This window comes from Rutidosis leptorrhynchoides, chromosome 3 (genome assembly GCF_046630445.1).
Source record: "Rutidosis leptorrhynchoides isolate AG116_Rl617_1_P2 chromosome 3, CSIRO_AGI_Rlap_v1, whole genome shotgun sequence".
In the NCBI taxonomy this organism is placed as follows: domain Eukaryota; kingdom Viridiplantae; phylum Streptophyta; class Magnoliopsida; order Asterales; family Asteraceae; genus Rutidosis; species Rutidosis leptorrhynchoides.
Window position 1 is genome coordinate 412,751,312 of NC_092335.1, and position 72,089 is coordinate 412,823,400.

At 33.4% G+C, this 72,089-nt stretch overlaps 3 protein-coding genes across 4 annotated transcripts; 1 reads left to right on the plus strand and 2 right to left on the minus strand.

Annotated features, from left to right (window-relative positions):
* Positions 1–18,575: 18,575 nt before the first annotated feature.
* LOC139902825 (uncharacterized) lies at positions 18,576–22,073 on the minus strand. Its single transcript, XM_071885469.1, has 4 exons — positions 21,754–22,073; positions 19,977–21,712; positions 19,008–19,884; positions 18,576–18,931 (listed from the first exon to the last, which is right to left on the minus strand). Exons 1-4 carry the CDS (start codon positions 21,827–21,829, stop codon positions 18,756–18,758), a joined length of 2,865 nt encoding a protein of 954 aa, XP_071741570.1. The 5' UTR covers positions 21,830–22,073; the 3' UTR covers positions 18,576–18,755.
* Positions 22,074–22,301: 228 nt separating this feature from the next.
* LOC139897779 (small ribosomal subunit protein uS10c-like) lies at positions 22,302–29,307 on the plus strand. Its single transcript, XM_071880475.1, has 3 exons — positions 22,302–22,627; positions 22,705–22,755; positions 28,862–29,307. Exons 1-3 carry the CDS (start codon positions 22,439–22,441, stop codon positions 29,171–29,173), a joined length of 552 nt encoding a protein of 183 aa, XP_071736576.1. The 5' UTR covers positions 22,302–22,438; the 3' UTR covers positions 29,174–29,307.
* A 1,497-nt stretch (positions 29,308–30,804) lies between these two features.
* Positions 30,805–35,146, minus strand: LOC139902827 (TMV resistance protein N-like). 2 transcript variants are annotated; one of them, XM_071885472.1, is made up of 6 exons: positions 35,042–35,146; positions 34,604–34,973; positions 33,369–34,476; positions 32,977–33,282; positions 31,434–32,856; positions 30,805–31,141 (listed from the first exon to the last, which is right to left on the minus strand). In XM_071885472.1, the coding sequence occupies exons 2-5, from the start codon at positions 34,801–34,803 to the stop codon at positions 31,471–31,473; spliced, it is 3,000 nt and encodes a 999-aa protein (XP_071741573.1). In that variant the 5' UTR covers positions 34,804–34,973; positions 35,042–35,146; the 3' UTR covers positions 30,805–31,141; positions 31,434–31,470. The 2 variants fall into 2 exon arrangements, with proteins under 2 accessions (XP_071741573.1, XP_071741571.1); XM_071885470.1 differs by having other exon boundaries at positions 34,604–35,140.
* Between the last annotated feature and the right edge of the window lie 36,943 nt (positions 35,147–72,089).

The following is a 72,089-nucleotide window of genomic DNA, read 5'->3' on the forward strand; positions in this document are numbered from 1 at the left end:
TACATATGCTTATCTTACATCAAACATTAAGCAAACCACACTAGTAATATTATACAAAATATTATATGATCACATGGTTTAAAACAACAGCGCATCATTTAACCCAAAGCGTTTGTGTTCAAAGAAATTGCTTAAAGGTTATCCTGGTTGTCTCCCTGCGTTTTGGCTGAGGAACCGAAGAACTGGATATCGGGATAGAACTAATAGGAATAGTGGGAATAGGTGTGGAAGTATCTGGTGGAGTTGGTGCGACAACATTCTCTCTAGACTCGGGATTTGGATTTTTCATTTCAGTAGCCTTTCGTTTCTTTCCTCGTTCGAACTTGTCTTTCGTAATTTCCTGTATTTCTTCCTGCTCAGGATCACTTTCTGGTTCCTCTTCAATTGATTCATCCGGAACTTGTGAGTCTTCCCCAAAGGTGTCGTTTTCATCATCGGATAGATTAATGACTGGAACACCATCTGAAGATTCTGGTTCGGAGTCGCTGAATGTGATAATAAGTTCTAAGCCAGACATCTATCACATAACAACTAGCACGTTAATACCACATAATATTTACATATTAATTTTTAACCAACAAGGATAAGCAATAGTTTTCGAAATCAAACACGGTCAAAGTCCAGACTCACTAATGCATCCTAACAAACTCGATAAGACACACTAATGCAAATTTTCTGGTTCTCTAAGACCAACGCTCTGATACCACATGTCATAACCCGACCTTAACCATAAGGACGAATACAATAACATATGATTTCATCGCGAGGTATTGACCTCTATATGCGACATTCTTCAAAAACTGCATTCGTTTTTACAATACAAACCATAGCTTTTATTACAAATACAAGGTTTAAACAACTTAATAATGATTATCGTTTAGCGATAATCTTAGACTTACAAACTTTACATGTGATAATAACAATACGACCTTCAACATATTTTACATTACAAATCCTCCGATATGCAGTTTTATTTTTGACACAAATATGCATACTCAAGATCTTGCTTAAATTCAACATGTTGCAGCGGAAGCTTTTAGTTATCACCTGAGAATAAACATGCTTAAAACGTCAACATAAAGTTGGTGAGATATAGGTTTAATGCCGGCAGCGTTATAAATATAGACCACAAGATTTCATATATAAACGTTTTAATAAAAATATTCTAAGTTGTTGAGCACTTGATAACCATACTTAACATTTAATCAACGTCGCATATTCCCTTTATTATGAAATCTTACTACACCGTACCAAGTGTAGTCACCGAAACGAAGTACTGTGCAACCGTTGAATATTGGTCGTCCAGTCCGGTTGGGGTTGTCAGGCCCGATAGATCTATCAACAGGATTCGCGTTTACAATACCTCATGTAAATAATAGTTACCAAGTTACAGGGAAGTATGCCAGTGGTACAACTCAACGTAGAATATATATTTTTAATCACTTGTGTCCATAACGTAAATCATAAAATGCATGTATTCTCATCCCGAAATATTTAGAGTTTAAAAGTGGGACTATATACTCACTTTTGCCTTGAAGGTAATAAACACGACTTGGTCTCCGATTGATATCACAAACCTAACCATATATATAATATATCAACATATTTTCTTTTCAAGTAATCGTTACATATATATATATATATATATATATATATATATATATATATATATATATATATATATATATATATATATATATATATATATATACTTTTAATACTTTTAATATTTTCTTAGTTCGTAGTTAGCAGTCCGATGTTAGTGGTCCACAATTAGTTGCTTAAATAAAATAAATAAAGACCCCATCGTATTCGTATTGATCAGAATTAATCTCGACCCATGGTACCATGTTGTCAAGTGACGTGTTGCGTACATAAAGTACCGTGTTATCAAATGACGTGTTGCGTACAATCATGAGGTCTTATGATTAATCTTCTCGTGTTGTTTACGGGTGGTCCTGAAATATATAAAATCAAATTATAAGTAAATATATATTAAATATTATGTTAATTAGCCAAGATATGATTAATCCGATTTTGTCATAATATGATATATTACAGGTCTTGAAGTGTTTTTAAAAATCAAATTAGAAGGATCTATTTAGTTTGTGAACAAGTTTGAAATCACTCAAACTATGTTCTTGTTGTTAAAATTTTACAACACAAAATAAGATAGCTATATAAATATGAATCGAATAAGGTTATGAATAAGGTTACTACCTCAAGCTACTTGGACAAAGCTACTGGAAAAGGTAAGAAAAATCTTGGAATCAAAAGAGTGGTGGAGTGGGATTGAAAGATTGGAAGTAATCTCCTTGAAATCGGATGACTATATTGATAGGTTCTTGAGTAGGTAAATGAAGAGAGATTAGGGAGTGAATTAACTTGAAAGAAAATTGGAAATGAAATTGTATGTGTATGTGTGCAAAATAGCATGATTATGGAATGGATATATAGGAGATTTAGTTTGTTTTCTTACACAAAAGTCACACATGAGGTTAAATGGCTGGTTCCCACATGTAACATCATGTCTAGTGGCTGATCATTGAAGTTTATTGTTGGTATCTACCAATAGTAAATACGTATAGAAGCTGGGTATGATACGGTTACATATACCCTAGATATACTTGTAGAAATTTTGAGGAATCGGAACGAGAATTCAAATATGGACGGGTTTATAACTGTAAAAGAGGCTCAAAACTGGGCTTTTATTTTTGGGTCAAACCGGGCCAAAATAAAATTTTAAGACATTTTTAATAAAGCAATGTTAGCACAAAAAAAAAATTTCCAAGCTGACCTGGCAGCTCGACCCCAGCCAGGGGCTCTGCCCCTTAGACCCCGCCAGGGGTTGCCACCCCTTGGACCCATCTTATCGGGGGCGCTGCCCCCGAACCCCCGTCATAATCAAGATAAGTTCAAACAAGTGTGCACTCCACACTTCCCCAAACTTGATCGATATTTATCAAGATTATTTTGGTTACAAATTAATCCCATTACACTTAAATCATATTGGTGACATAGATCACCAACACATTATAGATTGTAAGTATATATGTTAAAGAACGTTACATATAGTTATCGTTTTGAAAACTTAAGTTAGTGGTCTCAAAGTATACTTATAACTTATTGTTGTTAGTTCACAATGAAATGTTAAACCATCCTTAAATCATGTTAAATATGTATAGATATGTACATCTACATAATCGTATAATTATCATGTGTTATATAGTTCGTGATATCATCGGTTAAATTGGACGGTTAAACGTTGTGTGAAACTCTTTTCAAAAACATAAGTCTCAACAGTTTGGATTGCTTATCATGTTGGTAAGGTTTATTTTATGTAAATATTAATCTCATAAGTATAAAACGATCGGAAAAATCCGGGTCGTTACAGCCTAGTTTACCTGATGGTGTTCCTGGTGTTCCTGTTCTTTCAAACATTTTTCATGATCATCAAGCTTCTTTTTACAATCAGCCAACTCCTTTTCTTGATCATCCACCCTCTTAGTCAACATATTAACCATACGCAATAATTCCTGCAAATTGTTGCCTTTTTGTGTTGGATGAGGGTCCGAAGTCTGCTCTGACTCCTCCTGCAATAATTCCTTCAAACTGCCACCCAACTCCTCTTCAACTTGATTATCATCTTGTGTATTTTCCTCGTCTTCAACAACCTCTCCTTGAAAGTAAGAGGAACTCCCAATCCACCATTGACAACCTCTCTCTGTCTCAGATGGGTGCAGGGAACGAAAAGGTCTTTTTTTCTTCGGACAATCATCCTGAAATGAACTTATAATAGTAAAAACAAAAGGACGCAAGGACGCAAAAGTCATTTTGCGTCAAGACGCAAAAACGCAAAGAGCATCTTGCGATAGACGCAAGGACGCAAGAGTAAACTTGCGACACACGCAAGGACGCAAGCATGGTTCTTGCGCCTGTAACAAGTATAACCCAGGGACCACACGCAAGGATGCAAGTACATCCTTGCGACATACGCAAGGACGCAAGGTGTATATTGCGTCCTCTTGCGATACACAAAACTGCTCTGTTCAAACAGAAACTGCTGTATATACACTATATAAAAAGCTCTTGGAGATATTAACTAACCATTATATGTAAAAGTTTTAGGTAGTCAGACACTATAAAGGTGTCAGCAGATGAACGCTTCCAAAATAATGCTCTTGGTACTCCATCCTTATCAGTTTTGGTACTACGGTATGCCTCGAGGATCCAAATCTTAAATGCCCACATAAAACCAGCCAAAGTGTAAGCCTTTCCACCCCCACTCTCTAATTGGCTTTCTCGAACCTCAAAACCTTCGCTCACCGCTGAGTAAGTAGCATCCCAAATATGAGACCCCCATGGGTACGCGTTCACCTTATTGAAATCTTCAACCAACCATAGAAACTGTTTACTAACCACATGTTGCCCCTGCTTCCCCATAAACGCTCTCTCTACGATCAAAATTATAGCTAGTCGAACAATATCATCGTCACTAACCTTGGGAACCTTTACATCACCTTGTTTTTTGATAAGGATGTTTTGTATATCACTAACCAAAATGTTGCTGGCATCGGGACGCTCTGGAAAACAACACCGTCTAATGGGTGCGGCCTTAGATTCATAATTTCGAGGGATGTAATGTGCCATGTCCGTCCAGCTACCAAACATAAAGCCGGTGACTAAACAAAATTCACGCCGACCAAATCTAATCATAAAATTAGGAGAAAAATGAAACCATATATCTTGTTGCTCTTCAGGGTACTTACTAGCATCTAATTTTGCTGAACGCTCACATTTCCGTTGGAGCATGGCATGTACTAGGCCAGGATCATTACCCGTGTATGAAAGATCTAACCAGGGACCAAAGCATGTACTCCTAAATAATTTTTCTTGTCTCTCAGTCAACATTTTCTTGACCTGAGGAATCACGGTCAACATATTCTTCATGGTCAGTTTACCTTCCACATAGCCCTGTAAAAGTCAGAAGAACATCAGAAGAAAATCACATAGACGCAAGCACACAAGACAGAGATTGCGTACAAGGCCGCAAGGACGCAAGGTTAACCTAGCGTAACCTCTGTGCAAGACGCAAGGACGCAAGGTTAACCTTGCGTAACCTATCATCAAGACGCAAGGACGCAAGGATCACCTTGCGTGCACATGCAAAGGTAACCTAATGTGTGATGCCCCGTACAAAACCATCGTGTACGAATCATCAACAACAGGATCATTACAAGGTTAAGTACTATATGCGTTTTCAAAAAGAGTTTTGTATTCAATAATAAAGTGATGTCTAAACCAACATCGAGTGTTTTACAATCCAAAATCATGCTTCACTAAGTAGAAGCAAATAATAAGTGTATGTGACCACAACGGTCGTTACAAGTCATAGTTTAAAAGTACGGATGTTTGAATGCAAAATAAAGTAGTTCATGCGATAGCAACTCTAAGCAGCGGGTGTCTACAGCACGACTAGTACACAGCGGAAGCTAACCTCAAGCACCTGAGAAAAACATGCTTTAAAACGTCAACACAAAGGTTGGTGAGCTATAGTTTAAGTATAACAGTATGTAAGGTAGGCCACGAGATTTCAGTGCTACAAAGAGCGTTTCAAAACAGTATGATAAAGTATATGTTAACCGTGGGCACTTGGTAACTAACTTAACGTTTATACCCCCTGAAAGTATACTTGGCAAGTGCGTATGCCTACGAAGTATTAAACACTCGTTAAATGCTAGCGCGACTAGCTCGAGTGGGGATGTCAAACCCTATGGATCCATATCTACGATTCGCGTTCACGGTTCAAAAACCAATGATTAAACATTACCGAGCTAAAGGGAATATTTATGCCGTTGTATAACCCACACATATGTAGTTTAAGTACTCATGCCTAGTATGTAAAACATAAAATCCGCATGTATTCTCAGTTCCCAAAATAAGTTAAAGTAAAAAGGGAATGCTATAACTCACAATGATAATGTAGTCGTAAAGTCGGTTCGAAAAAGGTGTGCAAGTAATCGGTCCGAAAGTCCTCAACTTAAGTCAAATAGTACTAAGTCAGTAAATCGTTTTAATAGGTTTAAAAGTATGTATTTAAGGTCATAAAGGTCATCATCATTCATCATCAAACAAAAGGCGTAAAGTAGGTTTCGTTTATGAAAGTGGTTTAAAACGAAGACTGACTTCAGTCAGTCACCACGGCCTCTATCCTTACTGAATTAAGGTGAGACTAGTGGCCATGGCTACGTATATGAGTCCTTTAAGTGTGGTAAAATTTACAGAAGCAAACTCGTCTTCGTTTGACCGTGGCGACGGTCTAAGTGCGAGTAGGTCAGAAATTTCTGCACAACGTTAAAGGACATAGTGACGATCGGAGGGCCATAAATCCTAAACCGTAACTCGGATTAAGACGAGTCCTATATGAAAAGTTATCTACTCAAAAAGATCTATCTAAAAATCATGGTTAGAACAGCCCAGGTCTGCTGGTATGTTACAGAAACAGCAGGTCAGTAGGTTTTGGACTGAAACAGTAAGTTTAAGTGAGTTCCGGTGGTCTTGGTGCTTGATGTTCATCATGGTTCTCATCCTTGATGCATATAGCTTCAAGTGTACAACTCATGGGTGTGTTTAAATCATCTTAACCAAGTCTTGACCATCATAACACTAGTGCAAGTCTAAGACATGAAGCACAACTCACTTAAGAGTTGTATGAAGTTTGATGAACCAAAGTTACATCAAAGTCTTAGATCTAACACATACATGAACTTTAAGACTAATAATAAGTTACAAACTTGAAAGTAAACTAACTAATCAAGATCTTAAGATGTAGAACATAGTTCTTAGTTAGATCTTGAAGATCCAAGACTCAAAAGTCTAGATCAAGCATAAGTATACAAAGTTATTTTTAAAGAAAACTCATTTACATGTTCTTGAACTTTTAAGTTAACTTTAAGTTCCAAGAGATATGATATCAAGACTAACTTGTAATACTTGACCAACAACAACCAAAATCATAAAATTAAAGTGCAAGTAAAACTAAATAATCAAGTAAATAAGTTCATGAGTTTCATACTTTAAAGATTTAGAAAGTAAACATTAAGTTCACTTCATGTACTTCAAGTATGAGTTACAACACAAGAACTTTGAATCTTTTGACATAATGTATGTAGAACATAACTAGGTAGTTTGTTCTTGTATGTTCTTGAAAATACAAGATATTATGAAGAATCAAACTAGTAAGTTTGATTCTTGAAAGCTAGTAATTAAGTAACAAGTAACTACAAATTAAGTAATTAATAACAACTAGTAAGTAACTAAAAAGACAAGTATCAAACAACAACAAATGATGATGATGATTAAGAGTGCTTTAGGTTTGGTTTTGTAAAGAAAAGAAGAAGAGAAAAGAACTTCATAATACTTACAAGTATGAAGAGAAAAGAGAGAAAGTAAAGAGAGAAAATAAGATGCAAGTAATGTGTGTGTGAAGTGTAAATGAAACTAGTGAATGAAGTAGTCAAAAAAAAAAGATTTGAATCCCTCTTGTGCTCTCACCAAGTCACGGCTGCAGCAGAAATTAGGAGGGAGGGAGAAGTGTTCAATGGTTACTTAGATGCTAAAGCTTAAAAGTGTGGATATTAAGGGTGCATGCATGGGGAAGGTGTGCAACTAGATTCCAAGTCTTCTTTAACTAACTAGTTCATGATCTAATTACCATTTACATGTCTTAGTAGGTTAGTTAATCCATTAAAATGGGTAGGGTGGGCTTGTAAGCCCAAGGTCATAAGTCCATTTCACTAATAAAGCCCAAGTTCACTTAATTAACAAGTTAATCCAATTAAAAGCCCAAGTAACTAACTAACAACTTTAGTTAATTAAAATGATTAATAAACTTAATCATGAATGCAAATAATACTTGAAAATATTATTCGTGCAAGTTCCGGGTGTCACAAAGACGTTTCGGGCAATTAAAGTCAAGTTCGGGCAATCATGGCAACATGTAAATGTAATAACATACATTCGTTTAATCACATGTATTAATAATAATAATTATTAATAAATAAACGTTGGAAATTCCAGGGTCGTTACATTACCCACCTGTTAAAAAAAATTTCGTCCCGAAATTTAAGCTGAGGTAGATGGAGGAGTCGGGAAAAGGTGAGGATACTTCCGCATCATTTGATCCTCTCGCTCCCAAGTAAACTCAGGTCCTCGTTTGGCAGTCCATCGTACTCGGACGATCAGAATCTTGTTGCGTTTCAAAGTTTTGATCTCACGATCCATAATTTCAACAGGCTCTTCCATGAAGTGGAGTTTGTCGTCAATCGTAAGTTCCTCAAGTGGTATGATAAGTTCCGGTGCCGCAAGACACTTCTTCAAGTTTGACACCTGGAAGGTAGGATGAACTGAGCTCAATTGTGCTGGTAGATTCAAACGGTAAGCAACGGGTCCAACACGTTCCAAGATTTCAAATGGACCAATGTATCGTGGGTTTAACTTTCCACGTTTTCCAAAACGGATCACACCTTTCCAAGGTGCAACCTTTAACATTACACGGTCACCAACATTGAATTCAAAGTCCTTACGTTTAAGATCAGCATAACTCTTTTGGCGATCACGGGCAGTCTTAAGTCTAGCTTGGATCTGAGCAATCTTCTCCTTGGTTTCGTGGACTACCTCAGGTCCGCTGATTTGCTTTTCGCCTACTTCGGCCCAACAAATAGGAGATCGACACTTACGGCCATACAATGCTTCAAAAGGTGCAACATTAATGCTAGAGTGATAACTGTTGTTGTACAAGAATTCGGCGAGTGGCAAATGTCTTTCCCAGGCCTTTCCAAAATCAATGACACATGCACGCAACAAGTCCTCCAACGTCTGAATCGTTCATTCACTTTGCCCGTCAGTCTGAGGATGATAAGCAGTACTCATGTCAAGACGAGTTCCCATGGCTTCTTGCAAAGAACGCCAAAATCTAGAGGCAAAACGGGGATCGCGATCAGAGATGATCGATAAAGGTACACCATGACGAGATACAACCTCTTTGATGTATAATTGAGCAAGTCTCTCCATTGTATCGGTTTCCTTCATCGCTAGGAAGTGTGCAGATTTGGTGAGGCGGTCAACAATAACCCAAATGGTATCATATCTGCCCACTGTCTTTGGTAGCTTGGTGATGAAATCCATTCTGATCCTTTCCCACTTCCATTGTGGGATCTCTGGCTGTTGAAGTAAACCAGAAGGTCTCTGATGCTCGGCTTTAACCTTTGAGCAAGTCAAACACTTACCAACATAAGTCGCAACGTCCTTCTTAGGATTCGGCCACCAATACTGTTCTTTAAGGTCGTGGTACATCTTGCCCGCTCCAGGATGAATCGAATATCTCGATTTGTGTGCCTCATCAAGTATCAGGTTTCGTAGATCTCCATAACAAGGTACCCAAATTCTTCCGGCATAGCATCGGAGTCCAGACTCCCTAACCTCGAATCGAGAGACAAGTATGTTCAAATGTTCACGAGATATGTTCTCCTCCTTGAGAGCCTCAACTTGGGCTACTCTGATCTGGTTGTTGAGGTTCGAATGGATGGTAATGTTCAGAGCCCTAACACGAAGAGGTGCCGTCCTCTCCTTTCGGCTTAAAGCGTCAGCTACAACATTGGCCTTGCCAGGGTGATAACGAAGTTCACAATCGTAGTCGTTGAGCGTCTCGATCCATCGACGCTGTCTCATATTTAGTTGCTTCTGATCAAAGATGTGTTGGAGACTCTTGTGATCGGTGAAGATAGTGCTCTTAGTTCCATACAAATAGTGTCTCCACAATTTGAGTGCAAAGACAACGGCTCCAAGTTCAAGATCATGTGTAGTGTAGTTCCGCTCGTGAATCTTCAATTGTCGGGAGGCATAGGCAATAACTTTTGATCGTTGCATCAGTACACAACCAAAACCACTCTTCGATGCATCACAATAAACAATAAAGTCGTCACTGCCCTCAGGAAGTGATAGGATAGGTGCGGTGGTCAACTTCTTCTTCAAGGTTTGGAATGCTGATTCGTGTGCGGGTTCCCAAATGAACTTCTTGCCCTTGTGAGTCAGCGCGGTCAAAGGACGCGCAATCAGAGAAAATCCTTCGATAAACCTTCGGTAATAACCAGCGAGACCTAGGAATTGGTGAATATGAGTCGGAGTAGTGGGGGTCTCCCACTTGCTGATAGCTTCAATCTTGGCGGGGTCAACTTTGATACCCTGGTCGCTCACAACATGACCCAGAAACTGAACTTCCTTCAACCAAAATTCACACTTGGAGAATTTGGCGTAAAGTTGCTCTTGTCTCAAGAGTTCAAGCACTAGTCGGAGGTGTTGCTCATGTTCTTCTTCGCTCTTAGAGTAGATGAGGATATCATCTATGAAGACGATAACAAACTTATCCAAGTAAGGCTTGCAGACACGATTCATGAGATCCATGAACACGGCAGGTGCATTTGTTAAACCGAATGGCATCACGAGAAACTCATAATGACCATAACGGGTCCTGAATGCAGTTTTCATCACGTCACTTTCCTTCACCCTCAGCTGGTGATATCCGGATCGCAAATCGATCTTTGAGTAGACACTCGATCCTTGTAGTTGATCAAAAAGATCATCAATTTATGGAAGAGGATACCGATTCTTGATAGTCAATTTGTTGAGCTCACGGTAGTCGATACACATACGAAAGGATCCATCCTTCTTCTTTACAAACAACACAGGTGCACCCCAAGGCGAGAAACTTGGTTGGATAAATCCTCGATCAAGCAGTTCTTGTAGTTGACTCTGTAATTCTTGCATCTCGGAAGGTGCGAGTCTATAAGGTGCGCGAGCTACAGGTGCAGCTCCTGGCACTAAATCAATCTGAAACTCTACGGCTCTCTAAGGCGGCAATCCAGGCAATTCTTCTGGGAAGGCATCGGAAAATTCGTTCACAATTCGAACGTCGTTCACGCTCTTCACCTCAGTTTCTACCGCTTTCACATGTGCTAGGACAGCAAAACGTCCCTTCTTCATAATCTTTTGCGCTTTCACGCAACTAATGAGGTTCAAATTCGAGGTACATCTCTCTCCATAGATAACCAGTGGTTCGCCATCTCCTTGTGGTATGCGAAGTGCTTTATCTCCACAGATAATATCGGCCCTTATCTTGCTCAACCAATCCATGCCGACGATCACGTCGAAACTTCCCAGTTTGATAGGTATCAAATCAATTTCGAAATCTGCGCCAGCTATGTTGATAATAGCTCCTCGACCAATGTGGTCAACCTTTTCAAGTTTTCCATTTGCGACCTCGACAAGCATACTTTCTTTTAATGGGACTAATGACCAATTAATCTTATCGCAAAAATGTCTACATACATAACTTCTATCCACACCAGTATCAAACAAGACAGAAGCTAAAAGATTGTTGATTGTGAATATACATATCACCAAGTCGGGGTTATCGCGTGCATCCCTTGCATTAACATTGAAGGCTCTACCTCGGGGTGGTCCTCCGTCTTTTCTCTTGTTTGGGCACGCATTTCTAAAATGGCCCGTCTGCCCACATTCGTAGCACTTCTTCGGTCCATTGGTGTTTGGCTTCCCATTCAAAGTGGTGACCTTGCAGTCCTTCCCGATATGCCCAGACCGTTGGCACTTCTCGCTGACAACATTGCAATACCCAGTGTGGTGTTTGTAGCATCGCTTGCATTGTGGTAAGGTTCCTTTGTAGTTCGGGTTGGTGTTGGTGTTGTTGTTGGGATTAGGGTTTCCACCATTGTTGTGCCTCTTGGCGGGGGTCTGATCGTAGTTTCTCCCCCTGTTGTTGTTGTTGTTGTTGTTGTTGTTGTGGTTGTTGTAGTTGTTGTCCCATTTCCTCTTTTTGCTACTACCAGCCTCAAACTTAGCCTTCTCTGGCTCATCAATAAGAATCTGATTCATGAGGGTATGCGCCATGCGCATTGCTTCGGGAACATTCGGTGGTTTGGATGATGTGACGTTTCCTTTGATGGACTTAGGGAGTCCCCAGAAGTATCTCTCCATACGCTTGAATTCCGGGGTGACCATTGTCGGACACATAAGAGCTAGTTCCAAAAATCTCCTGTTGTAACCATCAAGGTCGTTCCCAACGGCCTTTAACTGCATAAATTCGATTTCCATCTTCTGGATTTCGGTTCTCGGACAATACTCATCAATCATTGCCGCTTTGAATTCCTCCCATGGCGTAGCATACGCCTCATCGATACCTTTCGCTTGAGCTAACGTTTTCCACCACGTTAGCGCGTCGTCAGATAGCGTGCACGAAGCAAACTTGGTCTTATTATCCTCCGAACAGTTGCTAACTCGGAATACTGATTCAAGTTTCTCGAACCATCTGGTGAGACCAACCGGTCCCTCGGTTCCACTGAAGTTATGCGGTTTGCAGCTCTGAAATTCCTTGTAAGTACAACCATTTCGAACGGGTGGGATAACTGGTGGTGGTGGCGGTGGAGCTTGGAGATTTCTTTCTGCTAGGGCTGCAGCGACCCGTTCGTTGATCATGTCCTCAATCTGGGCGGCGGTAGGTGTGGTTCTTCCGTTGGTCATGGTATTCTAAACAAAAGTTTTGACTTAAGTCAAAATCCAGCATTCAATATGTAATAATATAGTATATATTAACCAACATGGAATCAAAACATTACATGTTATTAAATAATGCATCTAGGTACAAATACCACAGAATCATCGTACAGTAATGTAAATAGAACATCGTGCAAGAATTAAATAACGCAAAGTTCCATTCATTAATAATAATAAGTTTCATACATCTGAATAAGTCCGTACCATACATGAGTAATACAATAAACTACAACTAGATTATATAACAAAATCTAAATACAAAAGTCCTACGGTGAAGGTGGGTGTAGGATGTCTAAAACCTGAGCCAACTGCTCCTCGAGCTCAGTAACCCGAGCTCGGAGGATTCCCACATCCCTTGTCAATTCCTCGACAGTGGGAGATGGTGGGGCAGGCGGTGCTGGTGGGGCCGGTGGAGCGGATGGTGCTGGTGCTGCAGATGGTGCGGGTGGTGCTGAAGTAGATGGTCCAGCTCCGGATGTAGACGGTACGTCCCTAGATGGGAATGGTCCGTATCTAAATCTAGGCGGTACGGTTCCAGGAATAGTCAATACGTAATGGGGAACCTTATGTATCTGTGGGTCGGCAGGGTACGGCACAAGCCGCTTACGGGCAGTAATCCTCCGACGCCGACCAAAAGCGTCAGTGAAAGCACGACCTCCATTCACCCCTGGAATAACGGTGCCATCAGGGCGGTACCGCTTCTTCGGTGGGGTGGAGGGTGCCTGAATAGGTACGTCAGCGGGATCCTCATCATCACTGGAGTCATCCGAAGAGGTGTCGTCTGATGGAGCATCAGTGGAAGACCCGTCGTCTGAATCATGTGGTGGCGACACGGGTGGCTCAACTGGCAGTCCGAAGGCGGCCAAAATCTGTCTGTGTCTGCCTGGCGGAATCGGCACTAAACGTCCGTCGGGATTGCGTCGGCAAGGCGTGCGCATGTGGTTACGAAACTGCCCTTCCCCGAACTCCGCGGGAATCTCAATCCCACCGATGCGGGGCTGTGACCCCGAGGGTCCGGGAGCAGACGGAGCTGGAATCTCCTTAGGGTCAGAAGTGGTCACAGGTGCCGGCGCACTACTACTCGCTCCAGAAGACGAAGCGCTGGGATCACTAGTGGGTAACGGGACCGGTGTATCAGCAACAGTAGCAGGTGGTGTGGTGGAGTCTGAGTCTGAACTGCCCAAAACACTAGCAGGTGGTACATCCGACATCTGAACAAGGAAAAATAAATTTTCCATGTCAGTAAGTCATAAGCAAGCACGTATTAGGCCAACAGTTTAAATCATGTATAACAATAAGTAGCATGGCAATAATAACGAATCGTACAGAAGTAGCATGCAATCGAAAGCGAGTAATATCATGCAGTAGTGAAATCATGTAGTAGCATACGGCATATAGCAGTAAAAGTATGCAGCAGCATGCAGTAAGTTCAGCGGAAACAAGTAAACTAGCAAGTTGTAGATTAGTCCTATTAGTGAATCCTACTCGGGTCGGTCTTAGACTCACTAATGCAACCTAATTCCCTACAACCAATGCTCTGATACCAAATGTGATGCCCCGTACAAAACCATCGTGTACGAATCATCAACAACAGGATCATTACAAGGTTAAGTACTATATGCGTTTTCAAAAAGAGTTTTGCATTCAATAATAAAGTGATGTCTAAACCAACATCGAGTGTTTTACAATCCAAAATCATGCTTCACTAAGTAGAAGCAAATAATAAGTGTATGTGACCACAACGGTCGTTACAAGTCATAGTTCAAAAGTACGGATGTTTGAATGCAAAATAAAGTAGTTCATGCGATAGCAACTCTAAGCAGCGGGTGTCTACAGCACGACTAGTACATAGCGGAAGCTAACCTCAAGCACCTGAGAAAAACATGCTTTAAAACGTCAACACAAAGGTTGGTGAGCTATAGTTTAAGTATAACAGTATGTAAGGTAGGCCACGAGATTTCAGTGCTACAAAGAGCGTTTCAAAACAGTATGATAAAGTATATGTTAACCGTGGGCACTTGGTAACTAACTTAACGTTTATACCCCCTGAAAGTACACTTGGCAAATGCGTATGTCTACGAAGTATTAAACACTCGTTAAATGCTAGCGCGACTAGCCCGAGTGGGGATGTCAAACCCTATGGATCCATATCTAAGATTCGCGTTCACGGTTCAAAAACCAATGATTAAACATTACCGAGCTAAAGGGAATGTTTATGCCGTTCTATAACCCACACATATATAGTTTAAGTACTCGTTCCTAGTATGTAAAACATAAAATCCGCATGTATTCTCAGTTTCCAAAATAAGTTAAAGTAAAAAGGGAATGCTATAACTCACAATGATAATGTAGTCGTAAAGTCGGTTCGGAAAAGGTGTGCAAGTAATCGGTCCGAAAGTCCTCAACCTAAGTCAAATAGTACTAAGTCAGTAAATCGTTTTAATAGGTTTAAAAGTATGTATTTAAGGTCATAAAGGTCATCATCATTCATCATCAAACAAAAGGCGTAAAGTAGGTTTCGTTTATGAAAGTAGTTTAAAACGAATACTGACTTCAGTCAGTCACCACGGCCTCTACCCTTAATGAAAAGTTATCTACTCGAAAAGAACTATCTAAAAATCATGGTTAGAACAGCCCAGGTCTGCTGGTCTGTTACAGAAACAGTAGGTCAGTAGGTTTTGGACAGAAACAGTAAGTTTAAGTGAGTTCCGGTGGTCTTGGTGCTTGATGTTCATCATGGTTCTCATCCTTGATGTATATAGCTTCAAGTGTACAACTCATGGGTGTGTTTATATCATCTTAACCAAGTCTTGACCATCATAACACTAGTGCAAGTCTAAGACATGAAGCACAACTCACTTAAGAGTTGTATGAAGTTTGATGAACCAAAGTTACATCAAAGTCTTAGATCTAACACATACATGAACTTTAAGACTAATAATAAGTTACAAACTTGAAAGTAAACCAACTAATCAAGATCTTAAGATGTAGAACATAGTTCTTAGTTAGATCTTGAAGATCCAAGACTCAAAAGTCTAGATCAAGCATAAGTATACAAAGTTATTTTTAAAGAAAACTCATTTACATGTTCTTGAACTTTTAAGTTAACTTTAAGTTCCAAGAGATATGAGATCAAGACTAACTTGTAATACTTGACCAACAACAACCAAAATCATAAAATTAAAGTGCAAGTAAAACTAAATAATCAAGTAAATAAGTTCATGAGTTTCATACTTTAAAGATTTAGAAAGTAAACATTAAGTTCACTTCATGTACTTCAAGTATGAGTTACAACACAAGAACTTTAAATCTTTTGACATAATGTATGTAGAACATAACTAGGTAGTTTGTTCTTGTATGTTCTTGAAAATACAAGATATTATGAAGAATAAACTAGTAAGTTTGATTCTTGAAAGCTAGTAATTAAGTAACAAGTAACTACAAATTAAGTAATTAATAACAACTAGTAAGTAACTAACAAGACAAGTATCAAACAACAACAAATGATGATGATGATTAAGAGTGCTTTAGGTTTGGTTTTGTAAAGAAAAGAAGAAGAGAAAAGAACTTCATAATACTTACAAGTATGAAGAGAAAAGAGAGAAAGTAAAGAGAGAAAATAAGATGCAAGTAATGTGTGTGTGAAGTGTAAATGAAACTAGTGAATGAAGTAGTCAAAAAAAAAAAGATTTGAATCCCTCTTGTGCTCTCACCAAGTCACGGCTGCAGCAGAAATTAGGAGGGAGGGAGAAGTGTTCAATGGTTACTTAGATGCTAAAGCTTAAAAGTGTGGATATTAAGGGTGCATGCATGGGGAAGGTGTGCAACTAGATTCCAAGTCTTCTTTAACTAACTAGTTCATGATCTAATTACCATTTACATGTCTTAGTGGGTTAGTTAATCCATTAAAATGGGTAGGGTGGGCTTGTAAGCCCAAGGTCATAAGTCCATTTCACTAATAAAGCCCAAGTTCACTTAATTAACAAGTTAATCCAATTAAAAGCCCAAGTAACTAACTAACAACTTTAGTTAATTAAAATGATTAATAAACTTAATCATGAATGCAAATAATACTTGAAAATATTATTCGTGCAAGTTCCGGGTGTCACAAAGACGTTTCGGGCAATTAAAGTCAAGTTCGGGCAATCATGGCAACATGTAAATGTAATAACATACATTCGTTTAATCACATGTATTAATAATAATAATTACTAATAAATAAACGTTGAAAATTCCAGGGTCGTTACATAATGACAAACACAAGGACGCAAATATCACCTTGCGTACATTGTGAGGCATACGCAAGGACGCAAGGATTGTCTTGCGTCTACATAGCAACAGAGTTACACAACTTAAATCTAGCAAAAATTCTTGGGTATCGTACGCAATCTCAATAATATACAATCAAAAACACAAAATACAAACAACAAATTTCGTTGACACATTTTATCGAACAGTTGGCGTGCAAACAGTGCAAAAACTTTGTTTTAGCACATAAATCTAAGAACTATGAAGTAGATCGAATAATATAACATAGATCTAAGAAATCTAACCTGTTCTTGTGACATAGTGAACGATGATGGTGATTCGATGATGTTGGTGGCGTAGAAGCTCGCTTGTACTCGGGAAGATCGAAGATGGAAGGATGAAGAAGATCTAGTAACGATGAAGATGTGAGGAGGATGGCGTGAGGATGATGATGAAGATTTTGCGAGTGATTTGCGAGTGTTTGGAGAATGTAAGAAAGCTTGATAACGATCTTGCGAATGACGAGCGAAAGGGCACCAGAGAGGAGTTTGCGTATGTGTGTGGTTGTAAGGGAACAGTGAACGCAAACTGATCAGTTAACTAGTTCTTTTAGGGAAACACGCAAGGTCGCAACGTCGCAAGGTCGCAAAGACGCAAGGTCGCAAGGACGCAAGGTGTCTTGCGCCTTGCGAGGGCAAATTGTCAAACTTTTTTTTTTAGTGCTGTCAGTCAACCAGCTTCAAAAAAAAAAAGACTTTTTTGCTCAGTTGGTCCCTCTATTATACCCCAAATCGCTGGTTTGGTCCCTCAGTTTTTAATTTGGCAATCAGAGTCCCTTTATTATTTTAATTTTGCAATTGGAGTCCCTCCGTCAACTGGACATCCAAATCGAACGTTAACTCTCATCATGTGAGTTACACGTGATGGGTATTATCGGAATTAAATTTTTTTTTTTTTTGGTATTTAATAACGCCAACGGGTAAGGTCCCCACTTTCATCCTCCGCTTTTCACTCTCTTCTCACTTGAAACCCTAATTCATTTACATAACGTATTAATCAGAAATTGGAGCTACAAATCGATAACAATGGAATGCTGGTGTGGTCGACCTTGTGTAATTCGAATATCTGGCACTGAATCTAACCCTGGACGTCGATTCTATACATGTGAAAAAAAGGTAAGATTGTTTATGTTGTTTCGAATTTTATGAAATAATTAACAAGATGTTAGCATTTCATGTTTATGTTGTTGCTCAGATCACTAGGTGCGACTTCTTTGCTTGGTATGATCCTCCAAATACAATCAATGCCCTAGCTACACTTATGAATGCCAAAATGGAAGTGGATGAAAAGCTCAAAGATGCAGAAAAAAGAGAGACGAATTGGAAGATGATGTGTATATTTAGCTGGATTGTGTTTGGTATTTATTTTTTTAGTCATTGAAATTGTGGTGTATGTATGATGTACTTTGTAAAATGGTAATGGTAATGGAATGAAGCTTGTTTTGTTAAATTTTGCATCTGTTTTATATCTGTATCAGTAACCTTACAACACAAGACAATGACTCCAAGTGTAGACAATAAATTGTAACCAAAGTCATACAGTGTAACCAAAAACACAAGACAATACATTGTAACTAAAGTGAAATGACAAACATACAGACAATACATTGTAACTAAAGTGAAATGACAAACATACAAGCATTACCAAATGTCATAGATTCCAAAAGTCAACATAAGTACGTAGTACCAGTTACCAAATGTGCTTAAACTTACCAAAAGACAACAACACACCTTAATAAAATACAAACATTGTACCAAGTCACATAACAAGTTTTAAGTAGACATAAAACACATGATTAAAACACAAACCACCACCAACATTCACTTCTTCTTCTTCCCTTTTCCAACTACCATTGTCTTCTTTGAAGGAGATAGCTTAACTTTCACTGTCTTTTTTGTCCACTTGTTATCCACATTCCCACTTCTTTTCTTCTCACCTGTACAAGTACTCTTATTGTGTCCATAAGTACCACATGTGCCACACTTCTTTAGCTTGCCTATAAATATTAACAAAATAAATACCATATTAATTGAAATGGTACTAGATGTAATTAATAAATAAAATGAGCATACCTTTTGAGCTAAGTTTACCACTATCACCAATGACATCAACTTCATTTTTGGACAACCTTCTTTTCTTTTTTGGACGACCAGGTGTGGAAATAGTCTTTGGTGATACCAGAGTGAACATGCCTTCTGCCTTTGGCCATAAGCTTCTCCCATTCAATGGCTCAATGGTGTATTGGTAAGTTTTGATCCATGTATCTAACAAATACACTGGATGAACCCATGTTTCTGGTTCACCAGTTTCCAAACCATTTTCACTCATGTTATAAAACACTGCAATTGCATGCTTACAAGGTATCCCTGTTAGTTCCCACTTTCTACAAGCACATGATCTAGTCTCCATATCCACAACATATTGATTAACTTTTCCACTCACTTGGTACCTTTGATCTCCACCCCATAAGACAGTACACTGGTGAGCCTCAGATTTGATTTTCTCAAACAATTTGGTGGCTGCAGGTGTTAAAGGGCCATTAGTCTTGGAAATGTTTTTCTTTACATTAACAATTCTCTTCATGCAATACTCTCGGATGTATTCTAAAGCTGTAACTATGGGTTTGTCACGTGCATCAACTAACCATCTGTTGAAACACTCACACATGTTACTGAGCAACACATCTGATACAGCCCTTCCTGTAAAATGACTCCTTGCCCACTGATGGGCAGGAATTTTAGCTAACCAAACAAAAGCTTCATTATCAAACTCCTTCAATTGTTGCATAGCCTGCTCAAACTCAGGAACTGTTGTTACACTAGCACATCTCCACAAGTGATTCTTATAAGCAACACCCCTGAAATCCCCTTTCATATTCCCATGAATATGTCTAAGGCAATGTCTATGCTCAGCACAAGGAAACACATTTGTAACAGCTTGTATTAAACCCTAACAGCATAAAACAATAAAAGTTAAAGTAACTAACCATTAACAAATGTAATGTAATTAAATTAAATATGAATTAAACAAGTAATTTTTACCTTTTGCCTGTCACTGATAAAAGTAAAGTTAGAATTGGTAGACAAGTCAAGATCTTGACCCAAGCACTCTAAGAACCAAGTCCAGGATGAACCACACTCTTGTTCAACAATGGCATATGCTACAGGATATATGCCATTGTTTGAATCAACCCCTACAGCACTCAAAATACAACCAGTTGCAGGTTGTTTCATAAAAGCACCATCCAACCCAAGTAGATCTCTACCTATTGCTTTAAAACCCTTCTTCAATGGTCCCAAACAAATGTAAATTCTCTTGAAAACCCTAGTTTCAGACTTTAGGGTTCCTGGCTCAACCTCAAACTTAACAGTAGTATCAACATTACCTCTCTTTAATTCACAAACATAATCTCTGAGCTCAGCATACTGAGATTTATAATCCCCTTGAATCATCTTTGTTGCCTTTCTCACAGCACGATATGCTTTATGCTCACTGATGATTAATTCAGTTTCTGTTTCCAAATATGATCTGACAGCTTTAATTGGTATCTTTGGATTCTTTTGAATTTGAGGTACCAACCGATTTGATAAAAATTGGTAAGTGCAGAATTTTAGTATTCTTGCAGGTTGACATTCATGTTGGTGTCTGTAGGTTCTAACCTCCCATTCTTCACTATCTTTTTCTTTGGATACCAACAACACCCACTCACAAACAATGTGTAATTCCCTTTTTGCCCATTTGTTAGTCTTCCCACTACAAGATTCCCCTGCTTTTTTAATTTGACTAGTCACTTTGTCTTTACTCTTCCCAACTACACCACCTTTAACTCTTAAGTTACTGGGCCCCACATCACATTTTGTCTTCTTTGACAAATCACTTTGACTAACTATCTCACCACCTTTTGAATTTATACACAACCCTTCACATTTAACCCTAATTCTTCTTTTGTCATTCTTAACAATAACTAGCTTTCTCCTAGTTTCAATAGCATGCATTCTCACAGCTTCCCTAACCTCTGATTTACTTTCAAACTTTTGTCCAAGATAGAAGAAAGTTTTTCCCACTTGAACACTACCTTCAACCTCCTTTTTATGATTACGAATTCTCTTCTTCCTTACCCCTTCTTCATCACTTTGAGAATCATAGCTTTCAAAACCATCATTGTTCAACACTTCCAATTCTGTACCCTCAATATTGACCTCATCATCTTCAAATGAGTTACAGCCATTTCCCATAAACTCTACATTCTTATCAATGTTAAAATTAAAATCTTTCATCTCTACATGAACATCCAAAATCTCATTTTCATCATCAACAATGTAATCACTATCCTCAGAGTCACTACCTTCACTGTTATCACCCTCTACTAAGCTCCCATCACTGTGAACACCACCAACTACTAAGTTATCATTATTAATTTGTTCTGACCATAACCTCTTCCCTTTAATATCCTCATGTTCAGCATACACATCAATTTGCCTATAAATCACATCACCATCTTCTAGACAACTAAGCAAATAGTCCCTATGTTCATTATCATTTAAAAGATTTAACCCAGTATCCATGTTTGTATTGGGTTTAAGAAAACGATATACCACAGACCTGGTGGGATCATAACCTAATTCTTGCATGACTGAATCCAGTTGTCCTAAACAAAACTTTTCAATGTCAAAACAATCAATGTAATCAGTTTTACCTTCTGTGTACACAACTTCACTACCCATTCTAAAATATCCACCATGATGTAACACAATCGTGAACAAATCAGGGTATACATCTGAAAAATGTGTAAAAAATTAAAGTTAACAAAACAATTACCGTATAATTGGTCGATAGCCTTTTGATCAGTTTCTGATGTACGAATAGTCCATGAATCATCCATTGAATCATCCATTGATAATCAATTTTGCTTTTAGGTTTTACTTCGTGGTTAACACTATTTGGAGGGATGAGTGTGAAAATCGGTGGATAAAAGTGGGGGACCATACCCGTTTGGGTTTATTCAGTACCAAGAATTAAAATTAATTCCGATATTACCCATCACGTGTAACTCACGTGATGGGAGTTAACGTTCGATTTGGATGTCCGTTAGACGGAAGACTCCAATTGCAAAATTAAAATAATAAAGGGACTCTGATTGCCAAACTAAAAACTGAGGGACCAAACCAGCGATTTGGGGTATAATAGAGGGACCAACTGAGCAAAAAAGTCAAAAAAAAAAAAAAAGGGTATTTTGTTGATAATCCCTATTCCATTTTAGTAGATCAAGTCGGCTATAATGGGCGACATGCATAATTGCTAAATGGTCTAATGGGCTTACTACGGTTTTTTATCCATACCATATAACAAAGTAAATAGAACCGGGTTTGATATTTTGTTTACCTCTTTTATCCCACTGTCCTTCCGGAAGTGGATAACCCTCATAACCAAAGATTCATTTTCTGAAGAAATTTCAGAAGCTGCAAAAATTAACTCAAATATTGTTCCACAGCCCCAAGAAAAAATGGCAATTTCATCATCTTTAGCAGCAACAATGTTCCCTTTATGCAATTCATCTTCAATTTCATCAACACCTAAGCTTTCTGCCGTACCATTTCTTTCATCAACTTCCAAGATTCAGTTTCAACCAACTCGGTTATCTTCAACAACCAAAGTTTTTGCAGCTCCTGAAGCTTTAGAACAAGCCCTTGAGGTGGGTTGTATTTATTTCACCCATAGTTATGTTTCTATTCAATTTTTGTTTTAATTGTCACAATGTTGTTTTCTTAGGTTGAGGATCCTGAATCTTCTACAGTTATTGTTGGTTCTGATGCTGAAAAGGTAACCTTTTTGTACTTTAGGTATAAAATTTTGGGCTCATTTGTGTTGAATTTGTGGCTAATGCAAGAATTTAGTGTGTTAATTAACTGTATGGTATAGGTTATGTAGTTTGTTTGACATACTTGGTGTGTGGGTGCTATTTTGTTGATGTTTCAAGAAATGAAATGTGAATATGGTCTATATTTTATGGAAATAGAGCAGAATCAGATTATAGATGAAACGGGTATTTGGATGTATGTGTTAGAATAACTTTCACCCGCTTGAATGAATTGATTATCTAATTTTATTATTTAAAGTTGATAAAATGATTACAATTACTGTTAGAATTGTTGTATATTTAGATTTAGATTAGTTAGAAGATAATTAGTTTTGATTTAGATGTAGTAAGTTTGTAGTGTTTAGTTGATTTGTATTGAAAGAGGGGATGTGGAGAAGATTTGTGATTTAGAATGATTTGAGTGTTTATTAATTGAAATGTCTTATGTGTTTGGTTACATCAAAATGGTGAGGCCTTATGCCTATTTATAGGCCTCATGAGTGAGTCTTAGATATTTTATTAGAAATATCTAGATTTCTAATAAATAATATCTAGATATTTTTTGTTAATAATATCTAGATATTTTGTGATTATATCTAGATATTTTTGGTTAATAATATCTAGATATTTTTGTTTTATAAATATCTTCTTCTACTAATTAATTCTAGAATACTCTAGAAATACATTAACATTTTAACACTCCTCCTTAATGTATTTCGATGTTACTCTGAGCATGTTGCGTAAGAACTCGAACTTTGGTCTTGGTAGTGCTTTGGTGAATATGTCTGCAATCTGCTCTTCGGCCTTGCAGTATTTTAATTCAATATCTTTCTTGGAGGAGACTTCTCGCAAAAAGTGATATTTGATATCAATGTGTTTTGTTCTACCATGGAACACTGGATTCTTTGCCATCGCGATTGCAGACTTGTTATCGCAATATATCTTTGTAGCTTCGTCTTGTTTCTCGCCCATATCTTCTAGTATTCTTCTTAGCCATATAGCTTGATTAGCTGAGTTTGCAGCTGCGACGTAATCGGCTTCTGCTGATGATTGTGCCACAGTTTCTTGTTTCTTTGATGCCCATGAGAAGACACCAGATCCAAGTGTGAATGTGTATCCTGAAGTACTTCTCATGTCATTCACCGATTCGGCCCAGTCACTGTCTGTGTATCCATGAAGCTTCGAGTCTGTAGTCGGCTTGTACCATATTCCATAGTCCATGGTACCTTGCAAGTATCTTAGTATTCTTTTAGAAGCTCCGTAATGTATTTGAGTAGGGTTTTGCATGTACCTGGATAGCAGACTCATTGCGTACATGATGTCTGGTCTTATTGTTGTTAGATATAGTAGACTTCCAATGAGACTTCTGAATCTTGAAGCATCCGCTTTCTCCGATCCATCTTCTTGTCTCATCTTCTCATTGGCAACTAGTGGCGTCGCGACGGTTTTACAACCGTATAGTTTAAACTTTTTCAGGAGATTTTCTGTGTATTTCCTTTGGCATATGAAGATGCCTTCCTTTTCTTGACTGATTTCGATGCCTAGAAAATAGCGCATCAAACCAAGGTCGCTCATCTCGAACGTTTTCATCATGTCTTCCTTAAACTCTTGTATCATTCTCTCATTGTTTCCCGTATATATAAGATCATCAACATACAAGGAAATAATGAGAGTGTCAGAGTTACCTTGGGTTTTGATATAGAGTGTGGGCTCACTTTGACTCCTCCTGAATCCTGAACTTGTGAAGTAGCTGTCAATGCGGCTATACCAAGCACGTGGTGCTTGTTTAAGTCCATATAGAGCTTTCTTTAGCTTCAGGACTTGGTCTTCTTTTCCTTTCTGAATGAACCCTTGTGGTTGCTCGACGTATATTTCTTCTTCGAGAAATCCATTTAGAAAGGTTGATTTTACATCTAGTTGGTGAATCTTCCACCTTCGTTGAGCTGCTAATGCCACAAGTGCTCTTATAGTGTCTAGTCGAGCTACTGGTGCAAAAGTTTCGTTGTAGTCGACTCCTTGTTGTTGTGAGTAGCCTTTAGCTACTAGCCTTGCTTTGTGTTTTTGTATAGAACCGTTAGGGTTGAGCTTTGTTTTGTAAACCCATTTAACTCCAATATATTCTTTATTTTCTGGAGGATCAACTAACTCCCATGTGTTGTTTTTCTCGATCATTCTGATTTCTTCATTCATAGCAGCCACCCACTTTTCATCTTTTGCTGTAACTTCATAGCTTTCAGGTTCTATAGTTGTGAAGTTGCAAGTCTCATATACCTCTGTTAACTTTTTGACTCTTCCAGGTGTTGACTCTGGACTTGAATCGTCTTGCGCTAATGGTATTGTTACCGACGGAGAAGTTGGCGTAGCAGGGCTCGTTTCTCCGGTACTTTCATCTTGTTCAGACTGCTCCATTTGTAGTGGTTGTTGAGCTGGAGTTTCTATAGATATCCGCGGCAGATATGTTTGCTTTTCAACTTTGTCTTCCTCCCAGTTCCAAGAAGCGTCTTCGTCAAACTCCACGTCTCGGCTAATCACGATGTTATTGGTCTTCAGGTTATAGACTCGGTAGCCTTTTGATTGTGTGCTATAGCCCAAGAATATTCCTTTTTCTGATTTTTCATGGAGCTTGTGACGTTTCTCCTTAGGAATATGGATGTAGCAGATAGATCCAAATACTCGTAAGTGTTTTGCCGACGGTTTCCTTCCACTCCATGCCTCAATAGGTGTCTTGTTTTCGACGGCTTTCGTGGGACATCGATTTAGTATATATGCAGCTGTGTATACAGCTTCATCCCAAAAACTGTTTGGAAGGCCTTTTTCATGTATCATTGTTTTGGCCATTTCCATTACAGTTCTATTCTTGCGTTCAGAGACGCCATTTTGCTCAGGAGCGTAACCAACAGTGAGTTGGCGTTCAACACCTTCATCTCCGCAAAATTTATTGAATTGTGTAGAGGTATATTCTTTTCCTCTATCACTCCTTAGTGTTTTTATATAATGGCCACTAGTTTTTTCTACGTAATTCTTGAATTTCTTGAATATCGTGAGGACTTCTGATTTTTCACGCATGAAATAAACCCACGTCATTCTAGAATAGTCATCGATGAAGAGAATAAAGTACCTGTTTTGGTTAAGAGACGGGGTCCTCATTGGTCCACATACGTCAATGTGCACCAGCTCTAGTATACCTTTCGCTCTCCAAGCTTTGTCACGAGGGAAAGGTTTTCGATGTTGCTTGCCCATCATACAGCTTTCACACGTGTCAGTGATCTCTTCTATGTTTGGCAAGTCTCTCATCATATTTTTCTGTTGGAGGATTTTTAGTGCGTGAAAGTTAAAGTGGCCAAATCTTCGATGTCATAGCCATGATTCTTCAACTTGAACTTTCATGGCCGTGTCTCTGATATACTGCCAACGAAGCGGAAAGTTGCGGTTCTCCATTGGCACTTCAGCTATTAATTTGTAGTTGTTTTTCTTGTCACGGATAACGCATGATTTATCTTCGAACAGTAACGAGTATCCATGCTCCATCATTTGTCCAACACTTAGCAAGTTACTTGCTAAGCTTGGTACTAGAAGAACGTCATTAACAGATCGAGTGCAGTTATTAGTTTGGACTGTTATAGTACCTTTTCCTTTAGTATCCACGAGTGCTCCATTCCCTAACTTGACGCGGGACTTTACGGAGGTGTTGATACTATCAAATAACTTTTCATCTCCAGTCATGTGGTTGCTACACCCACTGTCGATTAACCAAGTATCGTCCCTCTGTTTATTTGCGACATGGCAGGCATAGAATAGCTGATTTTTGTTCTCCGGTATATCTTCACTTTCTTCTGTGAAGTTAGCTCGATGATTTTGTTTTAAACGGCAATCTTTTTCTAGATGCCCAAATCTTTTGCAGTTATTGCATTGTGGCTTCCCTTTGTGGAAACAATCTTTCTCCAAGTGGTTTGTCCTTTTGCAAATACCACATGGAGGGTAGCTTTTTCTTTTTTGATCGGACCCGGTTCTGGGTTTATCTCCTCCTCTCGAATTTTCTTCAATATTTCTTTTCCCCCCATTGTTAGATTTTTGAGACCTTAATTTGAGTTTAGACTGAAAGGCACTTTCAAGTGAGTTTTCACCGCGCCGACTCAGTCTAGCCTCATATGCTTCTAGAGAGCCAACTAATTCCGTTACTGACAGAGTCTCGATGTCTTTTGACTCCTCAATAGCGGTAATGACATGATCGTATTTTTCGGTCATACTGATAAGTATCTTTTCTACAATCCTTTTATCAGTTATATTATCTTCATAGGCTCTCATTTGATTTACTATTTCTTTGATTCTAGAATAGTAATCTTTTACGGTCTCGGTCTCTTTCATGTTTAAATTTTCAAAATCTCGTCTTAGAGTTAGTAGTTTTACGGATCTCACCTTAACATTTCCTTGAAATTCTTCTTGAAGGATCTTCCACGTCTCTTTAGCTGTCGTAGCTCCCATGATTCGTGGAAAGATAGACGGTGTCAAGGCTTGTTGAATATAGCCTAGTGCAGCAGCATTTCTTACAACATTTTTGTTGTATTTTTCCTGTTCTTCCGCGGACAGAGTTTCGACGTCTTTTGGAGTTCTAAACCCGACTTCGACAATATCCCACAAGCTTTGTGCTTGGAAATATGTCTTCATTCGGATACTCCAAAAATCATAGTTGTCGCCATCAAAGATGGGGACGGGAATATTATATGCACCAACGGTAGTCATGGTGTATTCGAATGCACGCCCAAAATGGCTCTCGATACCACTTGTTAGAATTGTTGTATATTTAGATTAGTTAGAAGATAATTAGTTTTGATTTAGATGTAGTAAGTTTGTAGTGTTTAGTTGATTTGTATTGAAAGAGGGGATGTGGAGAAGATTTGTGATTTAGAATGATTTGAGTGTTTATTAATTGAAATGTCTTATGTGTTTGGTTACATCAAAATGGTGAGGCCTTATGCCTATTTATAGGCCTCATGAGTGAGTCTTAGATATTTTAATAGAAATATCTAGATTTCTAATAAATAATATCTAGATATTTTTTGTTAATAATATCTAGATATTTTGTGATTATATCCAGATATTTTTGGTTAATAATATCTAGATATTTTTGTTTTATAAATATCTTCTTCTACTAATTAATTCTAGAATACTCTAAAAATACATTAACATTTTAACAATTACAATCACTTTTAATACGCACATCTGAGTTCCCTCTGTAGGTTTTAGTCATGTCAAATTTGGATATCTATCTTTGGCATTAGTATTCCGTTATTTCTACTTATCTCTAAACTTGACATGCCACTGTCGCCAAAAAACTATGATGCTACTTGGTGTAATTTCATTGGAGAGGAGGTCTGACTTTCATATTAAAGTTTTTGTGCCAAGTTTTAGCAGCGTTTTACCTTGGTCAGAACTAATGTGACAAAACGGTCGGGTCAGGTTTTTTAATGGGTAATAAAAACTTATTGCTGGCTTGTTGCATTGTTCAGTGAATCGATAGTGCTTCTGTTATTAAATGAAATTAAGACAGTAAATAATAGTAAGACATAGGTCTGTTATCCTGAGTAGTGCTGTAAAACCCGAAATTAATCGGCGATTACTCGGTTTTTGGAGAGGTCCGATCCGATTAATCACATCGGTCAAACTCTTGGTCAACCCTTGGTCAATTATCGGTAAACAGGATCAATTGGGATTAATCAGTCAACATCCGATTAATCGGTCACCTTAAATGGGGATTAATCGGTCAAAGTCAAACTTAGTTAGAATCTGATTAGTCCCTGATTAACCGATTACTCCCTCCACCTGACTGATTACTCCCGAATTAGCGTTTTTTGCAACCTTCCTGACTGCTAGGTTGTGATTCAGTTCCTTAAGTCTTTATTTTGTAGGTCATAATTTCATTTCATTTTCAAGTAAAAGGTAGAATAAACTGGACCCACTGAATAAATGATAAATGACTGAAATGATTCAACAAACCTGCAAGAGGCCAGTTTTTATCATTTCAATGGTTAAGTTCAGTAAAAGCTTAATATATGTCTTGTTTTTTATCAGCTGGCACCGAAACAAAAAATAAGGATTAAACTGAGGTCATACTGGGTGCCTCTAATCGAGGATTCATGCAAGCAAATCATGGATGCTGCCAAAACAACTAATGCAAAGACCATGGGTCCCGTTCCATTGCCAACTAAAAAGAGAATTTACTGTGTGCTTAAATCTCCTCACGTTCACAAAGATGCAAGATTTCATTTTGAGATCAGAACCCATCAACGGCTCATTGACATTCTACACCCGACTGCACAAACCATTGACTCTTTGATGCAGCTTGATCTTCCTGCCGGTGTTGATGTTGAGGTTAAGCTTTAGAAAAACATATGTTAAGTCCCTTTTTGTTATTAAATGTTTCTACTTTACACTTTTGTGTAGTGATATTGTTACTTAATATATCGTTGATGATTAAAAGGATGGTGTTTGGCCGGTAAAGTATTTTGTAATGACTTAATCTTGAAATCATGATTTAGATGCTTTAAAGTTTACTCCGTAAAATATAAGGTTTAGACCACAAGTTCGATGGTTCTAGTATACAGTTGGATGTCATGAACCAGTTTTTCAAATCATTAGCAATTGTACGTTAAAGTATTTTGATGTAAGTCGCGGGGTATGTGAAAAGTGCATTTCCATGGTAGCTAGCCAAGTTGTCACTGATTGTATGAAATTTGTAGGAAATATATATGCGAAACAATCTTTTGGTCATCAAATAATTGAATTATTATACGTAAAAATATGATACTATATGTTATGGTTATAAATATAACAAGATACCATATCAAACATAACAAGATATAAAATCAGAAATTTATACTCCGTATAAAGATATGTTGATCCTACATGGAGTAGTCTAAGAATCATGTTTAACACTTTTTCTATTGTTTACATATGGTCTATTTTCCAAGGTACACTAACTAAAGCTATCAGACTTGATAACATGACTGGAAATGGAATCGAATGAATTATCCATAATCTATCCTAAACGTTTGTTCATCGTTTAACCAAAATCAGTAGGTCCTAACGTGAGTATAACAAATATAACAAAGTTACAAGTAATGTATCCATTTACAAGTATTATTCATTTTAGAACTAAGGTGACATGTGCGTCAACCACCATGACATAAGATACAAAACTTCCTCTATAGAAAATGCATTTACGTTAAGGTGAATTTGGTAAACCCGTAACTACATTTTGTAATTAATGCAGTTAATCTAATGCCAATTTTCATAAATACCACTTTCGAGAAAGAAAAAAAATATATACACACACACTAGCATTGTGCTATGGAGGAGGTAGACGAACAGAAGCTGTATATACAGGTGCGTTAATATGACACCATCAATATAAGGTGCCATTTTCAGTAAAAGGTTATATATTGCATTCAAATAGTAATAATTTTTTCCTTTTTTTTTTGATAAACTATAACCATAAACATGTGAATCAACTGGAAGAATGCTGTGGAGAAGATGATATAGTTTTTGATGCTATTTTTAATGGTGATTTGGCCCTCTTTTTTTAAGATATATTTCATAGACCATCTTAAACGCTACCTATTTTTGTGAGTGAACAACAAAGTTTCCAAAAGCACATATTTCCGCCTTTAGTTTGACAACTCAAGCCTGCTATCTAGTCGAGATCTATGGTTGTTAAACTAGTTATTGTGCTTTACTTGCTAAGCCTGATACCTGCTACCGTGCTTTAACTCAATTCCAACTGATTACATGAGTTTAATTTCTATTCAATAGCTGTTAACTTGTTATAAAGAAGCTACCCTTCAGTAACAACATTTGGCGCTGATGTAGTAACCCATATATGGACTTAGATTGGGCTTACACAATGTCAAGCCCATGAGCTCCTATCATGTTGAAACAGCTGTTAAATAGATAAATGTTTGAAAATTAAAGGCAAAACAAAAAGAACTGGTAAAGATCATAAACTAATACCGGTATCATTTGGGCTTACAACAGTGTACTGCATCAGCAATCGACTCAAGTAAAAGTGCTTAATGACTAATGTTGACATTATTAACAGCAAATTAGTTACAAACATGAAGGATGAACACATGGCAGAAACATAAATGCGAAGAAAACTCAAAACAAAACAAAAACACCCGTTGATCATCAGGAATTGATGAAGACGATTTCCATCCATTTGTCATTTGTTGGGCACAAAACCTCATTGATCATCTGAACCCATATTAGCAACAGATCGACCTCCAGTACATGTATCTGTTCCACAAGGACCACAATTAAAACTTGTTTTTATCACTTGGCCTTCAAGTTCACCTGAATTTAATAAGCAACGATATAATGCATGTATCAAGCTCAACAATTTCCAGCTCACCATATTCAACATAATAATCGAATACTATAAACAGTACTCCATTTGACAATTAAGAGTGAAAACATAATGCTTTTATGTACTCCAATCGATTTTTGTTTATTTTGCAGAACGTAAAAATCAGTTTTAACAGATACAAAATGAAATCATATTAATTTTATTTAGAAACATACTTATATAAAATGAAAATATTCTACTAAAATCTACATTAAGAAGCTAGAGTTTGTAGATATATACCTGTTACATATCGTTGTGTCTGAGTTATCGATCACAGCTATATGTAGCAGAAAGTTTCAAATATAGTGAACACCTTTGTAAAACCATAAGACTGTAGCCGCCATTTAGTCCCAACAATACGCAGACCTTTTAACCGAAAGATGCTCAGAGGAAGACGATTTATGCCACTACCTTGTATGTTCAACTTTTTCAAACTTTCTAATACCCCTATTTCCTCAGGCAGTTTCTCAACTAAATAACAATAAGAGATATTGAGATATTTTAAACATTCCATCTTACAGATACTGTTTGGAATACATCGTAGATGTACACAATCTGTTATGATTAGCTCCTCTAAACATTCTAGTAGGCCAAGATCTTCGGGCAGCTTCTCTAGAAGCCAACAAGATTCAAAACGGAGAGTTTTGAGTTGTTTCAACATACAAAGGCTATCTGGAAGATTCTTAATTTCTTTTGTAGAAAAAGTTAACTCCTTTAAGCATTGTAACTGGCCTAGCGTAAGCTTCCTCAATTTAGAAAGACCGAGGTTGAGATATTTTAGATTTGGACATTCGTTGGGCATGTGAAGTTCTACCAAATCACATCCTTCAAGACTTAATGTCTCGAGATCCGAAGGCATGTAGGGCAATTGAAGTTCTACTAAATCACAACTTCTTCTAACATTTAAAGACTTGAGATATGGAGTCCGCCCTAGGGTAAGCTTCCTCAATTTAGAAAGATTGAGGTTGAGATATTTTAGATTTGGACATTCGTCGGGCATGTGAAGTTCTACCAAATCACATCCTTCAAGACTTAATGTCTCGAGATCCGAAATAGGCCCGAGGTCAAGTTTATTCAACTTTGAGCATTCAAAAAGGATAATGGAATTGAGCTTAGGGTATCTGTGGGTCATGTGAAGTTCTAACAAATGACAACAAGTATCAAGATTTAATGACTCAAGATTCGGAATTCGCCAAAGGGTAAGCTTCCTCAATTCGGTATGGCCAAGGTTGAGATATTTCAGATTTGGACATTCTTTGGGCATGTGAAGTTCTGCCAAATCACATCCTTCAAGACTTAATGTCTCGAGATATGAAATCAGCCCGAGGTCAAGTATCTTCAACTTTGAACGTATATATTGATTCGATTCAAGGATAATGGATTTGAGCTTTGGGCATTGAAAAGGAATGTGAAGTTCTACCAAATCATAACATCTTTCAACGTTTAACGTCTCAAGATCTGGAATCGGCCCAAGGTTAAGAATCCTCAAGGGTGTGCGCGTGAGGTTGAGGAACTTGAGTTTTGGAAATCCATTGGGAATATTAAACTCTACTATATTTTTACAATCTGAAAGATTTAATGTCTCGAGGTTCGGAATGAACTCAAAGTCAAAGGTCACCAAATTTGACCTTTTGAGGTTAAGGAATCTGAGCTTGTTAAGAACCTGTGATGGAAAAAGAAACATAATTAAAAAAGGAAAGATGAAGAGGATGAATATTGGTGTACTATGTACGTATAACATTTAGAAATCATGCAAAACAATTAATCAACCACATCATCTTACCTTTCTTTCTCCATCTTCCCAAAGTCGTACACTATTGCTTCCAGTCATTTCCAGTCTAACAAGATTATCTGCCGTAAATGTTCTGGATAACAAGCATTCAAAGGGGAAGTTATACCATTCCAGATATTGTAAACTGTTTGGCAAGTGTGGACCACATTTGCCAATTTTACTACTATCAGAATAGTTATAAGGATAATAATGCCTGCAAAGAAATCTAAGTTTCTTCATGTTTTGAAGACCACTCATTAAAATTTTGGGTTCAATTTCCACAGATCCAAGTTGGATGCCTCTTGTTGCTTCCATACCCTGTAATAAGAAAGTGATTATTGTAAAATTTAGTTGTATCATAACAACCGATATCTTATGAATAAATGCGATCCTTATTTAATTACCATGTCATTCTCCAATATATCTTTAATTTCTTCTCCAATCCACAATCGACTATGTCTCCAAGGCTCATCAGGGTGTGAACGACGAACAATATTTTTTCCCATTTCTTCAATATGGTCATGCATGTTCAAGAAATTGTCTTTAGAAATAGTAACGAGTGATTTTTGCTCAAGAACTGTTAAACCAATTCTAGCATTAAAACCCTGACTTTCAAGTGCTCCGATCGCTTCGACTGTATACCAACCTTTTAGGAAGCAAGCAACATCAAGGAATATTTCTTTGTAGTCATCTTCTAAACCTATATAGCTTATTTCCAGCTTCTCAAGAGTTTCCTTCAATGGAATTGTTTTCAGCCTTTCCAACGCATCTATCCATTCAAGGTTATCTTTACCACTGAGAAACGAGCCCAAAACCTTGATCGTTAGGGGAAGACCATCTGCATAACGTACAACTTGTTCTGATAGCTTTTCATAACCTTGAATTGGAATCTCACTACCAAATGCATACCTACTGAAAAGACAAATTGCTTCCTTTTTCGATAACAGATTGACATCAAGAATAGTTAACACAACTCCGCGTACTTTGAGCACTTGAAGCACTTGCTCATCTCTAGTTGTAACTATAATTCTACTTCCTGGCTTAAACCATTTAGGCTCGACTGCTAATCCTTCAAGTTGGTCAGTGTGATCCACATCATCTAGAACAACAAGAACCCTTCTACTAGGCATTATTCTTTTCATCTTATTTTTCCCGTCATAAACATCATTTACGGTTATGCCTTGATCTTTTGACACATCCATAAGCATCTGTTTCTGTACATATTTCAAACCAGAAGCTTTTGAAACTTCCCTTACATTCGCAACAAAGCTTTGACCTTCAAAAGTATGTGATATTTGATCAAAAACTGCTCTGGCCAAAGTCGTCTTCCCAATACCTCCCATCCCTTTGATCCCTATCACACGGAAATCATCGATACCAATTTCTAAACTTGATACAACACCGTCAACCCTTGACTTCATGCCTATTAAATTTTCGTCTGCGTTTGCACAAATGGGAGGTAACTCTAGTGAAATATTTTCAACAACTTGTTTGATAAATTCAGCCTCGTGCCTGTACATTTAAGAAGAGTAAATTATCAACTTACGTTGCTCAAAACCCCTATATGATCAATCACTTCATATCTAAATATTTAATTTAAATTAAATAAAATAAAATGTATGTATAAATAATTAATTACCCATTAGCAGTGGTCTTTAACTCCAACCCAGCAAGATCAGCTGCTTCTTTCAGAGCCCTTCTCCATTTCCCAGCAGCTTCTGAATTTACTTGTTTTGCAAAAGCTTCTCCAACAGCGCCAATCTGTTTGCGGACTTCGGTGGGTTCCACGTCGTAGAAGACAGGGTAAGCGATCTGGTCTGCTGCCTTTTGGCACTCCATAATCTTGACAAGCTCATCCAAGCACCAAGATGAAGACGCATAGTTCTTAGAGAAAACAATTATGTATAATTTCGAGTTTTCTATTGAATTGATGAGCTCATCACTTATCTTTCTGCCCTGCCTGATCTCCTTATCATCCTTGTAGGTCAGAATTCCTTTGTCCTTAAGAGCTGTATAAAGATGATCTACAAAGTTCTTACGCGTATCTTCACCTCTAAAGCTTATAAACACATCATACCTAAAGCACTTTTGAACGAACGAAGTTGAAGAAGATGCCATAAATAAAGGTATCCTTGCAGGTTCCCTAATTATTTTCTTTTGATAACATTAAAAAAACTGTGAAGAAATATCCCTAGGCAAAACAATCGATGAAGGAAGCCGAACTAAGAAAACTCTTCATTGATGATCCTGCAGCTACCAATTTGACCGCCTGAACAATAATTTTTAAAAAAGTTCTTATTAATACATTTATGATTCCAGAGCTCTCAATATTAGCTACATGGAAAGGCATTATAAGCTCAAAAACTTTGTGAATCAAAAGCAAAAACTTCTAGTATTAGTTACAATCACTATTACATAAGTTTAAACTAGATATTACACATATTTTATTAGATTGATGCAAAAACAAGAAGCTGTAGGATCGATTTAGGTCCACTAACATGTATAACATATAAGCTCCTGAATTCCACATTTCTCTAAAATCAATTGGTGATAGAGGGAGGTTCTCATAAGCTTATATATGCATATTTGTTTCTTTCACTTTCCGATGTGGGACACAATGAATCGATTAGCTCCAACAGAAGCTTCACACATAGGAAAACTAGAATAAGTTACATTTTTTTTTTTTTTTATCAAACTTGAACAGAATAACATAAAGATGCTGAGACTATAGAAACAAGGAAAGAATAATCAATTTATATATAGCAAAAAAAAAGTATCATCAACAATCAGAGCTTTGACAATTAGGCTAAAAAGAAAAAATAATAAACTTACGATTATAAACTTAAGCAAATAACAATAATTAATTTGACCATTTATACCTAAAGTTCCTTTGAACAAATGATTTTGAAGAAGAGGCCATTATCAAAAGCATAACTTGAAAATAGTTAATTTTGATGATTCCATTTGATTTTGATTTGAGAATAAAAGGATGATAGGTGAAATTGCAAAGAAAGTTTAAAAAAGACAATGGTCCCTACCTCATGTGCTTTTTTGAACAACCGTCTGTATTTCTTTGATTTTGATCATTATATCATATCATATCATATTACTTTTACAAATTACAATTACAATATTTAATATTATAGTATAGTATTACTTTTACATATTCTGCATTATATATTTTAATTTTGTATTTTCTTTATGTCTTATAATACTCGTATAAATATAAAATAAGGGGATTTGCCATGACTTTTTCTTATTTTCCATCAAACTTTTTTTATCTTTGAAAACGTAAATAAATTACTTATTTGATATTCGTACACAAGATAATCTTTCATTTACATGATTAACGAGAACAAGGTGGGCAGCGCGTTGTCGCTGCAGCAGGATATGTGTGTGTGTATTTGTGTTCATGCGTTGTGTCAAAAGGGTTGTATTAAGCGTATTGTTTTGAGTGCATACTTAGAGGTATACATAGAGCTACATATAGAATATACATACAGGAGATGCATACGTAGAGGTACGTACGTACAGTTCAGTTTCGTAGCTCTTAAGTAAACGACATACAACTACATATATAGGTTTGGTTTTGACTGATTTAGCTAGACAGAGAACGAACTTAGAGCTATATACTTTGTTGTGTGAATAGGGAAAATTGGAGCGGTTATGATGTGTTGCTTTCTGATCAAGTAGGGTCTTCCCTTCTCCACCTGCATGATATTATTCATATGTTTAGGGAAGAACTCACTAAGAGTGAGAACCTGAGAACTCAAATTCTAACAAAAAATGACGCGGCCGAACAATTTTGTGGTTAGTCGAACAAAAATTAAGATGCATGAAAATCACATGTTCTACATTTTCTGTTTGGTTCTACAAAATTGTAGAACGAAAATTCGTTCGAATTGGGGTAAATTTGTTCGGCCGCCTGAATTTTTGTTCGGTTCTACAACATTTTGGTTCGGTTCTACAAAATTGTAGAACGAAAATTGGTTCGGATATCTTTTTTTTGTTCGAATTTCACCTGTTTTTTTCAAAAAATCAATTTTTTTTTTATTTATCCCGATTTAGAGTTTAGGGTTTTCGAGTTTACTCTGTAAACCCTCAACCCTAAACCCCTAAACTCTAAACCGTTTGTGTAAAAAACTCATTCTAAACCCTAAATCTAAACCCTAAACACTAAATCTAAACCCTAACTTAATTTGATGAAAATTGATGTAAAACAAGTGTAGAACAGCATGTTCTACATCTGTGTTATACATCATGTTCTACATAAAATGTAGAACCAAGCAAACAATGCACCTATTTTTTTTGTTCGGCCTTGTAATTTTTTTGCTCGACTACCCATATTTTTGTTCGGCCGCGTCTTATTTTTTGCTCAACTAACTTAGTTCTCAGAGTTCTCATTTGATCCCTTTACTATATATATATATATATATATATATATATATATATATATATATATATATATATATATATATATATATATATATATATATATATATATATATAGGGTAAGGATCCATGGAGAACCAAATGTAGTAGAGAACCCATGGAATAGATTCAGTAAATCTGCTGCAGATTGACAATTTTTTTTTTTTGCAGCTTTTTTTTTCTGTGCAGATTTTTTTTTTTGCAGATTGAGTCAATCTGCGTGCAGATTGACTTTTTTCCATTTTTTTTTACAGATCGACTTTTTTTTTGTTTTTTTATGCAGATTGAGTCAATCTGCGTGCAGATTGGTGCAGATTGAGTCAATCTGCGTTTTTTTTTTTTTGCAAATCGACTTTTTTCTGTGCAGACTGACTTTTTTTTGTGCAGATTGAGTCAATCTGCGTGCAGATTGACCTTTTTTGCAGTTTTTTTTTTTGCAGATTCACTTTTTTTTCTGTGCAGATTGACTGTTTTTAAAAAAAAAAAAAAAAAACTAGAAAAAAACGTCAATCTGCACGCAGATTGACTCAATCTGCAAAAAAAAAAATCTGCACAGAAAAAAACTGCAAAAAAAAAAAAAAAAATTGTCAATCTGCAGCAGATTTACTGAATCTACACGAGTTCTATGGGTTCTCTACATACCCTAGTTCTCTAAGGATCCTTTCACTATATATATATATATATATATATATATATATATATAGTGTGGTTATCCTACATAGGGTATTATGCTACAAAGGATAGGAAACAATAATAACCGTCAGATTAAGGAAGATCAAAGAATTAAATATAGAGAATTTTAGTGTAATTTGTTTTTGGAATAATACACTCAAGGGTATAATCGTCCTAACATATTCTTCCCTTATATATCTACAATCTAAAAATATGCCTTGTAAATCGCCACTTTCATTTTAAAGATACCTATCAAATATTTTCATTAAAATTACTACATCCACCATAAATATGCAATATTTAACTGTACAGTACAACCAACTAATGCACAATTTATGGTGGATGAAGTAATTTTGAAGGTGGATATATCACTACCATTAATTTTTTTTAGATACCGACCATTAATTTGTTACAGTAAGAATCATCGTCAATATATACACATGATACATTTGATACATCTTTAAAATAATATGCAAGAGATTATCTATTATACGTAAATTTTGATGAACATATGCACATATACAACAACAATAATTTGATACATAATAGGAAAATAGAATTTTTATACATTTGTTAGAAAAACGATGCAAATGTAGACGTAAATTGCACAAAAAATTAATACTGATCAATTTTTATATGCTTTGATTTTGATATTGTGCATATGTTCATCAAAATACTATCCAAAACACTATCCAATTTTTATATACATGATGGAAATTGATGCAAAAAAGGTTGATATGCTCAATTTTAAATTTTGATACACCAAAAATCTATTTTGATGCACGTCTAAATGATGAAAACTGAATCGACCATCAAAGTTTATATTTTTGATGCACTGAATTAAAAGAAAATGATAAATAAATACGGAGTTCTTAATACATTAAAGTTGATAAATTGATACATGATATAATTCAAAAACTACAAACTGTAATGTTATGGTAGCGGTTACTTACCATTCCATAAATTCAGGAACACGATGCCATTATTTATAATCTTAGTTTGAAGTAATAAGTAATAAATACATTTTAATGTAATTTTAATTTGACCATAGTGCCCTCCAAATTAGATTTAATGGCCTCATTTTAAGGGGACATAATGGCTTTGTACTCTATGTATTTTAAGACTCGTTGTACTTGAACTTAATCCTATATATATATATATATATATATATATATATATATATATATATATATATATATATATATATATATATATATAAGGGTAGGATCAAGAGGGAAGTAACACTTTGGGGGGAATGGGGGGAAGCTCTCTCCACCGTAGATCAGATCTGATTGTCCAATATTCTTTAAAAAGGGGCGAAAGGGTATAATCGTCAAACAACAAATATGCATTCCGTAACCTAAAATAAAAATACAAGAATGATTTCACAACCCTTACAAAAAAACCAAACGATAAACAAATCAATCTCATAATTGGGGTTTGACATTACACGATTTATCAAAATTAGGGGTTTCAAAATCTTCGTGCAGCTTCTTAACAGAAGAAGGTATTCATCGCGCATATTTATCGTCGAAGAAATGAACGACGATTCAGCAAAAAATGGAAAAGAAGAAAGGGATGAAGGAAAATGGAAATCGAAAGCATAACCAGGTACTGAAACGAACATTATTTACATTATTGCTATACAATTGTTAAATTTAATTAGATTTAATTGCATCAATATAGGAATTGCCGTGTAAAAAAATCATTATCCAAATGATCATATTTGAAAACTATATAAATGCAATTGCAGTTGTATGTATTGTTTTTTAGGATTAATTGTCAGAGTTGAATGAAAAAAACAAGCTGAATGCGACTATTGACATTGAATAAATGAATATTGATTGTAAACAATAGTATTGTTACTAAGCAATTAAATATAATTTGTTAGCGGAATATCTCTGATTATAACCAGAATATTGCATTTTTTTAGATTTTGATTTTATAAATGAATGCAATTATTCTATATGTATCTAATTATATATAATATTTTTTTGAGACAATACTATTCTTTTAAAACAATACTACTGTTTACAATCAATATTTTACATATACTGTATAAGATAACAATTACCATATAAATATAAAAGCAAGGAAGTGTTCAAAAGCGACACTGGAAAGATGATGAATAGGATCCAAATTGCAAGCCTGACTCATCAAACTCGTATCTCGCGTTCGGTTATTGATTGTTGGTCAACAATAATGAACAAGGAACATAATTTAGATACCAATGGATCACAAACAAGATATGTATTCACCACTACAATTTTGGTAAGCCACTTAATAGTGTCTCAGATATAAATAAACATCATTCTTTTAGAAGAATACTATTGTTTGTAGACAATATTTGTTGTATGCAATGTTTTTGAAGACAAAAGTTGCGTATTAATATTTTTACATTTAAAACTGAAGAGTCCAGATATGCTGAATGTAAATGCATACAATGAAGAGATGTTTGTATTATTCAGATTAAACGTCATTCGAGAAACAACAGATGAAAATGTGGATTTCACATTCGAAAAAACTAATTTGGTATGGAAGACTAATTATATATTATTACTATTTAATTTCACATAAAAGAATTCATAGATTTTGTTGAAATATTTAAAATTGTGATAATTCATAAACATGTACTATTCTCAGTTATGAATGATCAAATAAACTTCATATTATCTTTCAACCTTAAAACAGCGGAGGTGGAAATATTAGACCACAACAACGTTGTGATTGAAAATTATTTGAAGTATGGAATTGCACCAAATGCCTTGGTGAGTAAACATTAAAAATTAAAAGAATAAATTAATCATGTATTCTAATTTAATTATAGTACTATTTCTTATGCAGAGACACTTATTTGCAAGATATCTGAAAGATGTTCACCACATGAAAGCTGATTTGGTGAAGAAAAGCATTCCAAAACGAATATGCATGAGTTGGAGAACAAATGAAAATCATCCTGGATATGGAGTTTTCATGATGCGCCACATTGAAACTTATACAGGTGATTCGAATTGGTCGTGTGGATTTGTAGGTGAAGAAAAACAGCAGGACAATCAAATAGAGTTGTTAAGAAGACAATATGCAACAAAAATGGTTATGAATGATTTTAATCTTCTCAAAGATGATGTTTGGACAGAACTGGGATACTTCAATTCACATTATTCAGAAGCGAAGAGAGAAGATCTTGAGAAAGAAGCTAATAGAACCTGTTATTTGCATTTCGAAAATATGGTGTAACAAAATTGATTTAAAATGCCCTGCAAAAAAAAAAAAAAAAAAAGAATGGTTGTATGGTGTAATGACATTATCAATTTCAGCATATTGATTTAATACAAATTGAATGGAGATTTAAACTGATTTTTTGTATGTCTTATAATTTGTGTATGTGATTCAAAGTATATAATAAAAATATTGTTCTAACAACAATATTATTGTTATAAAAGAATAATATTGATATCACATTTCATTCAATTTTACCTTTGTATTATAATAATTTAAATTTAAATACTTCGTTAAACTTCAAATTATAATGCACTCAACTGTTTTTTTAAAAATTTATCAACTTTACAATGTTTCTCGAAGAAAAATAAATGTATAATTAATATTGTTTAACAACAATAGTATTGTTATAAAAAAATAATATTCGCATATTAGTTGATTCAGTTTTGTTTTTGTGTTATAATAATGTACATACTTTATTAAAATTTCAATATAATAATGCAGTGAATTGTTTTTATGGAAATTTACTAACTTTAAAAATGTGTCTTGAAGAAAAGAAAAATATAAAAATATTATTGTGTAGAAACAATAGTATTGTTTAGAAACAATAGTATTTTTTTCAAAATTACTATCCATATCATCATAGTTGGTAATTTGATATCACCGATAACTCTTTTTGAAGATCATTGTGTTTGAAACAAAAAGTATTGTTTAATTTTTATTAATCACAATTTCATGTTCCATTCACATTCTTTTTAAAAAAGTAGTATTGTTTTAAAACAATAGTATTTTTATGAAACAATAATATTTGTGTCATATCTCATTCAACTTTGATACCTGCAACAATGTTAATACATACCACATTTTCATCATTAATGATAATAACATTTTAGGTAGTCAACATATATAGTTTTATAAAGTAATCATTGACATATCATTGCTACCACAAAACAGAATGTACTAAAATTCATCAACACATCTAAAGTTGATTTTTTTCTTTTTGATTAACATCGTCAAATACACTTATTCAGGATATCTTCTGCTTTTTTCTTGCAATCTTCTAGGATGTTAATTTTTTCACTCTTCTTCGTTGTCTTCTCATAATCCTTAAACCTCGCATAAATCTCTTTCCACCTACTGTTCAAAGTACTGCTGATTATCTTCACAGCATACATCTTTCGCAATTTCATCAGCTGATCATCTTGTTTCTTTCCCTCAGTTAACAATCCACAGTTCCACGTTTTTTGCCCCTTGTATGTCTCCATATGTCTCATCATAAAGACTCTACAATCGTTACTGTTGATTCTTGTTCCCCACTTTAGATTCTTCCTCACAATCTTGTTCTTCTTCAACAACTTGCAGGCTGGATGGCAATAAGTTTCCAAGTATCTAATAAAGTAATTAACCTAAAAATACATGTTCATTTATGTTAATTTTCAATTTTTGTTAATATACTTTAATGGCATAAATAATGGATACATTTTAGGTCATCGGGTATTTTATTATATAAAATTTTACATACCACTCTCTCTGGTACACCATCATATTTCATCTGAAAGTCACTGATATTTTTGGAGTTGCCAATCAGCTCAATCACTCCAGATTTCAAGTGGAAGATAATGATGTAGTAATGACCACTGAATATAATTGGGAAGAAAACCTATAGCAAAGAAACATACAATAATTAATACTCAGTTAAGTACTAGAGTTGTTTCAGAAGAATATTATTCTTTAACAACAATATTAGTACACTGAACAAAAAATACCTTCATATGTTTCATACACAAACGATGTTTTGCGGTAGTGAACTTTTTATTTATAGCATCTTTAATTGCTGGATCTTGATCCGTAGCAACAAGAACAGGTTCTTTATCAAATGTCTTTAAAAAGCAATCAAGAAATCAGTAAAAAGCCATAGAAGTTTCACTAGACAAAAGAGCTGCTCCAAAGACAACTAATTTCTTATGATTGTCAACTCCAGTTAGAGGAACAAAAACCATTTTATACCTGACAAAATCATATAAATTTTTTAAAAACAATATTATTCTTTCACAACAACATTAATAGACTGATATAATAAAAAACATAATATTAAATGATCATAAGAAATATTAAGTAATATATGAATTGAAAAGAATCTAACTAATCTTCATAAATAAATCAAAGTTAGAAATAGATAACTGGAAAGAATCGTACCTGTTGGTGTTATATGTTGGATCAAATGATAGAATATCTCCAAACTCTTGATAGTTTAACTTGCATATATTGTATGCCTAAAACATACCAAGTAATTCACCACCAGCAGCACACACATATTCATAACTAAAATTCGGATCATCTTCTTTTTTCTTAGCAAGATATTGAAGAGAAATATAAGCATCGCTTTCAACTATAGTCCTAGACAAATCTCGCTGAAAATTCTTAAAATCTACATGAGAAGAAGCTAGCATATCTAAGCCACCACTACTATGACACTGAATAGAATGAGCGTCAACATGACCTATATTCAAGTTGGTACTCAAATTGAAAAGGTTACAAGCATTGTCAAAGTTGAGCCTTCTATTTCTTTTCAACTGGTTCCTATTAGCCTCAGACACAAGCTTGTGATTGTGAGCTTCAAAAAACTTTAAAATAATGACTTTCCCATCTTTTAAAACCTTGCATCTAAGACAAGCTTGACAATCAACCTTAATAGATTGAGATTTGTGACTACATAGTGAAAGGACCCGTCCTAATCCATCCGGACGAAGTCCATATCGATTATAAACGATTCCCAACAGTTGATTACATCGCGAGGTACTTGACCTCTATATGATACGTTTTACAAACATCGCATTCGTTTTGAAAAGACAATCTTTCATTACATCTGAAGTTGACAGACATGCATACCATTTCATAATATATCCAACTATAATTGACTTAATAATGATCTTGATAAACTCAACGACTCGAATGCAACGTCTTTTGAAATATGTCATGAATGACTCCAAGTAATATCTTTAAAATGATCAAATGCACAGCGGAAGATTTCTTTCGTACCTGAGAATAAACATGCTTTCAAGTGTTAACCAAAAGGTTAGTGAGTTCATTAGTTTAACATAAATAATCATTTCATAATTTTAATAGACCACAAGATTTCATATTTTCATTTCTCATAAACATACGTCCCATGCATAGAGACAAAATCATTCATATGGATTGAACACCTGGTAACCGACATTCACAATATGCATATAAGAATATCCCCATCATTCCGGGATCCTCCTTCGGACATGATATAAATTTCGAAGTACTAAAGCATCCGGTACTTTGGATGGGGCTTGTTGGGCATGATAGATCTATCTTTAGGATTCGCGTCAATTAGGGTGTCTGTTCCCTAATTCTTAGATTACCAGACTTAATAAAAAGGGGCATATTCGATTTCGATAATTCAACCATATAATGTAGTTTCGATTACTTGTGTCTATTTCGTGCATGTATTCTCAGCCCAAAAATATAAAGGGTAAAAAGGCAAATGAAACTCACGCATATAAATATTGTAAAACAGTTAATAAAGCATTTGCATGTATTCTCAGCCCCAAAAATGTATATAAAAGGGAATAATGAAACTCACCGTAATGTATTTTGTAGAAAAAATACATATGACGATATTGAACAAGAGAACAATGCAGGTTTGGCCTTCGATTCACGAACCTATACCATTTGTGTATATTTATTAATACATGTAATCGTAATCGAGCAATTTATATATATATATATATATTTAGTTATGTACTAAAATTAATAGTCATATACAATTTTATTAATACTTATAATATATCATAATACTTATTTAATATGTAGATTAGTTATCGTTATATCAATATAAATAATATTATATCCTGATATTAAGTAATATTAGTATACGTATGTATTAAATATGTCTTTATAGCCATTTCTTTTGTTTGCAAAAATAATATTTATAATAATGTTAGAATAAGTATAATAATAATAGTAATAATATTAATAACCATAATTATACTAATTTTATAAAAAAAAATGATAATATTAATAATATTAATGATATTTTTAATAATGATACTTTTATCTAATAATGATACTAATATTTACAAAAGTGATACTAATGCTAATATTAAATGATAATAAAACTAGTTTGTGTTACTTTTATGGTAATAATAATAATGATACTCCTAATCATAATAATACATATATCAATGTTAATATTACTAATAATAACACTAATAATACCTAATGATGTTGCGTACTAACAAAAGTGATAATAATATAGGTAATATTATTTATGTTAACCTAATAATACTTATATCTAATAAATATAAAAATAATAATAATAATAATAATAATAATAATAATAATAATAATAATAATAATAATAATAATAATAATAATAATAATAATAACAACAATAACAAAAAACAATAATAAGAACAATAGTAATAATAATAATAATAATAATAATAATAATAACAATAACAATAATAATAATAATAATAATAATAATAATAATAATAATAATAATAATAATAATAATAATAATAATAATAATAATAATAAAAAGGAAGACTACCTTTAAAATCGGCCTAAAAAGAAAACAGTCCTTCCATGGACTCGAACCCCCGACCTCTCGAAACCCGCAAACACCCTACACCATTGCTCTGAGACTGTCTTTCTGTTTTATACCCCGTAACAATATATATAACCTATATCTGATTGTTTTACATCTTCTTCCTCAAACTCACTCGACCAATACTGATTAATAGTAACAATCAAGATTCAGAAATGAGTTATGAGTAATAATTGATACATAACGAATTGATTATGGGTAAATGTATCTGGAAAATAAAAATAAAAAAAATAAAAAATAAAAAAAAGAATTCTGCTGTGCTGCTCGACGGTTTAAAAAAAATTGATATTGAAATAGAGAACGTTTTGGATTATGTTTATAACATGAACTAGTTTGTAAATTGATCATATAAACTATTGGAATCATCAATTTAACTCAAATCATCACAGAAAATTCGAATTCTATTGATGAACAATTGTTGACTTTTTATTTAAAAAACCTTTGACTCCAAAATTCATACTTAATATCAAGAATTGTAAACTGAACTTTTGAAGAAAGTTTTCAAATGGGATTCTTAATAGAATGGCATTATTAGATTTTGAAAAATGACTCGAATTCAAAGTATGTAATTTTGAGTTCATAACAGAGGTACCGTAAAGAAAAAATAAAAATAAAATATCTATTTACCATATGAGTTTTGTTTAGGATTATTGTAACTGTTATTGAAGATGGAAGAACTGAATGAGTTAGTCCATAACATTGTATAATTTATTTGGTTTATACACAAATTGATTTTCTGTGATTATTCTATCAGGTACGAAGGGGATAAATAAAAAAAATAAAAGTTGACTGTGATTGTAACAGATTTTGTTGGTATCTGGTTAATGCTTTATGACTTGGAATCAATTTGGAGACAGATTACAAAATTATCTACAGTTTTGATGTACACAGGTAACTGCCTTGTTCCTATTTTTCTTGATTTAAAGTTTATATAATAAATACTAATTAATAATAAATCTATTGGTAAAAAAAATAAATCCTAACGATAATACAAAAGAAGAAAATGATAATAATCATAATAGAAATTTTACTAAATTTAATCGCAATTAAAATAATGATAATAATAATAACTATGCTATTAATATTATTAATGATACTAATAATAATATTAGTTATAATAGTCTTAATAATAACATAACAACTTATATATTTTAATTTCATATATATATGTATATATATATATATATATATATATATATATATATATATATATATATATATATATATATATATATATATAAAGAACATAATAATAACAATCATATCAATATTTAATATTAATTTTAGTAATAGTAATGTAGTTAATAATTATATAATTATAATAATAATAATAGAATTAATAATAATAATAATATCAATAATATTATTAATAATACATGTAAATCTCAAATTTTATATATCTTCTATACGTATAAATACAATTATTGATGTTAACTTTTATAATGAAAGTAAAGTTATTAGTGTAACTTTTATATTTTTAATCTATAATTAAATTTAATGTGCAGAATTTATATTTATAAAAAAAAAAATTTATAATTTTATTATATATCCTATGACAACATTTATTAGCTATTGAATATTTAAATATATATATATATATTACAATATAATACAATTATTAATAGGGATCATATATATACATATAGGTTCATAATAATATCATATACATGTTTTTATATATATTCATTTTGGTTGTACCTAATTATTTTGTTTATAAATTTTACATCTTTAATTTTAATTAATTTATAATGTATTTTATTTATGCAAGGTATTATATATGCTCTTGTATTTATATTTATATATGTACAGACAATAGTTCGTGAATCGTCGGGATTGGTCGAAGGTCATATGAATCCATGTAAACAGTTCAAAACTTTCTGAGACTTAGTTTAATAGACTTTGCTTATCGTATCGAAATCATATAAAAATTTAGTTTAAAATTAGTCGGAAATTCCCGAGTCGTCACAGTACCTACCCGTTAAAGAAATTTCGTCCTGAAATTTGAGTGAGGTGGTCATGGCTAACATTAAAATGTTTTCATGATGAATATGAGTTGATAAATTGAGTTTTATCATTATTGAGTAATATAGAATAAAATAATTCGATTATTCGAAGAGTACGAATGAAGCTATCACCAAAGAGTGAAATAGGAAAGTAAAGATTCATCTTAACTTTTGACAGGGTCAGGGTTGAATTCCGAAATTCAAGGGATTTAGAGAAAATCTTCGAAATCTAAAAGATTTGATTCTTCGGCGAGTAAGAAAATTAAGATCTCTATAACTAAATACGGTGACCTGCCTCGATTACCCTGTCTGATAATTTCCATTATAAATTAAGCTTTTTCGTTCCATTAGTTTCCACCACTTCTATACCTTCTTTCTCAGTTCATATATTCAAAAGATTATAATAATGCTTAATCCGGTTCTAATCCTTGTTCTTATTCTAACTATCGCAATGTTCGCTCTTCTTTTCCTACTCCTACTGGAAGAATCTGTTTATTTCTACTATGCTCTAGGGATTATTGTATTTATAATCCTCCCGTGTCTTTATATTGCCATACATACTGATATCCACGGTTTGTAATTTTGGTGTTGTCATTGGGCTTTATATTTCCTCTTATATTTTGGATCTCTTTGCCTTGTTATTATCCTCTCGACCTCTAGTAAAGCGAGTAATGGTCCAGAGTTTGTAATTATGGAGTTTCGAATGAATTTAATGTTATAATCAAGAAGGAACGTAATAGCACGATTTGATTTGTCAAATTGCCAGAATCACTGAGAATAGAACTATCAAGAATATATTTTCTTGGTATGTTCAGAAGTTAATTTGAATGAAAGAATTATGTAACATGGCACGTGATGACGATATGATCTGTGAATCATCACGTTCCATTAGAAACTCAGCATGACTTACTGTAATATAATTACGTTGATCAAGTGTCATTATATTATACTAACTCATGCATTAGTTCCCAACACAACTTCAAAACATTCGTATTTTAAACTCGAAAGTTTACAGAATATAGAAACTAACAGTTTCTATATGATGTAATACTGATAGCACGAAGAGATTAATGATTTCAGATAAGAATATTTATAAAAATATCTCCAGAAATATGGAGGATATTTATAATGAAAGATACGATAATATCTGAGAATATCTAAGATCAGCGGATGATAGAAACTATTGTCTTTAAAGGTTTAGAATAAGGAACAAGATGTTCACTAAAGACTTTAGCAGACATTGAATCATTTGGATTCTTTGAAGTCAAACTTATTCTTTGTGATTTGTCCACGGCTTTCTTCATAGTTTCACATAATCTGCTTTTCGGTACTAAATTTTTCTATTGAATGTTTCCAATATAATGATACACAGGAAGCACGAAGAGGTATATAATTTCGGACGAGAATATTTATGAAAATTCTCTCAGAAATATTGAAGATATTGATGATGATATTTTGAAATTTCTAAGTTCGATGGTTGATGGAGAAAGATTTTCCGCAAGATTTTAACATGACTTCGGAGCAATATATTCTCTAAAGATTTCAACGGATCCAGAATTATCTGGATTCTTTGAATATAGGGTATGGTCCTTATATTTGTCCTTGATCTCCTTCATGGTTAACTCTATCGGTTTTCCAGTTCCAACGTTTCTGAGCTTTTCCAACATATTATTCTTTATCATCAAACCTCCGACGACTAAGGTCGTTTAGGGTTGCCTACAGTTTCTGCTGCTTCATTCAGCTTTTTCAGAATTTGAAGTTGATTCATAGTCTGGGTGCTTTTCAGAATTTCAGAATGGAAGATCATAATTCTAATGGATAAGTGTTATATGTGTACATATAACTGTTGATGATGAAACGTTGCGAAATTCAAAAATTTTGATTTCTGATTTTCGATAATTGGTATGGCAATTCTCGTTATAAGATATGAATGAGTATATGAATAGGTTTTAACGAACAACTATAATGGTTCTTAGGAGAGGCTTAAGTCAATGAGTAGCGAAGTTGCTGGTAAGTTTACTGCTAATGTGGTGTGATATATTCGATTCCCCGGTAACGATGATGAAAGGAAAACTTATATATCAAGGTTATAATAAGACTAATCCAAATGAATGTCGAAGTTGACTTGCTGAAGCTGTGACAAAATTGACTAATCGAACAGGAGTTGCAAAGTTATTTTCGGTAATAATAACGTCAAAGGAGCTAGCACAGATGTGTGTGTTAAACGTTTTCTCAGGTTTCGAGAGTTTTCAGGTGCATAACTATATGCGTCAATCTTTTCTTCCATAGATGAAGTGCGGTTGGTTCATCCTTTCAATTGAGGTGTTTTCAAGAATCATGAAAGGTTTGAACGCAAATTAGAATCGTCAAGATACAAATGAAGTTTAAGATGAAATCAAGTGGCAAACTTGAAGATTTGTTTAGTTTCATATATTATAATCAATATTTTAATTCATTTTAATTGTCCAATGTTTTAGTCCACAGTCGATAGTCCACAGTTAACAGTCTAATAATTTATATATAGTTTAATATATAATATTCGAATTAATTAATAAATAACAGAAATTAAATGACGATAAATTAAATGTGATAATTAAATTGCGATAAATAAAATGTAATATAGAATTAACAGTTAGCTAGGAACAGTTAGCTAGAATTTTGTTAGCGTGGTTTCTTAACAAAATTTCATATTGTCAATTAGTCTGTTTCTAATCAATTTTTATTGTGTCCATTATTTCTTCATTATGCCACTTGTTGGATTCTGATAGGTCAAAATCCAAATTTAAAATTGAATGAAAATGGTTATTTTGTGGTGAACGGATTCGTATAGCTGTGGTTGTAAGTAGGATAGTAAATAACAGTTGAATCAAATTCATAGAATGTACAGTGTAACTTATTAATGCGAAATCTAAATATTCCTCGGGTATTACCTACCCGTTAAAATATTTTCACCATTAACAGTTTGTACGATAAAAATTTTAATTACAATCTTTATGAAAACATATATACATATATATTTTCTTCAGACGTAATCATGGATTTAATGAGTCAATGTGATATTAAACTCATCAGAATTACGGCTAGAACTAGAATACATAATCTCTAAAACCTTAGAGATTACATAATCGCCATGAAGAACGAAGATAGTTTATGTAGAACAATTCGTAGAATGATTATTATGCTTGAGGTATAGATTGCGAGGTTGAGATGTGTGATGATGTTGTTGTTGTTGGTACTGGTTATGCTGCTGGTTCTGCTGATGGTGGTACTGTTATTGTCGGTGCTACAAGTGTTGTTAGTGCTGAGGTTGGTGATGATGTTGGTGTAGTAAGTATAGCTTGTAGATCACGCACCATTCTTGTCAGGGTTTCTATCCTACCCTCTATCATTTCTATCCATCCACTCATCTGATTCGATAGATCTTGATTATCAATTCGAAGTTCCCTAACTTCTTCTAATATTCCCCTTCGATTTGTATTCGGAAGTAGAGGTTGAATATTTTCTGAGATTGCAGTAATGCGACCTTCGAGACGGAATATTTTAGCAAGAAGAGTGAATACAGTGTTGCGCATAGGTTCACCGGTGAGTACATCGTTTTCTCCGCTGTTAGGAGGTAAGTTTGGTTCGCGGTAGGGCTCACCTTCTTCATTTCTCCATCGAGTGAGTAAGTCTCGGACCCACCCCCATCTCCTCCAGAAAGAAAAATAACTAATTGGTTGAGGCACTTCTGGTTCATTGACTTCGGAGTCTGTTTCAATATACATCTCGAAATTGCTTCCGGAACTAATGGAATCTAAGCTAGGTGTAGGATCCATATTTTATGATTAGTTAGAGGATTTTCGATATGAAATGATTTTCGGTTATCGAATAATATTCTAATTATATAGAATATCTAATATAGTACAGAAAATCCCGTAGATTACGGAGGAAATTAAGGAAACGTGTCAGATAAAGTCTACGGTAACAGATACGCTAAGATATGAATTTTTGTCTATACACTATTCATGCAGTCAATGCAATAAAACGTGTCTTAGACTAAGAATAATGAGCAGGTAATTTCCTAAGGATGATAAGCAGATGATTTCTGACAAAAATGATAAGCAAAACTTTTGACATGCAGACACGGTCGAAGTCCAGACTCACTAATGCATCCTAACAACTTATCAGTTAGACATACTAATGCAGACCTGGTTCACTAAGAGCACCGCTCTGATACCAACTGAAAGAACCCGTCCTAATCCATCCGGACGAAGTCCATATCAATTATAAACGATTCCCAACAGTTGATTACATCGCGAGGTACTTGACCTCTATATGATACATTTTACAAACATCGCATTCGTTTTGAAAAGACAATCTTTCATTACATCTGAAGTTGACAGACATGCATACCATTTCATAATATATCCAACTATAATTGACTTAATAATGATCTTGATAAACTCAACGACTCGAATGCAACGTCTTTTGAAATATGTCATGAATGACTCCAAGTAATATCTTTAAAATGATCAAATGCACAGCGGAAGATTTCTTTCGTACATGAGAATAAACATGCTTTCAAGTGTCAACCAAAAGGTTAGTGAGTTCATTAGTTTAACATAAATAATCGTTTCATAATTTTAATAGACCACAAGATTTCATATTTTCATTTCTCATAAACATACGTCCCATGCATAGAGACAAAATCATTCATATGGATTGAACACCTGGTAACTGACATTCACAATATGCATATAAGAATATCCCCATCATTCCGGGATCCTCCTTCGGACATGATATAAATTTCGAAGTACTAAAGCATCCGGTACTTTGGATGGGGCTTGTTGGGCATGATAGATCTATCTTTAGGATTCGCGTCAATTAGGGTGTCTGTTCCCTAATTCTTAGATTACCAGACTTAATAAAAAGGGGCATATTCGATTTCGATAATTCAACCATATAATGTTGTTTCGATTACTTGTGTCTATTTCGTAAAACATTTATAAAAATTGCGCATGTATTCTCAGCCCAAAAATATAAAGGGTAAAAAGGCAAATGAAACTCACGCATATAATGTGACGACCCGGAAATTTCCGACCAAATTTAAACTTTAATCTTTATATTATTCAGACACGATAAGCAAAGTTTGTTAAGTTAAATCTCAAGAATTTTAAACTGTGTTCATACATTCATTATAACCTCGACCAAATTCCGACGATTCACGAACCGTTATATATAAATAGATATGTATATGTATATATATATTATAACTTGAGAATATTAATAAAGTATTAAACGTATAATACTTTACACGAACGTATTTGTTTCAATATGATTTTCGACGAAAAAAAAATATATTAAATGATTGAATTATCAGAAACATTGAATTATGATTACAAGTCTCTGTTGAGAGGTCCACTATGATTTGAGAAAATCTATTCCTCTTAACGATATTCAGAATAATTTGTAAAGCTATTTATAAATAAAAACAAAAAGTGTCATTTACGAAAGTTAGACAAAAGTTAGTGGAGAATTGGTTTCCATAATATTCTATTAATTTATTTTCAAACGTACAAAGACGTTTTCAGTTTAAAAAGAACTTTATTATTAAAACATATATAACTTTTATAAATATCTAGAATCACTTTTGACAACTCATCAATTAACCAGTATAATAAATATAACGATATTTATATTTTATTTCATTAAATATATATAACGATTTAAATTAATATTATATATATTTATACGCGTATTATACATACATAGTTTTTTTTTACTTTTACTATACTTTAACTTTACCTTTACTTTACTTTTACTTTACTTTAACTTTAATAATTCATACTTTAATAATTCATACTTTAATAATTCACTTTAATAATTCATACTTTAATAATTCATACTTTAATAATTCACTTTAATAATTCATACTTTAATAATTCACTTTTATAATTCAAAAATCTATTATAAATAGAATTTAATAGGTTTCATTATTTTATAGAAACTTGAAAATATATTTCTCTAAACTCTCTCAATTGATATATATATATATATATATATATATATATATAGCTCTGTATTATTTCAAGATATTATTAGTATACATAAAATATTACGACGGAGTGCTGTCCGAGTGATTTCAAAATAGTTTTTTTGAATGAGTCGAAGCTAAGGAAATTATTGGTTATAGCTATGGAGGTGATGGGTATGGTTCATGGGTATGCTCGTGAGGTCAATCTAGTGTTTATCATCTCCGTTGCGTCTACGTACTTTCCTGCAATATTGAATCTCAATATTGATACGTTCGTGAATCCGAGGCCAACCTTGCACTTATTAAATGACGTTATATGTATTTTTACTATGAAATACAGTATTGTGAGTTTCATTTGCTCCCTTTTATATATATTTTTGGGACTGAGAATACATGCGCTGTTTTTATTAATGTTTTACGAAATAGGCACAAGTACTAAAACTAATTCTACGTGGGTTTAAACCAGAAATATACCCTTAGCTTGGTAACATTAAACTACTTGTCTATGTACGGTAGGCGCGAATCCTAAAAATAGATCTATTGGGCCTGACAAACCCCATCCTGACTATAGGATGCTTTAGTACTTCGAGGTTATTTTAAACACACCTGATCTGGTGTACTTCAGAGGGTAAAACATGAACGTTAAGGCTTGTTACCGGGTGCCTATAACTTATAGAATACTTTTATACACTTGCGAGTGTACATATATTTATAAACGGAAATCTTGTGGTCTATTAATATATTGAAATGATTGTTATGATAAACCTATGAACTCACCAACCTTTTGGTTGACACTTTAAAGCATGTTTATTCTCAGGTATTAAAGAAATCTTCCGCTGTGCATTAGCTCATTTTAAGGATGTTACTTGGAGTTATTCATGGCATATTTTGAAAGACGTTGCATTCGAGTCATTGAGTTCATCAAGATTATTATTAAGCCAATTATAGTTGGATGTATTATGAAATGGTGTGCATGCCGTCAACTTTCGTTGTAAAGAAAGTTTGTCTTTTAAAAACGAATGCAATGTTTGTAAAATGTATCATATAGAGGTCAAATACCTCGCGATGTAATCAACTATTGTGAATCGTTTATAATGTATATGAACGGGTCCTTTCAGTTGGTATCAGAGCGGTGGTCTTAGCGAACCAGGTCTGCATTAGTGTGTCTAACTGATAGTCGTTAGGATGCATTAGTGAGTCTGGACTTCGACCGTGTCTGCATTTCAAAAGTTTTGCTCATCATTCTTGTCTTAAATTACCTGCTTATCATTCTTAGTCTAGACACATCTTATTGCATTGATTGCATGAATAGTGTATAGACAAAATTCATATCTTAGCGTATCTGCTAATTCATATCTTAGCGTATCTGTTACTGTAAACTTTGCCTGACATATTCCGTAAATTCCTCCGTAATCTACGAAACCTTTTGCTCTATATAATTAGAATACCACCCGATAGCCGAAAAATCATTTCATATCGAAAAATTCTTTATTCAATCATACGAAATGGAATTCGTCATTAGTTCAAGTCCCTCGGATTCCGAAATGGAATCCCACTCAAGTTCCGAAAGCAGTGTGACCGGAATGGATCAACCAATTAGTCATCATCTATTCTGGATGAATTGGGGATGGGTTCGTAGCCTCCTTAATCATTGGAGACAAGAAGAAGGTGATCCCTTCCATCCACCACATTGCCCTCTTGGCGAAGAACCTGAAGCACTTACCGGCGAACCTATCTGAAACACCATTTTCTCTCTTATTTCTAGAGTATCTCGTCACGATTACATACTACACCAAATTCTAGATTTTATTTATCCGCTCGTCCGAACCGACAATCACCCCGGTGTAATAGAAGAACTCAACGAGCTTCACGCTCGGGTAGTGGCTTTGGAGAATATGGTGCAAAGGTTACAAACACCAGCAGCAGCACCAGCAGCATAAACAGTACCACCATCAGCAACACCAACAGTACCATCACCACCACCAACAACAACATCCACATCCCACACCGCAACATCACAATATGTATCTCAAACATCAACGTCATACGCCCTGTAAATATCCAGGAATATCAACAACAACAAACGATGAAGTATTAATTCATAAACTTCATTGAAGAGATATCTCTGCGGCAGTTATGTAATCTCCAAAATCTTAGAGTTTATTTAATTCTAACCGTAAATCGGATGAGTGAACGGAGATGGTAGAGTAGAAACTTTGATCGAAAATGGTGTACGATTTACAAGCTAGAATTGTTTTACCAACAGCATCAACAGGACCGTAGCATCATCAACACAGTCAGTGCCGTCAGTATCGTCAGAATCAACAGCACCTGTAACATCACAAACTCTGTCAGTTCAAGAATCATTGTGGACATCATTACGAATCAACAACAAATATATTGTATCAACGAGTTATGAAGTATTAACTCATTTCCAATCGAAAGATTTATATGTATATTTTATATGTATAAATTTTTAAACCATAATAAATCTTCCCGTACTAAGCTATTATGTGTGAATCTTAACTACTCAGTTAATTCATATTACAAATATGCAATGATGTACGTCCTTCGTCCGCAACTTAACCATCGTTAATTACAATCTCTATCTCAATTCAATAAAAAATCCAATTTATAATAAATCAAGTGTATTATTCGAATATATGTTTGATTTTACGCTTTCATCATCGATGTACTCGAAACTTTTCAAATAACATCATTCGTACCTTGCGAAGTTCACAAGAATTTCACGAAAACCAAAAAATAACAAAGTAATGATTCATAATTTCAATATTATTGAAGAAATACTTATGCAATTTATAAAGTTTTAGGGATTACTCAATTCTAGTTCCAACCATAAAACAAATGAGTTTAATTTAATATTAACTCATTAAATCTATATTACATCTAAAGAAAATATACACATATATTTTCATAAAGACTGTAATAAACTTCTTTTGTACAAAATATTAATTGTGAAATTTTTTTTAACGGGTAGGTAATACCCGAGAGATATATATATTCACAATTAATATATTATATTTTTCGAAACTGATTCAGCAATCATCAACTATACTCCCTACTTTTACAACAATATCCATTCTTTCATATAAATCAAAACAATCATACTCATTCAAATTCAATTACATATTCTGATTTTGAAATCGCATAATTCAATTCAAAATATAACCAGTATCATCACTCTTAGATTCCTATATCTTTCAAAGCTATACTTTGACTTCAAAACTGTGTTAGAACATCATATGTATTAACGATTACAATAGGTGCTCAAACCCTTCGAAATTCCTGAAGACACTTCAACTAAGGAACAATCGAGATGATGATCCAACCACATGTTACCCACAGTTATACACCTGAAAAACTCTCAAAACCCAAGTCATAGTTCGACACGTATCCGTGTTAGACCCTTTGGCATTTACTAGCTAAAATAACTTTTCAATTCCGTTTCAAAATAGACAGTTTTGTCACAGCTCCAGCAAGTCATCTTCGACTTCTCAATCAAAACAGTCTTATTATAACCTCGATAGATACGTTGCCCTTTCGCCAATGTTACCGGGGAATCGTTTATATTCACCACATTAGCAATAAACTTACCAACAACTTCATTGATCTTTGACTTTCCAAAAAAAAAAAAAAATCATTATAATTATCGAAACCCTATCATATACTCATTCGTACCTTATAACAAGAATTGCCATACCAATTATTGAGAATCAGCAATCAGTATTTTGAAACCTCGCAGCATGTCTACATCAACAATTACATATACACACAACGTCTACCTCCAAGACTTACATTCTTTGAATGAGAAATTTCTGAAAAACACCCTAAACTGCGAACCAGTTCTCGAAATTTTGAAAAATGCTGATGAAGCAGCAAAAACTGTAAACGACCTTAACAGTAAAAAGTTGGATGATAAAGGATAGTATATTGGCAAAGCTCCGAAAAAGAGAAGCTTTGGAACTGGAAAACGGATTGAGCAAAGTATGAATGAGGCTGTGGACAAATCACAAAGGCTGAACCTGCCTTCAAAGAATCCAAATGATTCAGTACTTGCTGAAGTCATTAACGAATACCTTGCTCCTGACTCTAAACCCTTGCGGACAATATCCTTCATCATCCTTTGATATTAGACATTCTAAGATATCATCGTATCTTTCATTATAAATATCATCCATACTTCTGAAGATATTTTTATAATTATTCTTATCTGAAATCATTTACCTCTTCGCGCTATCTGTATTATATCATAAAAGAAACTATTTTAGTTTCTAAATTCTGAAACATTCGAGTTTAAAATAGGAATATTCTTGAAGAAGTGTTGGGAGCTGAAGCATGAGTTAGTATAATATAATGACACTTGATCAACGTGATTATATTACAGTAATTCATGCTGAGTTTCTAAATGAAACATGATGATTCACAGATCATAACGTCATCATGTGCTATGTTACACGACTCTTGTATTCTCTTTGATCTCTAAATATCAAGAAAATATTTCTTGATGATTCGGCCTTTTCCGAGGTATTTTGGTAATTTGACAAGTCAAGATCGTGTCATTACAATTTCCTTCCTAGAACATTAACAATGTTCATTCTGAAATTTATATCTGCGAATTCTGGACCATTACAAGCGGTGCTTATTCGCAAGAAGAAGAAACGGAAGGACAAAGCTCCGAACTAGAAATGGGAGTATAAATCATAGCAAATAGAAGAGAGCATTAACTGTGGATGACAATGATTATAGAAGAAGCAAGGACTTTGAAATATAAGGGAAGATATAAAACCCAACAACAACCCAGAAATCACAAACCGTATATATCAATGCATATAGCAATATAAAGACACGGGAGAACTAAAAACACTATAAAACCAAGAGTATAGTAGAAGTAAATAGATTCTTCCGGAGGCAGATGAAAAAGAAGAGCGACAGATATGAAAGTGAGGAGTATATCAAGAATCAGCACTGGATGAAGCATATTGACAAATACTTTAAAATATGAGTTGAGAAGGTGTGAGTTGTAAGAAAACAAATGAGGTGGATTTATAGTGAAATATCCGACAGAGAAATCAAAATGGATTATCGCATTAATTCGAAGAGGATCGTAATTTCCTTAATCGCCGAATAATCAAATCCAATATAGATTACAAAGATTTTCTTTTCGGAGATCAATCGTGATGACGTCAAAAGATACGACGAATCACTATTATCTTATTTCATTCATTTACGATAACTTCACTCATACGCTTCGAGTAATCGAATTATTTTATCCATTCTTCTTGAACATGATAAAACTCTATAATCGTTATAATAACATTCTCATTGTTAGTCATGACGACCTCTATCAAATTTCGGGGACGAAATTTCTTTAACGGGTAGGTACTGTGACGACCCGGAAATTTCCGACCAAATTTAAACTTTAATCTTTATATTATTCAGACACGATAAGCAAAGTTTGTTAAGTTAAATCTCAAGAATTTTAAACTGTGTTCATACATTCATTATAACCTCGACCAAATTCTGACGATTCACGAACCGTTATATATAAATAGATATGTATATGTATATATATATTATAACTTGAGAATATTAATAAAGTATTAAACGTATAATACTTTACACGAACGTATTTGTTTCAATATGATTTTTGACGAAAAAAAATATATTAAATGATTGAATTATCAGAAACATTGAATTATGATTACAAGTCTCTGTTGAGAGGTCCACTATGATTTAAGAAAATCTATTCCTCTTAACGATATTCAGAATAATTTGTAAAGCTATTTATAAATAAAAACAAAAAGTGTCATTTACGAAAGTTAGACAAAAGTTAGTGGAGAATTGGTTTCCATAATATTCTATTAATTTATTTTCAAACGTACAAAGACGTTTTCAGTTTAAAAAGAACTTTATTATTAAAACATATATAACTTTTATAAATATATAGAATCACTTTTGACAACTTATCAATTAACCAGTATAATAAATATAACGATATTTATATTTTATTTCATTAAATATATATAACGATTTAAATTAATATTATATATATTTATACGCGTATTATACATACATAGTTTTTTTTTTTACTTTTACTATACTTTAACTTTACCTTTACTTTACTTTTACTTTACTTTAACTTTAATAATTCATACTTTAATAATTCATACTTTAATAATTCACTTTAATAATTCATACTTTAATAATTCACTTTAATAATTCATACTTTAATAATTCACTTTAATAATTCATACTTTAATAATTCACTTTTATAATTCAAAAATCTATTATAAATAGAATTTAATAGGTTTTATTATTTCATAGAAACTTGAAAATATATTTCTCTAAACTCTCTCAATTGATATATATATATATATATATATATATATATATATATATATATATATATATATATATATATATAAATATATATATATATATATATATATATATATATAGCTCTGTATTATTTCAAGATATTATTAGTATACATAAAATATTACGACGGAGTGCTGTCCGAGTGATTTCAAAATAGTTTTTTTGAATGAGTCGAAGCTAAGGAAATTATTGGTTATAGCTATGGAGGTGATGGGTATGGTTGGGTATGCTCGTGAGGTCAATCTAGTGTTTATCATCTCCGTTGCGTCTACGTACTTTCCTGCAATATTGAATCTCAATATTGATACGTTCGTGAATCCGAGGCCAACCTTGCACTTATTAAATGACGTTATATGTATTTTTACTATGAAATACAGTATTGTGAGTTTCATTTGCTCCCTTTTATATATATTTTTGGGACTGAGAATACATGCGCTGTTTTTATTAATGTTTTACGAAATAGGCACAAGTACTAAAACTAATTCTACGTGGGTTTAAACCAGAAATATACCCTTAGCTTGGTAACATTAAACTACTTGTCTATGTACGGTAGGCGCGAATCCTAAAAATAGATCTATTGGGCCTGACAAACCCCATCCTGACTATGTGATGCTTTAGTACTTCGAGGTTATTTTAAACACACATGATCTGGTGTACTTCAGAGGGTAAAACATGAACGTTAAGGCTTGTTACCGGGTGCCTATAACTTATAGAATACTTTTATACACTTGCGAGTGTACATATATTTATAAACGGAAATCTTGTGGTGTATTAATATATTGAAATGATTGTTATGATAAACCTATGAACTCACCAACCTTTTGGTTGACACTTTAAAGCATGTTTATTCTCAGGTATTAAAGAAATCTTCCGCTGTGCATTAGCTCATTTTAAGGATATTACTTGGAGTCATTCATGGCATATTTTGAAAGACGTTGCATTCGAGTCATTGAGTTCATCAAGATTATTATTAAGCCAATTATAGTTGGATGTATTATGAAATGGTGTGCATGCCGTCAACTTTCGTTGTAAAGAAAGTTTGTCTTTTAAAAACGAATGCAATGTTTGTAAAATGTATCATATAGAGGTCAAATACCTCGCGATGTAATCAACTATTGTGAATCGTTTATAATGTATATGAACGGGTCCTTTCATATAAATATTGTAAAACAGTTAATAAAGCATTTGCATGTATTCTCAGCCCCAAAAATGTATATAAAAGGGAATAATGAAACTCACCGTAATGTATTTTGTAGAAAAAATACATATGACGATATTGAACAAGAGAACAATGCAGGTTTGGCCTTCGATTCACGAACCTATACCATTTGTGTATATTTATTAATACATGTAATCGTAATCGAGCAATTTATATATATATATATATATATATATATATATATATATATATATATTTAGTTATGTACTAAAATTAATAGTCATATACAATTTTATTAATACTTATAATATATCATAATACTTATTTAATATGTAGATTAGTTATCGTTATATCAATATAAATAATATTATATCCTGATATTAAGTAATATTAGTATACGTATGCATTAAATATGTCTTTATAGCCATTTCTTTTGTTTGCAAAAATAATATTTATAATAATGTTAGAATAAGTATAATAATAATAGTAATAATATTAATAACCATAATTATACTAATTTTATAAAAAAAAATGATAATATTAATAATATTAATGATATATTTAATAATGATACTTTTATCTAATAATGATACTAATATTTACAAAAGTGATACTAATGCTAATATTAAATGATAATAAAACTAGTTTGTGTTACTTTTATGGTAATAATAATAATGATACTCCTAATCATAATAATACATATATCAATGTTAATATTACTAATAATAACACTAATAATACCTAATGATGTTGCGTACTAACAAAAGTGATAATAATATAGGTAACATTATTTATGTTAACCTAATAATACTTATATCTAATAAATATAACAATAACAATAATAATAATAATAATAATAATAATAATAATAATAACAAAAAACAATAATAAGAACAATAGTAATAATAATAATAATAATAATAATAATAATAACAATAATAATAATAATAATAATAATAATAATAATAAAAAGGAAGACTACCTTTAAAATCGGCCTAAAAAGAAAACAGTCCTTCCATGGACTCGAACCCCCGACCTCTCGAAACCCGCAAACACCCTACACCATTGCTCTGAGACTGTCTTTCTGTTTTATACCCCGTAACAATATATATAAACTATATCTGATTGTTTTACATCTTCTTCCTCAAACTCACTCGACCAATACTGATTAATAGTAACAATCAAGATTCAGAAATGAGGTATGAGTAATAATTGATACATAACGAATTTGATTATGGGTAAATGTATCTGGAAAAAAAATAAAAAATAAAAAAAAAGAATTCTGCTGTGCTGCTCGACGGTTTAAAAAAAATTGATATTGAAATAGAGAACGTTTTGGATTATGTTTATAACATGAACTAGTTTGTAAATTGATCATATAAACTATTGGAATCATCAATTTACCTCAAATCATCACAGAAAATTCGAATTCTATTGATGAACAATTGTTGACTTTTTATTTAAAAAATCTTTGACTCCAAAATTCATACTTAATATCAAGAATTGTAAACTGAACTTTTGAAGAAAGTTTTCAAATGGGATTCTTAATAGAATGGCATTATTAGATTTTGAAAAATGACTCGAATTCAAAGTATGTAATTTTGAGTTCATAACAGAGGTACCGTAAAGAAAAAATAAAAATAAAAAAAAATATCTATTTACCATATGAGTTTTGTTTAGGATTATTGTAACTGTTATTGAAGATGGAAGAACTGAATGAGTTAGTCCATAACATTGTATAATTTATTTGGTTTATACACAAATTGATTTTCTGTGATTATTCTATCAGGTACGAAGGGGATAAATAAAAAAAATAAAAGTTGACTGTGATTGTAACAGATTTTGTTGGTATCTGGTGAATGCTTTACGACTTGGAATCAATTTGGAGACAGATTACAAAATTATCTACAGTTTTGATGTACACAGGTAACTGCCTTGTTCCTATTTTTCTTGATTTAAAGTTTATATAATAAATACTAATTAATAATAAATCTATTGGTAAAAAAAATAAATCCTAACGATAATACAAAAGAAGAAAATGATAATAATCATAATAGAAATTTTACTAAATTTAATCGCAATTAAAATAATGATAATAATAATAACTATGCTATTAATATTATTAATGATACTAATAATAATATTAGTTATAATGGTCTTAATAATAACATAACAACTTATATATTTTAATTTCATATATATATGTATATATATATATATATATATATATATATATATATATATATATATATATATATAAGGAACATAATAATAACAATCATATCAATATTTAATATTTATTTTATTAATAGTAATGTAGTTAATAATTATATAATTATAATAATAATAATAGAATTAATAATAATAATAATAATAATAATATCAATAATATTATTAATAATACATGTAAATCTCAAATTTTATATATCTTCTATACGTATAAATACAATTATTGATGTTAACTTTTATAATGAAAGTAAAGTTATTAGTGTAACTTTTATATTTTTAATCTATAATTAAATTTAATGTGCAGAATTTATATTTATAAAAAAAAAATTTATAATTTTATTATATATCCTATGACAACATTTATTAGCTATTGAATATATATATATATATATATATATATATATATATATATATATATATATATATATATATATATATATATATATATATATATTACAATATAATACAATTATTAATAGGGATCATATATATACATATAGGTTCATAATAATATCATATACATGTTTTTATATATATTCATTTTGGTTGTACCTAATTATTTTGTTTATAAATTTTACATCTTTAATTTTAATTAATTTATAATGTATTTTATTTATGCAAGGTATTATATATGCTCTTGTATTTATATTTATATATGTACAGACAATAGTTCGTGAATCGTCGGGATTGGTCGAAGGTGATATGAATCTATGTAAACAGTTCAAAACTTTCTGAGACTTAGTTTAATAGACTTTGCTTATCGTATCGAAATCATATAAAAATTTAGTTTAAAATTAGTCGGAAATTCCCGAGTCGTCACACATAGTACTCTGCGACGTCTGGGACGTCTACCACAAGGTAAAACTAGAGGTGCAGGGATCTCTTTCGTAGTATCTATTGGTTTCGCTACAAAAGTCTCAGACCTGTTACAGCGATATAGCTTATACTTGACTGATTTATCACGATTTCTATTCTAAGACGATATTTTAATATCAAAACCACTGGACTCAACATATCTTTCGTAAAATTCAAAACATTCCTCATATGATGCAAAAGTAATCCCACATTTAGGTTTAACTGATTCAGGAACAACAGGGATCCATATCATTGAACCATCGGTACTTAACTGTTCATCACAATTAAGAACATGCTTTTTTGAAACAGAAGAATAACCTAACAACAACAACAACAAAAAAACCGAAATAAAGTTAAGATTCTCTAAAAACAATACTATTCTACTAAAACAATACTATGAAGACGTAAACAAAATTAGTACAATTAAATGTACAAAAGTTCAATAAAAACAAATAAAAATATCATACTAAATGTTAGAACCGACTAAAAAAAATAAACAATTCATATATATTATTATTGATTGAAAACAATAATAAATTCAAGGAAAAAATAACAAACTCTAATACAAAAATAACAAAAAATAACAAAAACAAATTACCTGCATCAGTAATGAAATATACAGAAAGTGAGATTGATATTAAGAGATATGTACAAATAACATAAGGTTTACAAGAAACAATACCAGTTGAATCATGAAAACTTGGATTAGAAGATGAAGGAAGATTCACACTATTTGACATATTAAATTCTGAACCAGTAGAAAAATCAATTATAGTTAGAAATAACAATAAAACGAAGATCTATAACAACAATAATAAAACGCAGTATAAATCATGAATTAATCAAAAACAAAAAAATTGAGAAATCTCACCTTTGATATAGCAGCGAACGAACGAAAACCTAGAATCCAGGAAGCGATGAGATCATAAATCAAAAAGAGGAGTGTAATTGATAACGACTGAAAGGCTTATTTGAATTAGAAATACCAAATGACGTAATTGCCCCTAATTCTGTTGAACATGATACGGGAAGGAACACTGTAACAAAAATACAGAACCGCTGTAAGATGATGATCTACGTTGGAGAGAGTTTCCCCCCACTTCCCCCCAAAGTGTTACTTCCCCATAGATCCTGCCCCTATATATATATATATATATATATATATATATATATAGAGAGAGAGAGAGAGAGAGAGAGAGAGAAGATCCAGCGCTAAGTGGGTATAAGTGGGATAAGGGGATAAGTGATTTTGTGATTTTTATATCTTGAGTTCTACAGCTTCGAAAAAAAAAATTGATGGTATCTACTGACATTGTGTAGATTCAGATTTTTTTTTTCAACTGGAGCGATAAGATGCATCTGATGCATGTTATCCGCTGTTTGATGCATTTTAATTGCCTTTCATGCAGCAGATGCATCTTAACAAAAAACAAAGAAAAAATGACTTTTGATTAAAAAAACAGTGTTTAGGGTTTAGTAATTAAGGTTTAAAAATTAGGGTTTTAGAACGAGTTTTTAAACGAACGGTTTAGAGTTTAGGGTTTAGGGGTTAGGGGTTAGGGTTTAGGGTTGAGGGTTTACGGAGTAAACCCAAAAACCCTAAACCCTAACCCCTAAACCCTAAACTCTAAATCGGGCTAAATCCTAAAAAAAACTCAAAAAACCTCAAAAAATGTTAACATGCATCAGATGCATTTTAAGCTCCTGTTGAAAAAAAAAATTATGAATCTACACAATGTCAGTAGATTACGGATTTTTTTTTTAAATTGGAGCTCTAATGTAAAAGATATAAAAATCTCATTTTAGTTATCCCCTTATCTCAAAAATACCACTTATCCATTGATCTCCCCTATATATATATATATATATATATATATATATATATATATATATATATATATATATATATATATATATATATATATATATATATATATATATATATATATATATATATATTTTTTTTGGTTTGTGATCTACTTACCAGATTAAGAAAATAGCACTCTCTTCAATGTTTGGGTGGGGAGCAACATAACTAGTTATTACAAGTGTATGCTAGCCTTTTCTGTCAGCTGCATGAAGGTAGTGTGTGTTACGAACTTACAATATGCTTTTAAGTGGGTGTATATAGCTATTAACATTATTTATTGTATACCTGGATCAGATACCGCTGTTTTTTTTGGGACTGATTGCTTCAGTAGTTGCCTTTGTAGGTGGATCATAATTGGCATGATCTTCAATATATGTGATCTTTGTGGGTCACATGAAAGTAGTGGCGAATCTAGGATCATAACTCAATGAGGTCTCAAAATTGATACGGTAATTTACTTAAATGAAAGTTTGAATATGTCGGGTCGTGAAATGTCCCTTTCATATTGATTATAAACGTTCCATATTAATTGACTTCGTTGCGAGGTTTTGACCTCTATATGAGACGTTTTTCAAAGACTGCATTCGTTTTTAAAAACAAACCATAACCTTTATTTTATCGACAAGGTTAAAAGGACACCACCTAGATTATCAGAAATGATAATCTAAAAAATATCACACTTACACACTACCAATACATATTGGTTTACAATATTAATATGTTACAACAAAGTAATTTTTGAATGCAGTTTTAAACAATATAATACAAGCATGCTGACTCCAAATCTTGTCCATATATTAGCATGCAACAGCGGAAGCTCTTAATAATCACCTGAGAATAAACATGCTTTAAACGTCAACAAAAAATGTTGGTGAGTTATAGGTTTAACCTATATATTTATCAAATCGTAATAATAGACCACAAGATTTCATATTTCAATATACATCCCATACATAGAGATAAAAATCATTCATATGGTGAACACCTGGTAACCGACATTAACAAGATGCATATAAGAATATCCCCATCATTCCGGGACATCCATCGGACATGATATAAAACTCGAAGTACTGAAGCATCCGATACTTTGGATGGGGTTCGTTAGGCCCAATAGATCTATCTTTAGGATTCGCATCAATTAGGCGTGCATTAATTCTCAAAATTAGTGATGTTCCCTAATTCTTAGGCTACCAAGCAAAAGGGGTATATTCGGCTTTGATCATTCAACCATAGAAAGTAGTTTCATGTACTTGTGTCTATTTTGTAAAACATTTATAAAGCTGCATGTATTCTCATCCCAAAAATATTAGATTTTAAAAGTGAGACTATAACTCACTTTCACAGATTTTTACTTCGTCGGGAAGTAAGACTTGGCCACTGGTCGATTCACGAACCTATAACAAATATGTACATATATATCAAAGTATGTTCAAAATATATTTACAACATTTTTAATACGTTTTAATGTTTTAAATATTTCCAGTCAGCTGTCCTCGTTAGTAACCTACAACTAGTTGTCCATAGTTAGATGTACAGAAATAAATTGATATATATTATCTTGACTCAATCCACGACCCAGTGTATACACGTCTCAGGCTAGATCACAACTCAAAGTATATATATTTTTGGAATCAACCTCAACCCTGTATAGCTAACTCCAACATTACTGCATATAGAGTGTCTATGGTTGTTCCAAATAATATATATATATGGGTCTATATGATATGTCAAAACATTTGCATACGTTTCTATGGTATCCCAAGATTACATAATATATTAGAATACATATATAATAGAATATAAGTTAGCTAGGATATGATTTGTATAGAATTGTTACAATATTTCCCGTAACTACAACAATCAAAAAATATCCAATCTTGTTTTACCCATAACTTATTCGTTTTAAATCTAATTTGAATGAATCAAATTACTATGGTTTCATATTGAACTATATTTTATGAATCTAAATAGAAAAACTATAGGTTTATAGTCAAAAATATAAGTCACAAGTCATTTTTGTAAGTGGTAGTCATTTCAGTCGAAAGAACGACGTCTTGATGACCATTTTGAAAAACATACTTCCACTTTGAGTCTAACCATGATTTTTGAATATAGTTTCATTTTCATAATAAAAATCATTTTCCCAGAAGAACAACTTTTAAATCAAAGTTTATCATAGTTTTTAATTATCAAACCCAAAACAGCCCGCGGTGTTACTACGACGGCGTATGTCTGGTTTTACGGTGTTTTTCGTGTTTCCAGGTTTTAAATCATTAAGTTAGCATATCATATAGATATAGAACATGTGGTTAGTTGATTTTAAAAGTCAAGTTAGAAGGATTAACTTTTGTTTGCGAAGAAGTTTAGAATTAACTAAACTATGTTATAGTGATTTCAAGTTTAAACCTTCGAATAAGGTAGGTTTATATATATGAATTGAATGATGTTATGAACATCATTACTACCTCAGGTTTTGTTTATAAACCTACTGGAAATGAGAAAAATAGATCTAACTTCAAAGGATCCTTGGATGGCTTGAAAGTTCTTGAAGTAGAATCATGACACGAAAACAAGTTCAAGTAAGATTTTCACTCGAAATAAGATTGTTATAGTTATAGAAATTGAATCAAAGTTTGAATATGAGTATTACCTTATATTAGAAAGATATCTTACTATAAGTAAGAAATATTTCTTGAGGTTGGATGATCACTTTACAAGATTGGAAGTAAGTTAGCAAACTTGGAAGTATTCTTGATTTTATGAAACTAGAACTTATAGAATTTATGAAGAACACTTAGAACTTGAGAGAGATCAATTAGATGAAGAAAATTGAAGAATAAAAGTGTTTATAGGTGTTTTTGGTCGTTGGTATATGGATTAGATATAAAGGATGTGTAATTTTGTTTACATGTAAATAAGTCATGAATGATTACTAATATTTTTGTAATTTTATGAGATATTTCATGCTAGTTGCCAAATGATGGTTCCCACATGTGTTAGGTAACTCACATGGGCTGCTAAGAGCTAATCATTGGAGTGTATATACTAATAGTACATACATCTAAAAGTTGTGTATCGTACGAGTACGAATACGGGTGCATACGAGTAGAATTGTTGATGAAACTGAACGAGGATGTAATTATAAGCATTTTTATTAAGTAGAAGTATTTTGATAAGTGTCTTGAAATCTTTCAAAAGTGTATGAATACATATTAAAACACTACATGTATATACATTTTAACTGAGTCGTTAAGTCATCGTTAGTCGCTACATGTAAATGTTGTTTTGAAACTTTTAGGTTAACGATCTTGTTAAATGTTGTTAACCCATTGTTTATTATATCTAAAGAGATGTTAAATTATTACATTATCATGATATTATGATATATTAATATATCTTGATATAATATATATACAGTTAAATGTTGTTACATATATGTCTCGTTTCAAAATCATTAAGTTAGTAGTCTTGTTTTTACATATGTAGTTCATTGTTAATACACTTAATGACATGTTTAATTATCATTTATCATGATTAAACATAGTGTATAAATATCTTAACATGATTCATATGTATTTAGTAAGACGTTGTTATAATGATAATCGTTATATATATCGTTTCGAGTTTCTTAATTCAATAAACTCAATTTTATGTATATAACACATTGTTAAAATACCTAATGAGATACTTACTTATCATAATATCATGTTAACTATATATATAATCATATATATGTCATCATATAGTTTTTACAAGTTTTAACGTTCGTGAATCACCGGTCAACATGGGTGGTCAATTGTCTATATGAAACCTATTTAAATTAATCAAGTCTTAACAAGTTTGATTGCTTAACATGTTGGAAACACTTAATCATGTAAATAAAAATTTCATTTAATATATATAAACATGGAAAAGTTCTGGTCACTACAGTACCTACCCGTTAAATAAATTTCGTCCCGAAATTTTAAGCAGTTGGAGGTGTTGTCGTATCTTCTGGAAATAAGTGCGGGTATTTCTTCTTCATCTCATCTTCTCGTTCCTAGGTGAACTCGGTTCCTCTATGAGCATTCCATCGAACCTTAACAATTGGTATTTTGTTTTGCTTAAGTCTTTTGACCTCACGATCCATTATTTCGACGGGTTCTTCGATAAATTGAAGTTTTTCGTTGATTTGGATTTCGTCTAACGGAATAGTGAGATCTTCTTTAGCAAAACATTTCTTCAAATTCGAGACATGGAAAGTGTTATGTACAGCCGCGAGTTGTTGAGGTAACTCAAGTCGGTAAGCTACTGGTCCGACGCGATCAATAACCTTGAATGGTCCAATATACCTTGGGTTTAATTTCCCTCGTTTACCAAATCGAACAACGCCTTTCCAAGGTGCAACTTTAAGCATGACCATCTCTCCAATTTCAAATTCTATATCTTTTCTTTTAATGTCAGCTTAGCTCTCTTGTCGACTTTGGGCGGTTTTCAATCGTTGTTGAATTTGGATGATCTTCTCGGTAGTTTCTTGTATTATCTCCGGACTCGTAATCTGTCTATCCCCCACTTCACTCCAACAAATCGGAGACCTGCACTTTCTACCATAAAGTGCTTCAAACGGTGCCATCTCAATGCTTGAATGGTAGCTGTTGTTGTAGGAAAATTCTGCTAACGGTAGATGTCGATCCCAACTGTTTTTGAAATCAATAACACATGCTCGTAGCATGTCTTCAAGTGTTTGTATCATCCTTTTGCTCTACCCATCAGTTTGTGAATGATAGACAGTACTCATGTCTAGAGGAGTTCCTAATGCTTGCTGTAATGTCTGCCAGAATCTTGAAATAAATCTGCCATCCCTATCAGAGATAATAGAGATTGGTATTCCATGTCTGGAGATGACTTCCTTCAAATACAATCGTGTTAACTTCTCCATCTTGTCATCTTCTCTTATTGGCAGGAAGTGTGCTGATTTGGTGAGACGATCAACTATTACCCAAATAGTATCAAAACCACTGGCAGTCCTTGGCAATTTAGTGATGAAATCCATGGTAATGTTTTCCCATTTTCATTCCGGGATTTCGGGTTGTTAAAGTAGACCTGATGGTTTCTGATGCTTCGCTTTGACCTTGGAACACGTCAAACATTCTCCTACGTATTTAGCAACATCGGCTTTCACACCCGGCCACCAAAAGTGTTTCTTGAGATCCTTGTACATCTTCCCCATTCCAGGGTGTATTGAGTATCTGGTTTTATGAGCTTCTCTAAGTACCATTTCTCTCATATCTCCAAATTTTGGTACCCAAATTCTTTCAGCCCTATACCGGGTTTCGTCTTCTCGAATATCAAGATGCTTCTCCGATCTTTTGGGTATTTCATCCTTTAAATTTCCCTCTTTTAAAACTCCTTGTTGTGCCTCCTTTATTTGAGTAGTAAGGTTATTGTGAATCATTATATTCATAGTTTTCACTCGAATAGGTTCTCTGTCCTTTCTGCTCAAGGCGTTGGCTACCACATTTACCTTCCCCGGGTGGTAACGAATCTCAAAGTCGTAATCATTCAACAATTCAATCTACCTGCGCTGTCTCATGTTCAGTTGTTTCTGGTTAAATATGTGTTGAAGACTTTTGTGGTCGGTATATATAATACTT

What these genes read in the sequence shown, in the direction of transcription:
- LOC139902827 (XM_071885470.1), bottom strand. Translation starts at nt 35,082, where the DNA reads ATGGCATCTTCTTCAACTTCGTTCGTTCAAAAGTGCTTTAGGTATGAT. An exon ending in ATATATTGGAGAATGACATG is followed by an intron (nt 33,283 to 33,368) that starts GTAATTAAATAA and finishes TTCTTATTACAG; the next exon opens with GGTATGGAAGCAACAAGAGG. An exon ending in GGGAAGATGGAGAAAGAAAG is followed by an intron (nt 32,857 to 32,976) that starts GTAAGATGATGT and finishes TTTCCATCACAG; the next exon opens with GTTCTTAACAAGCTCAGATT.
- LOC139902825 (XM_071885469.1), bottom strand. Translation starts at nt 21,829, where the DNA reads ATGGATGATTCAATGGATGATTCATGGACTATTCGTACATCAGAAACT. An exon ending in GGCTATCGACCAATTATACG is followed by an intron (nt 21,713 to 21,753) that starts GTAATTGTTTTG and finishes CACATTTTTCAG; the next exon opens with ATGTATACCCTGATTTGTTC. An exon ending in TGGTAAACTTAGCTCAAAAG is followed by an intron (nt 18,932 to 19,007) that starts GTATGCTCATTT and finishes TAATATTTATAG; the next exon opens with GCAAGCTAAAGAAGTGTGGC.
- LOC139897779 (XM_071880475.1), top strand. Translation starts at nt 22,439, where the DNA reads ATGGCAATTTCATCATCTTTAGCAGCAACAATGTTCCCTTTATGCAAT. An exon ending in CTTTAGAACAAGCCCTTGAG is followed by an intron (nt 22,628 to 22,704) that starts GTGGGTTGTATT and finishes TTGTTTTCTTAG; the next exon opens with GTTGAGGATCCTGAATCTTC. An exon ending in TTGGTTCTGATGCTGAAAAG is followed by an intron (nt 22,756 to 28,861) that starts GTAACCTTTTTG and finishes GTTTTTTATCAG; the next exon opens with CTGGCACCGAAACAAAAAAT.